Source organism: Lissotriton helveticus, chromosome 4_1 (genome assembly GCF_964261635.1).
Source record: "Lissotriton helveticus chromosome 4_1, aLisHel1.1, whole genome shotgun sequence".
Lineage (NCBI taxonomy): Eukaryota > Metazoa > Chordata > Amphibia > Caudata > Salamandridae > Lissotriton > Lissotriton helveticus.
Genome location: NC_136063.1, coordinates 1,334,493,977 through 1,334,566,065, shown reverse-complemented (window position 1 = coordinate 1,334,566,065; position 72,089 = coordinate 1,334,493,977).

Below are 72,089 nucleotides of genomic sequence, written 5' to 3'. Positions count from 1 at the left end.
TCAAAAACACAGCATGGCCAAACAACAAATGAAGAAAAACAAATCTTTGGATACGAAGATAGCCATAAATCTTTTAAGGGACATAAAGGAAGCGCACTACTGCATGCATGAAGTTGTTTGCTAAATGGATGGTTAGGTTACTGAAACGTAGTACTTACTACCACAACTTACTAACTATGAAGAAACAATTTGACAGGACAGGGCTGCAGTAATTACGCAATTTCACTTGCCTATCTGCCCTCAGAGAGAATAAACACGGTGCACAGACATAATATCGACTCCACAATATCGAATGGACAAAATATCGAGTAAAAAATATCGAACATAATCAAATATCGAGAACAAAAATATCGTTGTTAAAAATATCGATTACAATAATGATAATAAAATATCGAGTCCAAAAATATCGACTCAAAAATATCGACATGACAAAATATCGATTAATAGTCAAAGTAAAAAATATCGATAATATGTTGAAAAAAGGTAAAAAATATAAATAAATTGTAATACTAATATAAATTGTAGTTAATGTTTAAGAGCGGGATGTTGGGTTAATAGGGGATAAGGGTGGGGAGTAATTTAAAATAATTAATTAATTTATACATGTTTGTAAATATTTTTATATTTTAATTATTTGGGAAATAATTAATATTAATTAGTTAATTAATTTATATAAATTTCTATAAAAATTTTACTAGTAATTAATTGGTAATTAAATAATATTATTTAGTTAATTGGAAAATAAATCATATTAATTAGTTAATTAATGAATATAATTGGTAATAAAATTTTATGTAGTCATTAATTGGTAATTAATTATTATTAATTAGTTAATTGGAAAATAAATAATATAAATTAGTTAATTAATTAATATAATTGGTAATAAAATTTTATGTAGTAATTAATTGGTAATTAAATATTATTAATTAGTTAATTGGAAATAAAATATTAATATTTATTTAATTAATTAATATAATTGGTAATAAATGTTATGTAGTGATTAATTGGTAATTAATTAAAATTAATTAGTTAATTGGAAAATAAATAATATAAATTAGTTAATTTATTATTATAAATTGGTATAAATTTTGTATTAGTAATTAATTGGTAAATAATTAATATTAATTAGTTAATTACATTATTTAGAGTAATTGTTATATATATAATATTTTGTTATAGTTCATTAAATAATTGGGGAAAAATGTATTAATAATTACATGAAAATAATTAAAGCTAATGTGCTAAAATATTTTCATCTTTGTTATTGGTATAAATTGTAGTTAATGTTTAGGAGCGGGATGTTGGGTTAATAGGGGATAAGGGTGGGGAGTAAATAAAAAGAAATAATTAATTATGATATGTTCGTGATTAATGTAAATTATGAATTAATTGGTAAAGAATAAATATTAATTTGTTAATTAATTCATATAATTTGGTACATATTTATCATTAGTAAATAAATAGTAATTAATTAATATTAATTAGTTGATTTAATTATAAATACATATTTTTTCTCCATATTTTGTTATTATTAAATATTTGTTTGGGAATAAATATTATAAATACTTATATTTAATTAATTACAGCTATTTTGCTAATATATTAACTTATTAATTATAGTTAATTAATCATTAATAGTTAATTAAATAATATTAATTAAATTTGGGTACAGGAGGAATTTTAGTGTTCAGGGTCAGTTTTCTCTCTTTAGGTAAAGGGGTATTTTAATGTTTCAAGGTCAGTTTTCAGTTTTAGGGTAAAGGGGTATTTTTAGAATTCAGGGTCAGTTTTCAGTTTGTGGGTAAAGGGGTATATTTAAGGTTCAGGGTCAGTTTTCAGTTTTTGGGTAAAGGGGTATATTTAGGGTTCAGGGTCAGTTTTTAGTTTGTGGGTAAAGGGGTATATTTAATGTTCAGGGTCACTTTTCAGTTTTTGGGGAAAGGGGTATATTTAATGTTCAGGGTCACTTCTCAGTTTTTGGGTAAAGGGGTATTTTTAGGGTTCAGGGTCAGTTTTCAGTTTTTGGGTAAAGGGGTATTTTTAGGGTTAAGGGTCAGTTTTCAGTTTGTGGGTAAAGGGGTATATTTAAGGTTCAGGGTCAGTTTTCAGTTTTTGGGTAAAGGGGTTTATTTAAGCTTTAGGGTCAGTTTTAAGTTTGTGGGTAAAGGGGTATATTTTTAGGTTCAGGGTCAGTTTTAAGTTTTTGGGTAAAGGGGTATATTTAATGGGTCAGGGTCAGTTTTCAGTTTTTGGGTAAAGGGGTATATTTTTGGGTTCAGGGTCAGTTTTCAGTTCTTGGGTAAAGGGGTATTTTTTGGGTTCAGGGTCAGTTTTTAGTTTTTGGGTAAAGGGGAATTTTTAGGGTTCAGGGTCAGTTTTGGGTTTTTGGATAAAGGGGTATTTTTTAGGGTTCAGGGTCAGTTTTCAATTTTTGGGTAAAGGAGAATTTTTTGGGTTCAGGGTCAGTTTTCAGTTTTTGGGTAAAGGGGTATTTTTTAGGGTGCAGGGTCAGTTTTCAGTTTTTGGGTAAAGGAGAATTTTTTGGGTTCAGGGTCAGTTTTCAGTTTTTGGGTAAAGGGGTATTTTTAGGGCTCAGGGTCATTTTTCAGTTTTTGGGCAAAGGAGAATTTTTTGGGTTCAGGGTCATTTTTCAGTTTTTGGCTAAAGGGGTATTTTTAGGGTTCAGGGTCAGTTTCCAGTTCTTGGGTAAAGGAGTATATTTTTGAGTTCATGGACACTTTTCAGTTTTAGGGTAAAGGGGTATTTTTAGGGTTCAGGGTCTGTTTTGTGTATATAAAGTGTGAGAATTTTTTTTATAAATATTAGAAATAATTGAAAAATTTTTGTGAAAAATAGTTGCTCATTTTTATGCTAATAATAATTTTTTGAACTACTCAGCAAAAAATATACTACTAATATATGTTAATAATATTTATAAAATATATATAAATATTTGACAAATTTTACACTATAACATTATACTAAAGTAGCTATTCTAATTTATACATGGTCAGTCTTCACCACCTTTCCAGATATTACTTTCACTTGAGTAGGAATAGTAAATAATAATTGGTAAGTGTCCAGCAACTTCTCTGATAATACTTTGACTGGAGTAGGAATAGCAATTATTAATTGGTCAGTGTCCAGCACATTTGCATATAATTTTACATTAGTGTGTTATTATATTACAAGACAATGCAAAATGGATGTTTTCACAAAACTTTATTCAATTTTCCAATTTTTTCATGTGTAATACAATACAATCACTATCAAATATAACATAAACATTTTTGGAAATGTTGTATTTGCAGAATAACACATTATCATTTATGTACATGTTTTAATTTGTCACACAAAATTTTTTCACAACATTTTTTATATCAAAACAAAATATTATTATCAATCATTTCTGTAACAAGTATTTATATAGAAAAAAATAAAAATCGAGTTATTTTTCTGTTTCTTCCATTTATATTTAATAATGTTAATATTATATATTAATATTATAAAATATTTAATTTTAATATATACATTTTTATAAAGTAACATGACAATTATTATATTTGCTCAAGATATGGAAATAGTAATTAAGACATTTTTTTTCACATATTTCTGACAATGTTGTTTTTAAATTATACATATAAATATATTATGTTGTTAACTTTATAACTGTAAAGGGGAATAATATGTTTAATAATAATATCTGGTATTGGTAAAAGATTATTTATGCAATTATATACTTTTATAATACTTAGACATTATTATAAAAACATTTAATTAATAAAAATAATAACAAATATATTTATTATTATTATTATTAATTAATAAACTTAAACATTTATTTTTTCTTTTCAGAAATATATACATTCAGAGAAATAAAAATACATTATTTAAGGGCATTATTTATATAGTAAATGGTTATAATTTTTATATTAATAATAATAAATAAGTTATATTATTTATTATTATTAATTATTTACAAAACAATTAATAATTTTTTGTTATAAACAAACACAAACTTATTCCTATAAATGTACACAAAAATAAATTTTTTACATATATTATTTCAAGTGTTACATACTTATTTAATATTAATAATATATATTAATTACTATATATTAATTAATATTAAAGAAATTTAAATTTTTGTAACACTTTAAATTATAATGAGTCTACTGTATTAATTTGTTACAATAACAATGTGTATGTATTATATTTTTATACTATAACATTGTATTTTCTATGATACCTTTTCAAAATTGGTTTAAGGGGACTACTTTTTTACCGCGTAAGGTTATTGCGCTTCATTCAAGACTGGAGAAGCTCGCGGTTGGGAGTTGCTTCGTGTGGAGAGAGGTAAGGCAAATTTTATATACCATTTATGACTGAGTGGTAATGTTTGAGGGTATATTCGAACTGTGTAGTGTTTTTGTGTGTATGTATGATTTGTTAATGTAGCGTTTAGGTGTAATGTCGTCGTTATAGATGTGTCGTGTATGTTTTAGTTCTAGTGTTATTTGAATTGTTAGGAAATGTCTTCTTACATGGTTAATGTTAATTGTGAGTGTATTTACAAATTTTATGGGCTATTTGTGGGTGGGTTTCGTTATGTATGTTTTTTAACAGGTTCCGGTTCCTCGCATGAAAACTACATGGAAGGAAGCGTGTTTTTTTTCGGAGATACTAATGTATGACTTATTATGGTTATATTTTTACGTGTATCTCCTATTTTTCGTGTTTGCCAGGAGCGGATTTTAATAATTTTAACCTTTTTTCGGGATTGTGGAAAAGTAAATTTTGCCATGTTCTGTGTCCCTACGCCTCATCCATCATATGTTATGTGTGCATGACCAATATGCATATGTTATTCCCCATGTCTGATTAATGACGCAATTACAGTTGTGTCCACCTCTAGCATGTCATTTTCCAGTTCTCGTGAATACTACGAATATCAGGCCTATGTAAAGTTATGTTGCCACGTTTCCCAGTGTGCACGTTATTCCATTATAAAGTCCCCGTTTCCAGGCCTCAAAAGGGCCCGGACATCAGACTCAGCTCCTGTCTCCTGAAAGCCACGCTGAGGAGCGATACAGCCCCCACCTGTATCCTCGACCCTTCACTTACTTCCTGCCTCGCAGTGCCCGGTGTAGCTTGGCTCTGCCTCTGAGTCTGCCAAAAGTATGTTATAGTTCCAGTTATCAGTTCAGTCCTCCTTCTGCATTCCTGAGCTACTGAACTGCATCAATAGTTTCCGTCATTGTCTAGCCTACTCGGCTCCACGTTAGAGAAATACTGTATTTAATGGTCATTTAGTATTCTTCATCACGCACTACATGTAGAATAATGCATGGTCCAGTCTTAGAATCAAGTTAGCTTTTCCCCTCATGACTTCTAGTTTATATCAACATGTTCCCTAAACATCAGATACCAGATAGGGTTTAGGTACATGTCGCTCCGACCCTCCAGACTTTAGTCTCTGCTCCTAGCACAGAGTTCGTAGCCCCCAGCTTCTCCTAGTAACACGTCATTGCCAGTTTTCGCGCACCATTAGGTTAGAGGTCCCGGCTCCTTAGGTAGCCCCCTCCAATGTTTCCGCCCATTTATGACATATTCTGTTACGTTTGCATCACATGTCTAAGTATACTCCCAGTTACACCTCTTTTTTACTGTTATCTTTCGCGACTGCTACGCGTCACGCCTTCTGCTCCACCCACTGCTACGCCTACTGCAATGTAATGCTATGTGTTTGCGCTATGTATATAAGTCAATGTATTATTATTAAAAGTTAGCGCGCTCATCCCAGACCTAGCCCCAGCAGCTGCTGGGCCTCTTTTCCCCTGCTGGGCCCCAGTTGTCCTGCTGGGCCCTGTCATTCTGTTCCTATGCAGGTTGTCCTGATCCTGTCCTTATGCTGTAATAAACCTGCAGAAACTCCTACTACCTCGAATCTTGACTCTTATTTATTGAGCTATCTGTTATGCTATAAGTCTAGTCAAAAATAGGGTATTATTTATTTATTTACCACATAATGGCGCCCGAATAGGGACTTGCCCTTTCCCCACGCGTCGGTGAAGCCACGCCGACCCCCTGACCCTCTGCAGTCGTGACGGAACTCTTCTGCGCAGCGGCAGATATTTCTGCTCAAGTATCCCTCAGGCCCACGGAGGAGACGGAGGAGGCGGTCCAGCATCCGAGCGAGACGGTGGAGGAACGCGGCGAGTCCCGACCAGAGCCCAAGCTGAGAGTCCAAGGTCCGAGGTATCCGGAGGCCCACCCGTAACTGAAGTCCGAAGTTCGTCGTCCGTCGTCCAGTCCAGTCCGAGGCCTTCCGTTCCGTGCTGCCCGGTGAGTACCATTGCTGGGGTAGTATCTAGACAGGACCAATCTAAATTGACTCCTGGTCCGTGGGTTGGTGGTGCCCAGACTCACAAACGAAGTGTTCACCTAGGTGGATACGGGTCTTGATGCGTTCCTTTATGGGACCGGTATGTTCCGTACTGTTACAGCAGTGCATCCAGTAACTCTAGTCTGTTCCGTTCTCGAGAAAATTCTTGTATTTCTGCTCTCAGTATTCCAGGTAATATTCTGTTCGAACTGTTATTTATAAATGTTCTTCATGTATCTTACTGTTGTGGTATGAGTGCGATGTGATTTCGTGTTTTTATTGTGTATTGTATTGTGTCCAGATTACAGTTCAGTCATGCCTATATTTTCCAAATTACGTCAGTTAAAAACTAGAAAAGGTCTATTAGAGGAAGCGGTTCCTGTCCCGCCTAGGGACAGTCCAGGTCATTTTATGTATCAGAAACATGGCATAAGCGCCATAATGTATCTAGATTTATGGGTAGAGTATACCAAACAGTTAGAAGAAAAGTATAGATGGCCCGTATCGGGTACATGGGATGCCGAATGTATCATGCGAGTAGAAGAAGCATTATGGAAAAAGAAAGCCAGACAGTCACAGAAAGATGCCATCGAGTTATGGCGTAAGGAAGCGCATAGAAGAACGGAAAAGGAAGTCAGAAAGCTAGAGTTAAGTAGAGAATCCCAAGAACGAGCCCAAGAAAGAGAATTAATCGAGATAGGTGAACAAGTCAAAGTCGAACAGTCAGACAGACAGAGGCATGCCCTCATTAGGGGTATGTATCCTCTCCTTGCCGAAGGTTTGCCAAAAGCGACCCCAGAGGCATCCAGTAATTTCCCGCCACCATTAGTTCCGACCAAGCTACGTCATAAACAGACCGCAGCTGATATTTTTATTTCGTCCTATTTGGACGACACAGTCCCCGAATATGCAAATCCTGTCCGCGCTCCGCCAGTCCCTGTAAACCAGGTAATTCATGCTCTTCCAGACACCGGGTTGTCCTTAACAGCTCCCCCGGCCCAGTCCGCCATACAAGTACAATTACCGACCCTGCCAGGACGAAGAATGTCAGTCGACGATTCTAGTATAGGGGCCGCGGGAGGAGGTCTCCCTCAAACCCCGCCGCCACACAAGCGTTTATCAGCACTCGAATTACATGCTCAAGCATCACAGCGTACTCCTAAAAGTAATAAGTCTGTCACAGAAATCAGACAAGCCCTTAACGAATGTGTCTATGACGCATGTTAAAGGTCCTGTTACCCGCAGGGGTATATGAAAAGTTAAAAGAAAAAGAATGGGAGGTGGGAGAGAAAAAGATCGATTGGGCAGCTCTAGAAGCTGAAGACAAGGCACGAGTACCAGGTACCGGTCTTGGAGATAAATGTAAAGAATTACCAGAATTATTGATTCAAGTTTTACCCAGATTATTGACAACGAGAAAAGAAGACTGGGATGCAATCTCAGCCTGTAAACAGAAACAAGATGAAGACATTAGTGATTTTTATTCTAGATTTGAGAAATGTTTCAGTATTAATAGTGGTCTCAAGACAAGTAGTGAGTCATACCCTCATCTTTTCGTTACCAAATTAGTCGAGAATTCAAGTCCACAAATTAAAAATCGAGTTTTGAAAGTCGAAAGCACCTGGCAAGCAAATACTCCGTCCCAGATGCTCCAGATGCTCCAGTACCACCAGAATAGAATCAGAGAAGAGCAAGAACACGAAAGAAAACGTATGAAAGACACGAAAATGAAGGTGCTAGTTGCACAATCTGTTCCTCAAGACAGTCAGAAGAGGGGTCCGAATCAAGCCAGTCATTCTGCAGCTCCCGTTAAAGGGAACTGCAATTATTGTAAACAGCCAGGTCATTTTATAAACGAGTGTGCAGTTCTGAAACATAACATAGCTACTGGTAAGACTAAAGAAAGACCACGTCCGCCTAGACAAGAACAAGTTTCACAGATTCCTCAGTCACCGAATGCACAACAGACAGTTACAGCACCGCAGCCTATTGCTGCAACACGGCACGTTACATCGCAGATGTATCAGTATGCGCAGTCTGAGTATCCAGAGTACCAGCCATATTCATGAAACAGCCTAGAGAGGGAGGTAGGCTTGCCTCTCATCGAGATACCTGTAGATCAAGAAGGTCCCTATGTTCACAGTCAAGTATTAGGGAAAGACAGAAAGTTTTTGATCGATACAGGGGCAAGTAGGACCACAATTAATCATGCCGAAGTTCCAGGGGCTCCGCTCTCAGGCTCAAGAAATGTTTCCCTTGGATTTTCAGGAAAACCAATAGTTAATGAGATATCTAAGCCAGTCACTCTAGAAGTAGGTCCATTGTCCCGCACTACTGATCTGTTACTTACTAAGTCATGTCCAGAAAATCTATTAGGTATTAAGACACTGAAAGAATTAGGTGCAGTTATTTGCTGTTCCCCAGAGGGAATACGTCTGTTCCTACGTGACTTTAAGGGTCACTATGTATTACGAGATTTTGATTCAAGATTGTCTAATGTTCCACAGCATTTATGGGCGCAAGGTCCAACTGATGTAGGTTACATGCAAATCACACCCCATCGTGTGACTCTCAAGCCAGGTGTAGTGTTACCCCGAATCAGACAGTACAGATTGCCACCTGAGGCTGTAGCAGCCTTATCCAAAATTATTGACGAGCTCATGGCTCAAGGAGTAGTTGTAGAAACTGACTCCAATATATGTAATTCTCCGATCATTCCAGTCATGAAACGTACTGATCCGAATGCACCCCCAGTATATCGATTAGTGATTGATTTACGAGAGCTTAATAAATGTATTATTCCTCAGTACCCAGTTGTCCCAGACATCTCATCCCTGTTAACTGCTATTGATTCCGAAGCCATGTTTTTCACTGTCATTGACCTCAAGAATGCATTTTTTAGTGTTCCAATTCATCCAGACAGCCAGTTTCTTTTCGGATTTTGTTTAAATGGAAGGAGCTATATGTTTACACGCGCTCCTCAAGGTTTCACAGAAAGTCCTAGTATTTATAGTCAAGCACTTAAGAGACAACTAGACAACATTCACATGCCAACTGACACTGCCCTGCTCCAGTATGTCGATGATCTACTGATCACAGCCCGTTCTGAACGTGACTGCGAGCGAGCATCCCTTACAGTTCTGTATTTCCTTGCCGAGATGGGGCACAAAGTGTCACCTTCGAAGCTTCAATTCTGTGTCCAGCAAGTGGTATACTTAGGACACTTGCTGTCCAAGAGGGGTAGGCAGTTGACACCAGACCGTATCCAGTTAATAGCGAGTCTTCCCCAGCCCAGAACCCAGAAGGAGGTACGTGCCTTTATCGGCCTTACTTCTTATTGTAGACAATGGATTCCCCAGTATGCATTTCTAGCCAAGCCACTGATACAGTTAACGACACAGGAGGCAGCCGTATCGACTGTCCTCCCTTGGACATCTGACCATACACTTAGTTTCAACGAGTTAAAGAAAGCCCTATGTCAAGCTCCAGTTCTAGCTACACCGAACTACAGTAAGCCTTTTACACTTTTCGTTACTGAACGCGAAGGTACAGCATTATCTGTTCTCACACAAGATCAAGCAGGACAATACAAGCCCTGTGCTTATTTTTCGAGCACATTAGATCCAGTCGCCCAGGCGTTGCCTGCGTGCCTCAAGTCAGTTGCAGCCACAGCACTAGCTATCAGACAAAGTGATTCCATAGTTTTAGGACATTCCCTGACAGTACAAGTCCCACATTCAGTAGAAGTTCTTTTAAACCGAACACAAACTCAGCACTTGACAATTGCACGTTTGACAGGTTATGAATTAACACTGTTCCAGCCACACATAGATATTAGACGCTGCAACGTTCTGAATCCTGCTACACTGTTACCATCAGTTAATTCAAATCTAGACCCACATGACTGTGTGGAAGTAATTAACATTACGACAAAACCAAGACAAGACCTGACAGACATTCCGTTATCAGATCCCGACCTGACACTTTATGTAGATGGTTCATGTATGAGAACTAGCACAGGAGAACTAGTCGCCGCGTATGCAGTGACTACTGACACTGAAGTTATCAAGACACACCGTATTGACACCCTGTCCGCTCAAGCAGCAGAGCTAGTCGCTCTGACACAAGCCTGTATACATGCCAAGAACCTGAAAGTTAATGTTTACACAGATTCACGTTACGCATTCGGAGTTGTACACGACTTCGGAGTGCTCTGGCAGGAGAGAGGTTTCATGACTTCTCATGGAACCAAGATTCAGCATGGTCTCCTTATTCAAGCCCTGTTAGATGCCATACATTTACCGACATCTATTGCTATCATGAAATGCAAAGCACATACGAAAGTTACTGACATTATTTCCCAAGGTAATGATCTAGCAGACCGCACAGCCAAGCTTACAGCACAGACTCCAGACATTCCAGTTAATCAGACACATACTCCAGATCTGACTACCTGCATGACGGTTAAGGACCCTACACAAGATGTCATAGATATCCAGTTACATGCTACTCCCTCTGAAATCAAGAAATGGTCTGAACAAGGAGGGGTTCAGACAGATCAAGGATGGTTAACGAAGGGTAGAGCCACATGGTTTCTCCCCGACTCTATGGTTCAAGTCATTATCAATACCGCACATAGTCCAGCACATTTAGGAGAAAAAGCTATGTTAGACAGTATCCAGAATATTTGGTTCAACAAGCATTTACGAGCTGCAGCCAAGCAGAAAGTCCGTACCTGTATGATATGTTGTCAGTTTAATCCAGGTAAAAGTGTCCCGGTGGAACAAGGTGGTTTCCAGCCCCCTGACCACCCTTTTGAGGTCCTCCAGATGGATTATATTCAAATGGAGCGATGTCGAGGTTTCAAGTATGTCCTTGTAGTTGTATGCGCTTTGTCCAGGTGGACAGAAGCATATCCAGTCCCAGATTACACAGCCGCGACCACTGCTAAGCAGTTGGTTCGTGAATTCTTCCCTAGATATGGACTCCCTAGAGTCGTATATTCCGATAACGGTCAGCCATTCTCATCCGAACTCATGAAACACGTTTCCCTTCTGTTAGGGTACCAGTGGAAGTTCCATTGTGTACGCCATCCTGAAGCAGCCGGTCTGGTCGAGAGACATAATCAGACCCTGAAAATCCGCATTGCAAAAGTCTGTAAAGACAAAGGTGTGGACTGGTTAATAGCTCTGCCAGTCGCTTTATTTTATATGCGCATGGTCGCACATTCCAGATCAGGTCTGTCCCCGTATGAGGTCGTATTCGGCCGCCCCCCTAACATGTGGGGTACTCCTAGACCCCGAAGTATTACTGATGTTTCATGTAATATGCTGACAGATTACCTAGCTTCCTTGATGTCTGCCCTCAACTCATGTCGTTCACAGGTTGCTGCCGCATTTCCAGACAATACCGAGGTGGCACCGCACGAGATCGTTCCAGGCTCCTTAGTGATGATCAGAAATTTCGACAGATCAAGTCCGCTGGAACCACGTTGGAAGGAGCCACGTCAGGTCCTCTTGACCACCCGTACTGCCGTCAAGTTGGAAGGCAGGAAGGGGTGGGTCCACCTTTCTCATGTAAAACTTTTCAAAGGATTGAAATCAGCCTCCAAAAACATATCTAAAAACATTTCCCAGGATTCGAAGGATTGCCAGAACATTGTTTTAAAGGACTGTCCCGCACAAGACATTATTACAACCCCTCCCTTGTTAGAGAAAACTCCGCAACAGGAGTATAAGCTCAAATTAAGGTCTAGTAAAATAAGTCAGTCAGTTTGATTGTATAAGTCCTCCCCTAGGTGAAACGGTTAGACTGTTTCTGACATGTATAAAATAGACCCCCATAGTGAGAGAGTCAGTCGAAGTTCACTTCAATGTATCGTTTTTCTGAGTTTCATATTATTCATCAGCATTATGATTTCCTGCACCAGCTATGCGTTCTATCTGTATTGTCCAGTTCCTCATGTAAATATGTCTGCTAATGCTACAGTAGAGCACACGTTTAGTGATCTGCCTCCTCACGAATATTCATACCGCCTCGCTATGCGCAACAACACATTTATCCGTATGTTACATTATTCACACCAGACCAGCAATGCCACTAATTGTTGGGTGTGTGGTCGACTCCCCCCTTTCCAGACACCGAAGGGAGTTCTGCCACTCTTTCCTTATCCATTCTCACATAATGGTTCGTGTGGAGCATGGTCCACGTTAACGTCATCCTCAACAGATATGTTTTTTCTTAACAGTACATGTTTTCCAGACAAGCAAGGTCTCCCCCACAGAACAGGTTTAGATCTAGAAAATGAAGTATATAATTTAGGTAATTATTCGTCGAATTTCATGGTCCTGAATGTTCAGTCTGATACTACTCCAGACTTACCTGCTATTTCAGTACTACCAGTCAAAGGCGAATTATGTGTCCGTAGTTATGGTTCTGTACATGTAGGTCATAGTGAATGTACTACTGTTATCAAGTATAGTGACAGTGGGAAATCTGTTTTCAAAGCTTCACGTCATTCTTATTTTATTTGTGGTCAAACTGCATATGTCCGTCTGCCCCTCGATTGGGAGGGAACCTGTTACATTGCCTTCCTACTGCCACCTGTTTTCCTAGCCCCATCTGATTACCATAGAAACACACATCTAGTACACATTAGACATAGAAGGGAGTCCCCAATTGTCGATTATACTGAAACTACTCTAGAACAGTATACAGATTTCAATAAAGGTTTCTTCTTCTTTATAGGACCTGTCCAGAATAGTAAACTGATCCGTAGGTTAACAAGGACCCTTGAAGCTGTAGTAAATGAGACTGCCTCTGCTCTAGGTAATCTAACCGAAGAACAATCTGCTATGAGATTTGTCGTTTTGCAAAATCGTCTCGTCCTTGACGTCATACTGGCCGATAGGGGCGGGGCCTGTAGAGTCATCGGATCTAGTTGCTGCATTTTCATTCCAAATAACGCGCCGTCTGTTTATTCAGCTATAACCAGACTCCATAAAATTGCCCATCTGTTACATCAAGATCCAGGCACCTGGACATGGTCCGGTTGGTTCTGGAATATAATTTCCGCATGGGGATGGAAAGTCCTGTCTTTTCTAGGTATTGCAGTAGCGATCATATTTAGCTGCTGCCTCTGTATACAATGTGGCCCTGCGATTTGCAGTATGTGTGCTACCTCTTGTACTCCTAGTCCCAAGCCCCGTTCTAAATCCCGTTCCAAGACAATTCGAGACGAGCAAATGATACTGTATGAAATGATAGATGGTATCATGACAATTGATGTTTCCTGATGGAAACGTAGTGACAAGGAGGGAATGTGGAAAAGTAAATTTTGCCATGTTCTGTGTCCCTACGCCTCATCCATCATATGTTATGTGTGCATGACCAATATGCATATGTTATTCCCCATGTCTGATTAATGACGCAATTACAGTTGTGTCCACCTCTAGCATGTCATTTTCCAGTTCTCGTGAATACTACGAATATCAGGCCTATGTAAAGTTATGTTGCCACGTTTCCCAGTGTGCACGTTATTCCATTATAAAGTCCCCGTTTCCAGGCCTCAAAAGGGCCCGGACATCAGACTCAGCTCCTGTCTCCTGAAAGCCACGCTGAGGAGCGATACAGCCCCCACCTGTATCCTCGACCCTTCACTTACTTCCTGCCTCGCAGTGCCCGGTGTAGCTTGGCTCTGCCTCTGAGTCTGCCAAAAGTATGTTATAGTTCCAGTTATCAGTTCAGTCCTCCTTCTGCATTCCTGAGCTACTGAACTGCATCAATAGTTTCCGTCATTGTCTAGCCTACTCGGCTCCACGTTAGAGAAATACTGTATTTAATGGTCATTTAGTATTCTTCATCACGCACTACATGTAGAATAATGCATGGTCCAGTCTTAGAATCAAGTTAGCTTTTCCCCTCATGACTTCTAGTTTATATCAACATGTTCCCTAAACATCAGATACCAGATAGGGTTTAGGTACATGTCGCTCCGACCCTCCAGACTTTAGTCTCTGCTCCTAGCACAGAGTTCGTAGCCCCCAGCTTCTCCTAGTAACACGTCATTGCCAGTTTTCGCGCACCATTAGGTTAGAGGTCCCGGCTCCTTAGGTAGCCCCCTCCAATGTTTCCGCCCATTTATGACATATTCTGTTACGTTTGCATCACATGTCTAAGTATACTCCCAGTTACACCTCTTTTTTACTGTTATCTTTCGCGACTGCTACGCGTCACGCCTTCTGCTCCACCCACTGCTACGCCTACTGCAATGTAATGCTATGTGTTTGCGCTATGTATATAAGTCAATGTATTATTATTAAAAGTTAGCGCGCTCATCCCAGACCTAGCCCCAGCAGCTGCTGGGCCTCTTTTCCCCTGCTGGGCCCCAGTTGTCCTGCTGGGCCCTGTCATTCTGTTCCTATGCAGGTTGTCCTGATCCTGTCCTTATGCTGTAATAAACCTGCAGAAACTCCTACTACCTCGAATCTTGACTCTTATTTATTGAGCTATCTGTTATGCTATAAGTCTAGTCAAAAATAGGGTATTATTTATTTATTTACCACAGGATTTTTGAGGGTTTCGTATTGGATTGATACATTTGTATGCGTCACCGTTTTTTTTAAAGTTGTGTGTATATCACTTTAAATACTAAAGTGTCCACACTACTGTTTTCGGGATTTCCAGGAGCGTTTATTTTATTTTTACATAATTTTCGGGTTTTTGATGGTTTCCCATATTGGATTTTTCTTACTTTGTAATGGATTGTATGGATTGTATTTTGCTTCATTACGTCTCTTTCTTCTACAGAAATTGTAAGTATTTTTATATTTCTATTTATTGGGAGGGAAATGTCGATCTTTATGTAATGTGTATGTGTGATGTAATTATAAATATTGCATATTTGTTCAGAAATAATGTGCAAAATTTTGATAAGTTTGTAAAACAAATATGTCTTATTTATAATTGTTTAGAAATGTTTATGATTGTTATATGTATCATTATTGTAAGAAGATATTAGTATATTTTGTCGACATTTTTATAGTAGGGTTTTAGCTATTATTGACAGATATTCTAATCCTCTAGTTGTAGGGTATAGTGTGACTTGACTTTGCAGTAGTCGGAACATTTGTTTAGTTTGTTTACTTAGTTTTGGACCAATTTGGGTCACAGATTGTTCCATTCTTAGTTCTTTTTAGCTTTGTTCTTTTATCAAAGCTTCTAGTAGGTTATGGAATGTGGGTCTTGTTCTGCTTGTGGTAGCTTGGAAAGCATTATGCCACCCTTCTACACTGTTGTTGGTTTTAGACTCTTGGTTTAAAGTACTAAGATAGACATTCCACCAAGGGATTTGGAATTTGGGTTGGCGTTGATGTCCAGACCTGTGCAACCTTCCCACCCTAGTATCTTCGAAATAATCCAGTAATGGGGTTAGTTTATCTTCATTCCTCTTGTAATATGTGCTGTCAATTAATAAATTATAGTGTTCCGCTACATCGGTAACAGGAACGTAGGCCAGTGCTATCAATTTTTTAATTTGATAGGCAAAGGTGCTATCTGTTGAGTACAAAATACTTAAAGTTGATTTTTGGAGATGTCTCCATATGCTCTGATTGAAATGATAGTAGCAACCCTGGAGTGCTGTGTGGGGAAATATTTTCAAAATGCTATTAATCATAGCTAATTCGAAATCAATAATTATTTTTTCTGGAAAATAATTATTGATTTCATTTTTGAGAACATTTAATATTTCTGTGTAAGTGTTTTGCTGTTTGTTTGGTAGCAAACAGTAAATGAAAGGGATGTTATAGTTATGGTATAACCCGTGGATGGAATATAGTTGATAAAAAGGTTTTGGGCATGGTTTAAATGTTCCATCCATCATCCATTGGGGACACTGTTGGATTTTTCTTAAATTACTTGCAGTTGCAAACATTATGATTCTGTTTGTACTGCTTTCATTGTCAAAAAGGATAAATGTGTCTTTATTGTGTGTGATGGACATTTCTGGTGAAATAATAATTTCCTCAAAAGTAGTAGGGTTGGGTGGGGTAGTGGAAGTGTGTCTTTTAGTGTATGCAATTGTGCGATTTAGGGAGTCAATAGAGGGTAGTTGACCTGAAGCATGGGCTGGGACTTTTAACAGTTCCTCTTTAAGGATTTGTGTTGTTGGTCTATCACTTTGTGTGCTAGCAGTCTTTATACTTTCTAAAGCATCTCTTATTTCAATTTCTGTGACATTGGGGGGATGATTGTGTTCCCTGGTAAATAGCACATTAGTTTCCTCTGTAGTAGCCCTTCCATAACATTTGTTTGAGTAATATTTTGTACATTTCCAAAAAACTTTTCTACCACTTTGTCTTTCCTGGCTATAAACATAACCCATATAACATAACAGTAATTTATTTTTCTGTGACATAACAAATTCTGCACCTTCTGTCATTTTGTTTTACTTGTTCTAGGAAAGAGTAGAAAGAAACAAAATCAAATAACATATATTTCACTTAGTGGTGCTAACATAATTAATGTTGTATTTATACTTACGTTTACTAAAAGTAGTAATCACAAATGCAGAACTGTATTTTGAAGGACTTTCTTGTATGTATTTCTTTATTTACTGTTGGTATGAAAATATAGAAATGCTAAATTAATGTTTATACATAACAAACGTTTTTCCTTGGAAAAAGCAGTTTTTTAATTTGCTTAGTACTACATTTGATGTGAACATTACATATACTTACTTGTTTAAATAGTTGAGTTGTAGTATTTGGTGGAGTACATCAAGGTAGTAAAGTTTAGATCTGTAGAGAAGATAGAGTAAATACATGTCACATATGATAAAAATTATTTTGAAGCGTTGGGAAATTGGAAATATTTAAAACTATACTAACTTCTAAATATGTACTTTTCTTTGCTGTAGGTAGAATAGATGTATGATGTATTCACAATATCTGTAGAGGAAATATAAAATACATAATATGGTGTTAAGAACATAGTTCTTGTTTTTATATGAAGTTTTAGACAAATTGAAGTATACTTACATTTTTTACAAGGGTAGTCTTGTCTTTTGGTATAGTTGATGTAGGATGTTTTTATTGGATCTGTAGGGAAGATGTAATATGCAAGATATGTTGTTTAGAAAATAGCATTTTGAATATTGGTTGTTTACTAACAAAAACATATATACTTACATGTTTAATTAGTGTAGTTCTATACATTTGTAGTGTTGAAATCGGAAAATCGCTGAATATCTGTGAATACAATGTTTTAAATTAAGTATGAATCTTGTGAAATAATGTTTAAAAACAGCTGTTGTTGTATAACAGACCATTAATATATACTTACTATCTTATTTTGCAGGGGAAGAAATAGGAGCATGTATTAGGAATTTTTTTGTAGTAGTTTCTATCAGAAAAGTAGGAGGAGATAAAAATTAAATAAGTGGAAGAGTTAGGAGATATAAGTAAAATAATAGACTACTATTTTAGATTTTTAAATAATGGAATGTAACTTACTTGAATGATTAGCTAGTGAGCTGGATCTTTAAAGATGTTTGTTCAGGAACAAAATCTTCAGAGTGTTGGCATCTTCTTTCTATGGAGTTAGCAGCAGCAAATGGTAGAATGCATTTATCCCTTTTATAGTATGTGTATTTTGTGTGCTTGGATTTGATTGGTTGTAGGATGAAAGGAAGGATTGTATAGGCTAGTTTGATTTTTTTTAATGTTAATTGGTGTGTTTGTTGATGTGAGAATGGTGGTATGTGGTGCTTTCCGCATTAAAGCAGGTTAGTTGTTAAATAAAATACATGTGAAAGTGTAAAAATATTATGACAATTTTAGTTACATGTAAAGATTCTTTTTAAAATGATAGAACGCATTTAATATAATGTATAGCAAATGATGATAAATAGTAATGTTATAAAAGTCACAGGTATTATATGTAAAATGTTTTTTGTATAGAGCAATGACTTTTATAGACCATTAATATGGTATTTTAGACATGAAAGGGTACAAAAAATAACTCGATATTTGTTTAGAAACGATATTTTTGTACTCTATATTTTAGTAGTCGATATTTTTGTAGTGTTAGGTGTAATTTCATGAACAACGATATATTAGTAGTCGATATTTAATAAGACGATATTTATGTACTCGATATTCTAAATATTCGATATTTTTTAGTCGATATTTTTGTATTTTGTGTAATAAGTATACAAAGTCGATATTTTTGTAGTCGATAATTATTCAACGATATTATTGCTAGTCGATAATGTGACCGTCGATAATATTTCAGTGATCCAATAAACACTTATTAGTACATTAAATTAGTTTTAAAAATAGCAAAGACACTTATCAAATAGCTCGAGGGATGAATTTGAAGCAGCGAGCAAACAAACACACAGAGTCACACTCTTAGAAGTTCACAACAGTAACATTATTTAAAAGATAAAGAGAAGTGAAGAGGATACTGTAACTGTATGTTGTAGTTGTCCTGTTCAATTTGGGAAGTTGCATGTATCCAGCCATTCCTCTTATTCGCGGTACTCCTCCATTCCATCTGACGCTCTGTCGATCAATCTTGGTGACCAGACACACTGTCCACTGCCTCCCTGGCGGATGCGGAATTGCATTTTGCAAATGGTAAGCCTGAGTTAATGTTTGTCCCATTGCACAGGGTAAAAGCCGGCCTTTAATTGTTAATGGAAAAACAGGAACTGATATTACACCACGGAGAAAAAATATAAGGTACGGTGTGTAGTGCAAAAAAAATACTTTCAGTTTCAGAGGAGACAGTATTACATACAAGCATCATTTCTAAAGTGCGTACTCTGAGTCTCCTTTTCAAGGATAGTAATTAGCACACAGCAGGCTAGGGTCATGCAGACGGTCAAGGCAGGCACCACTGAGTGAACCAACCTGATGTAGCATACCTCTTTGACACAGACAGACAAAGCATATCTAATTTTTTGCAGCAAGCCACATAGCCGCAATTTTACATGAACTGCTGTCTGCATTCTGGCATAACAACACTACACTGTCTCGACCACTCCATACCACGACTAGACAGACATGTAGATCTGCTGTGGTTGTTGTTGACTTGTTTACCTGTTTGCCACTCACGAAATGGCCATAGTTCTTCCGTAAACCGACGATGATGATCCATCCATCCCAGTGAGTGACTGTAAAGAAAAAAGATATTATGTAACTTTGATCATCAAGACTCATCCTCATCATGGTATATTGGCAAACTCAATGTTGCTCATGCAGTCACAGTCTACACGCAGTGAGTCCGAGGACATTTTCCATATTAGAAAATGCAACATAGTGGCCCCTGCAGTAGAAGTACAATTTGAATTAAACAAGGTAAAAACAGAGTAGACTTGAGTTACATTTAGTGTGTAAAAGATTAACTAATAACAGAACACATATGATTCATTTCATGCACAACAGACACACAGCAATTGCTTTCTTTAGAGCCAGACAGCCAGTGTTGTCCACTGCAGGCCATCTCATTATTCATTACCTGTTCCTCCTTTATCCGCATCTTCTTGTTCTTAAGGTGAAGGCCCACAGGGCAGCCTCTCATTTCAATTTCAGAAGTAACAGTCAGCAATCCGCATATAGTCAGTAATTCCAGTCCCACTTCTTTTGAGGGGACTCGTCTACGAACCGACAGTTTCTTGATTCTGCGTACTCCAGCCATCTGCCTGGAGGAAAATGGATAGGGGAGTCTGGAGGAGGAGGATAGAAGAGCATGACTGAGTTGTGAACTTGTGAACTTCAGGAATGCAGACAGCGGCACCTTCAATAAGGAAATAAGACAAAGACAGTGCTGCTGATGGATTTGTTGTGATTAGAATTTTGTTGTGGTAAAAGTTGCAAAACAAAGAAAGACACACAGGAATAAAAGTGAATAAGGACGAAAAAAAGGAAGTCAGTATTTCAGGCCTAGGTGTCAGGGAAGTAGAGCTCGTCCTCAAACTCTGTGAATTGAAACGGGAGTAGGTCAGCTAACGGAGAAGAACTTCTGTCACCTAAGTCGGTGTCATCTTCTTTCTGCTTGGATTTACGTATTTTGTAATCTGGTGGTATGAAGTGCTGATTAATCTTGATCATTGTTAACCTCTTCACATTTTTGGGTGAGAGGCGGGTCCTTTTTAAAGTTACAATGGCACCAGAGGCACTGAAAACATGTTCAGAAAACACGCTTGGGAGTGGGCAAGACAAATAATTTAGAGCCAGCTTGGTGATCAGTGGCCATTGACCCCTTTTCCCATATCAATACAGCAATGGGTTGTGATCAATGAAAACCTCTGTTGGGTCATCCAGATAGGCGTGCACCATCCACTCAAGGTCATCCAGGAGTGCTCCTTTTTGCGTACCATCTGTGGCCTTTGCATCAAACACTGGAACGAGCAAACCCTTGATGAGTTATCTAATCCGCTTCGACAATATTATGGCTGGGCTTGGTGCAGGTGAGGATGATGATGATACGGTTGCTGGTGTCGGTAATGGCTCTGAGGGAAAGTGACTGCCTTCGGCCACAAAACTTGACTTTGACGCCGGATGGCCTGCTGATTCACTAGTACGTCTGCCGGTTCCTTCAATTTCCTGCCGCTCTTTTTCTAACCAAGTGGCTGACAGAGCTAGCCAATGTTTGTACTTTGAAACATCTGCTTCATTAAAAGGAATTAATGTATTGATGGCCAGTGCCTTTTTGTACCGTGGATCCAGAATAGTGGCACAAATGTAATGTTGTTCACAATGTATTCCTTTAAGCCTTGCATTGTCAAATAAGCTCTCTGCCAACTGATATGCGTCTTTCTTGTCAGTATCATCTTTGAACGTTGAAGACACCGCCTGCAGTTGGTGCTCTAGCATGCGCAACAATGGGATAGCTTTGCCCAAAGTACAGTCCTCCCTGCTGACTTCACGCATGAAGACCTCAAAAGGACGAAGCATGTCTGTCAGGCTTTTAACTAGGTCCCATTCCTCCACCTCTAGCCTCATGTCTTTCATAGAAGCAGCCCATGCGTGAAAGACATACTCATTGATTACCAAGTACTGCTCAAACAGATGCTCAAGCATGTAGAAGGTTGAGTTCCAACGTGTTGCCACCTCCTGGATGAGTCCTCTGTCCGGCACTCTACGATCACGTTGAATGATCCACAGCTGCTTCCGGGCCTTAAAGGAATGGCTGAAATGTGTGCAGATTCTACCGCAGGTGGTCAGTAACTTGCTGACTGTGTTTTCTTTTTTCAAGAAATCTTGAACAATAATGTTAATGCTGTGTGCCAAACACGGCACTCTGAAATAGCAACCATCAGCCATGGCCTTAACTATATTACTGCCATTATCCGTGGAAACACAATCATGCGCTTTCTTGGATGCAGCCATTCAAAGACCATACTGTCAAACTCCTCCAAAATGTTTTTGCAGTATGAAATTTCTCCATGGCAAACATGGCTACTGTTGCATGTTTCCGACTAGCTTGAAAAATTGTGGCACTGTCAACACCTGCAGATATCTTATCTCTAACCCGCGCAAAAGCGAACCAGTGTGCAGTGATGCACATGTAATCAATGGCTTGGCAACTGGTCCACATGTCTGTTGTCAGGTGGATAGTGTGAACAGCACTCTTCTGCAAAGCTACTCCAATCACCTCCAGCACATCTTGATGTAGTGCTGGAACCGCAACTCCGGCAAAATAGGACCGGCTAGGAACCTTCCATTTAGGGCAGACTGTAGCCACAAATTCTAGAAAACTCACCCCTTCCACGAAAGAAAAAGGGAGAAGGTCCAGCGCTAAAATTTTAACCAGCATTGCATTATAAAGACGTGCCGTTGGGTGGTTGCGCTCAAATGGCGCCTCTGACCAAGACATGCTTTTAATGGTGGTCTGGACCGTTTTCATATGTGATGAGGAGGATCCAGACCTCTTCAACCCAGTTAGGCTAATTGATGTACTTTTTCTCATGGGTGTCTCTACCAGACTAATGTGCCTCCTTGATGTTGTTGGGGTAGAAGAGGGTGTAGGCGCTACCACTGCAGTGCTGCTGCCAGGGGTACTGTGTGTACCAGAAAAAATGTCTCTCGGTTGTTCACCTCCCCCTGCACGATCAGCTCCTCCTCGTCATCAGATGCAATATCAACGTCTACATTTGGATTTGTACTTTTGACTCTCCGGATGTTACTTAGCTGCGCCTCCCACTGGATAATGTGGTGTTTTTTTAGATGACCTCTCTGGCCTTCGGTACCATAGTTGGTACCAAGCTTACCCCAACTAACTACTTGTTTACAAATCGAACAAATGACTAGGATTTCCACCTTTTGCTAATACTAAAGAAGTCCCAAACTGGGGACTGGAGATTTCTGGTGGTGGTGGAGGTGCTACTTTCAATGCCAGATGAAGTGGAGGATGGGCGTGGCTGAATTTGACTCTGTTGTGCACTTACAGCACCACTACTTGAGGTAATGGAGGTCGAGCTGGATGGAGGTCCCTGCCGGCCCTTCTGACGAGAAAATATGGGTCATGTTGGTGTAGTAGTTACCTGAGTTGGTGGTGGTACCAGTGCCATGCCGCCCACATCCTGCAGAGCAGCATTTCGGGATAGGGTAAAAATGTCTGTCTGCTGCATCCATGCTGGGGCTGGAGTGACGACTGTGAAGACTGGGTCGTCATCGTCAGACTGTCCATCAGCAGCAGAATACACCACTTCTACTTCTTGTTCGTCATCATCACCCATAAGTGAAAGCCTTGCAGGAACCTTCCTTTTAGCTACCTTTGTCGGCTCATGGCGTGCCTCCCTCTCAGACTGCATTGGTGGATTCCAATCAAGATCTAGAGCATCAGAAGGAATGGGGCTTGAAAAAGAACTTGTACTAGCCCTCCTTGACCTTTTTCTTGCTGGGCATCTTGAAGACAATGGATCATCAGGAGGAGTGGCTTGCTCGGATGATACCTCCGCTTGAATCTCGATTTCCTGATGTGCCCCTACTTCTGGAGGAACAAGCATTGTGGGCAGTTGCGCCTCTCCATGCGCCTCTACTTGAGCCTCCCCTTGCGCCTCTCCTTGCGCCTCTACTTGCGCCTCTCCTTGCGCCTCTACTTGCGCCTCTCCTTGCGCCTCTCCTTGTTGCACCTGTGGTTGTTGTTGCGGCTGTGGTTGAACACTCGTCAGATGAGTTACATCCTGCGTTGATTGGATGCTACTTTGCGATGAGTCAACGCCAACATCACTGGTCGATGGTGAAAGAGCAATTAAAGAGGCTACCTCGGCGGCACTCATGGACTTGGGCCGAACTTGGTGTGGTGGCACTGAGACCAATGAAGCGGAGGTGCTGCTCCCCGCTTGGTCCCCGGCAGACACCGCTGCTGCAGGCGTAGGTTTTTTTTTCCCCAAAAAAGTGTCTGTCCGCACACCAGTCTCCTTGGTAAGTGACACCACTTGCTTCTTCTGCTCCTTCTTACTGGCAGTGGCACTGGCAACTTTCTTGGTAGAGGAGCAACGGCCACCTTTCTTTGGGCCCATCTTCTTCAGATGTCAGAACAGCAGGACGCAGTTGCACGAGTTGCAGTGTTGTCTGTGGCCACCACACGTGACGTCACGTGACGTTGTGCACACACCGCAGCAGGACTTCTTCCTGGCACTACAACAAGTGATGATGATGAGGATGATTCCTGGTTGTCAGTCTTTGTGCACCTAAAGCAAAGGAAGCCAGAGGAACATCAGTTAAATAAATGTTGCATATGTTGTGCTTCGATTAATATTTGCAACTAGGCATTTATTATTATTAACACAACACACCTAAAAACGGAAAGACCCAAAATAAAAATTGCAATTCTATCCCAAATTGATGTTTAAATTAATAGAAGAGAGAGAGACCACACAGAGAGAGTTGTTTCATGCACCACTGAGTACCCCTGGACATAATGGATGAAAGCAAGGCAGACTGGTTGCAGGCCTATGGCACAAAGCACACTGCCTGGCTTCAAAATGGCCCCTAGACCCCACCCACATGGCCAGGCCCTGGACCAGGCCTCAAAAATGGCCCCCACCCACATGGCCAGGCCCTGGACTAGGCCCCAACAACACCCAAAAAATCGAAATACGCACAAAAAATCACCCCAATCAAATGGCATCCATGCCCTAAATTATGTTTAATATCAAGAGAACACACAGAAAAACTTGGCCCAAGCACCACTGACTACCCCTGGGCATAATGGATGAAAGCAAGGCAGACTGGTTGCAGGCCTATGGCACATAGCACACTGCCTGGCTTCAAAATGGCCCCTAGACCCCCACCCACATGGCCAGGTCCTGGACCAGGCCTCAAAATGGCCCCACCCACATGGCCAGGCCCTGGACCAGGCCCCAATAACACCCAAAAAATCGAAATACACACAAAAATCACCCCAATCCAATGTATTCCGTGCCCTAAATGATGTTTAAAATCAAGAGACCACACAGAGAGAGTGGTTTCATGTACCACTAACTACCCCTGGGCATAATGGATGAAAGCAAGGCAGACTGGTTGCAAGCCTATGGCACAAAGCACACTACCTAGCTTCAAAATGGTCCCTAGACCCCCCACATGGCCAAGCCCTGGACCAGGCCTCAAAATGGCCCCCACCCACATGGCCAGGCCATGGACTAGGTCCCATTAACACCCAAAACATTGAAATACACACAAAAAATCACCCCAATCCAATGGCATCCATGCCCTAAATGATGTTTAAATTCAAGAGACCACACAGAAAGACTTGGCCCATGCACCACTGACTACCCCTGGGCCTACTGGCTAGTGTGGCTTTAACACGCACCCCACAATTACAAAAAACATCTACATAGATATAATAACAGTGAGCTATTCAATTCCATGCCATCCATGCCGTAAATTATATTTAAGTTCAACAAAACTCACAGAAACAGTTGTATCATGCACCCATGACTAACCCTGGGCCTACTACATACTGTGGCTACCCACAATACATTTTAATTATTTTTAAAAAAGTTGTGAAAAAGTTTATAAATTGTAGTTTAGCAACTGTAATGCCCCAAACAAACAACACCAACTTACTTGTAAAATCCCAACTCCATATGTGATCCAAACAAAAAGTCCTCAAATACAAATATCGAGCAGCAGCCACAAAGAGTAATCCTTCCAGCTCCGGATCGAAATGAAAAGTAACCAGGACATGTACAAAGCACTGGGAGGAGCCTGCTGGACAGGAATAGGAAGTTGGAGACTCTGTGGCACTTCTTTCCTCCCAAACCCCCAAAAATGCACTCCTTGCACAAAAAAGTTATTCTGATCCAAATCGTCCATTTCAGAAGGTTTATGCTGCCAGCGATAGATTTGTTGTGCAGAATTGCAATTTTTGCTATTTCGGGAAGGCGAGAAGTTAAAATCTCCCGCCGGAAGTCAGCTGCGTGGTGCATCTACGTGTTCGCAATTGTTTACTCTCGCGATGCTTGTTCTGAGTGTCTCGCAGTGCAAGATGGTGGGACGCTATGACGTACTCGCGGTCAAAAAGTCTCGCACAATCACGCAATGACGTACTCGTGGTCGGAAAGTCTTGCGCGATCACACAGCAAGAAATCTCGGCAAACTCAGAATCACGGTAAGTCAATGCCGCGCACGTGAAGAGTGAAGAGAAGAGTTACGGTGCGCTAAAACCATCTGTAAATGGTTGGAGAGGCGTTGGAGGAAGGCTTTCTCTGTTCACCTGAAAGCAGACTATAAACTCAGTCTCAAGCATTATCATTCCCTCATTAGAAAGGCAAAGGCAGGCTATTTCAATGAGAGAATACAAACAGCAGAAAACTCCTCTAAGGAGAGGTTTAAGATCTTTACTGAAATTTCCTCCTTGGCGTCTGCTGCTGCACCCTACATTGGCTCTGAGGAGTCATGCAATCGTGTAGCGGAATATTTTGCAGATAAGGTGGAGAGGATCTACTTGTCCTTTATCACTTCAGCTCGTGATGGGAAAAGAGTGGTAATGAAGGGAATGGATGTGGCTGAAACCCAGGGTCTGTCGGAATTTTTTGTACCACCTCGGGACATCCTTAAGAGTATTGCTATGGGTATTAAATCAGGTTCTCCTGGTGACCCGGCTACCCCTAGGGTGTTGAGGAGCAGCATGGATGTACTCGAACCTTTTTTGAGACACCTATTAGAACACTCTTTTATCTCAGGAGTGGTCCCATGAACGTGGAAGGAGGCTGTGGTTCTTCCCCTACAGAAAAAGCCTCACATCAGTGCCGATCAGCTGGACAATTTGCGTCCAATCTCTCTGCTCCCGTACTTTGCTAAGGTGGCGGAAAAAATTGTGAATGCTCAGTTGACTGCCCACATCTGTACTAATAATCTTCTCCATCATTCCCAGTCCGGCTTTCGGGCTTTGCATTCCATGGAATCGGCCCTGCTGTACTCCACCGAGACCATTCGAGAGGGTGAAGTTCAAGGCCTTGTGCGTAAGTCATAGGATTTTGCAAAGAAAGGGCCCTTCATATCTTCACAGTCTTCTCACGCCCTATGTACCGACCAGACTTTTAAGGTCCGGCGGAAAGGGCACTGTACAGGTTCCCAAAGTTAAGAGAGCCAGAATGGGTGGGCGTTCCTTTCATTACCTGGCAGCCCAATTGCGGAGTTCAGTCCCTCAGACACTCCGTTTGGAGCTTTCTGAAATGACCTTTTGGAAAGGTTTGAAGACCTACCTCTTCCCTGCAGCCAGGTCTGAATGATTGGCGCTCCTGTTTCCTTTTTGCCACGGTAGCGCGGGGACACACTGGTTCAGTGTAACCATGTGCTTTACAAATGCAACTATTATTATTATTATTATTATTTTTGAAGCGCGACCAAGCAAAAAAAATCCGCCAACTCGCAAATTGCGAATTCTTTGACAATTTCACGCGATTCGCGGACCGCGAAATTGCCAAAAATGTGCAAATTCCGCGAGCGGAACGGGTTTTCAGCCCATACTTACATTTTTTTATGTGTGCTGCACTGTGCGACACACACACCCAGTAAAGTATTGAAAGTTGTCTAGCCATAGTGTTTTGTACTGGAGGCAAAACCATTCTAGTGCAACACCTATGAAAGACTCACACACACACTTGCCCTAGGGTACATAGGTTAGTTTGTGGTCCTCAGCAGCAAAACTCAGCACGAACGCTTGGGAAAGCGAAAGAGAAAGACATATCTCTGTAGATATGGTGCTCTCCTGCTCTCTCCTCACGCAATGAAGTGCAGCATTTTTGCCTGCTAAGCTGTGTTGCATGATAATTTAGCAAATTTGCCCATGGTGTGCTGCATTGTGCAATAGGAAAAACACAGCACGAAGTCATGTCTAATAACAGTTGTATGCTTCTGCTGTCATCGCATACACTTCCGCTCCGAAAGGCAAGCTAGTGTGATGCATAGCTTGGCAGAGGTCAGTGGGTGCTGTCTAGATCAAGGATATGTACTGCACGCATACACTTCCAGTTCTAATTCTTATATTATATGTAATCAAACAGACAAGGATCTTGCACACTGGATGTGAGTTGTGCACTCCAGCACAAATCCAATGAGTATTTTTTGTGAGAAATTAAACATTTCTATTTGTTACCACTTGCTTCAAGGAAGTATTAGTCTTTGAAACATAGCCTGTGGCTATCTTAACCTATGGCTGTTTATGGTGACCTATAGGAATAGCACTATCCTCTGCGATAGAGGGGCAAATTGAGGCAGAATTCCCTGATAGTACACCTCATGGGAAACACAGAATTCTGACAATCTGCTTACCAATGGGGATAGCACCACATGTGGAGGACTGTGACACTTGGGGTACAGTCTTTACTTCAATCTACACAAAAACACATGGTCTCCCGTTATGGAAGTAATACCAGACGTTCTGAGACAGATTCAAAATAAATACGGTCCAGTACCGGCCTTGAATCCAGGTATGAAATTACTGAAAGATTTCAAATAGGTCTCGGCTATACTATTAGCCAATATCAAAGGTGAAGCAGCATCCATGGCAATCCGTCAGAAGTTAAAAGAAATAGATATAACAGACCGACCATATGTGCTTGCAAGAATTATTGAAAAATCATATGAAGAACTAGGTAGAGATGGTTTGGGTGGGAAACCATTAAAACCACAGCTATCTGAAAATCCTGAAAAAGCTTTTATTAAAAATAACCTCACTACTCCTAAGAAGAAGTGGGAAAACACTAAGCAAACACTTCCTAAATAGAGGCATTCGCAGTCCAGAGGAAGATCTCCCCAATGGGGAGGTAGGTCTCCCCAACGGGAGCCCTCTGAAAAAAAAATATAACCTTAGAAATAGGGATAACTTAAGAAAACCTGATAGATACAAAGATACTGATACATGTTCCTCTCGTACCTTTCAGACTTCTTCGCAGAAATCTGAGAGGAGAGGACGATCAGAACAAAAAGAGGAACGCGTAAAGTCCAAAGAAGAACAGCACGTTCCAAAAAATAAGAAAACTCAATTCACCAAGAAGAAGGTAGCAAGCATAAAGATCAGACATGCCGAGGATCTTGAGGACACAACTCAAGAACGGGGAGTGGGCCCAAACAATGCTAGACAGCGCAGCAGAAGTGACCATAGCTCGCAAGATCCTGATGGATCATCTGGAGACAGTGGACTTGAATTAATGCATTCAAGTTGAAACTGCCGACACCAGGGTTAGTATACCCCACAAGTTATATGAAATAACACTCCGGATGGAGGGGGACATACCTAGAAAAATAAAAGCTCTCTTTTGTGATAAGCTTTCCAAGGGTTATTACATTCTTCTAGCTGAACGAGACTGGCCACCTGAATTTGTCAGAGAGTGCTCGCATGGCGAAGAGATAATTATGCCAGCCTTCTCAAATCAAATTCCTATTCATAAAAAAATATTCATATGCCAGAAAATGGGCAGTAGCTCAGGCTCCAGCATTATATAAATATCATGTGGGATGGGATGAGGATTCTCCTCACCATAAAATCCAGTTAAAAAATCAACCTACTGTACAAAGGCAGTATCCAGTTAAGCAAATAACTAAAAAACAGGTCAGGGAGATTTTTAATCAACTTGAATTCCAAGGGGTGATTGAAATATGCACCTCGTCAATGAACAACCCTTTGTTTCCTGTCTCCCAGCCAGACAATTCATATCGTCTAGTTTTGGATTATAGACACCTAAACTCCTGTTGCAAAACATTTGCAGTACAAATTGCACACAGTGCATAACTGATGAATAACATCGTGCACAAAAAATATAAAACCACATTAGATATTTCGAATGGGTTTTTTTATGTCAAAATATTGCACCTGAAAGCAGGCATTTGACTGCTTTCTCAATAACGGGGACACAGCGACAATCATTGACTGGTAGTTTGAACTACAAAATTTCCAAAAGAACAAAATAAATGTCCGAGAGACTATAGCCACAAATTCAACAGTTTTCAGTGATAGTGGCTGCAGACTACCTAGACAATGTTGCACACATACTCCATTTCAAAAAAAAACTGAATTTCGCATTTTTCAAAACATTTTTCCAGATTCCCAAAAAAGTCGGGTTTCATATCTTCAGTTGTCTTCCTTCTTTGACTCTTGTTCTTTTATAAAATTCCAAAGTTCAGCAAGAGTCTACAGCTCACCAAATATCCAAAGTTTCAAATCCATTATCCACTATCAAATCCAAAGCCAGTGCAAAACTATCAAAAGAGACACAGGTTGGCATAGCCATATTTTACAGCAAACACACTGCTGCAAAATATAAAAAAAAATGCATATAAAAAAACAGAATCCCAAAAAGTGAAATAAATTTGGCAAAAAAACGCAACAAGAAATCCACTCACCATCCATTTTTTTGTCAAAATTCCGACAAAAATAAAAAAACAATACTTTAACATCCAGAAAAGTTACATTCCAAATTGTCCAAAACATCCATTGGTCCATCCATGCCATCTGTGTTCTCCAGGTGCTCGAACATCCATGAATAAGCTATTTTTTTTTTTTTAAACGTGACTCACCAAAAAGTTGTAAAACAATATTGCTTCCTTTACACATAGGTTTAAAAGAAATAATAATAATTATTTCCAAATACTTTCTTTTTTTAAACCAAAAATGTAAAATAAGCAATCAACCCGACATGGGCTTACAACAGCTACTTGTATAGGAATTAAAATGCTGTTAACACAAAATATACTTCAAAATACTAATATCTAACAACCTGCTTCCTCTCTTCTTATAAAAAAAAAATGTTGCCACCCACAATATTTTTTTATTAAAAAAAATGTGTCTTACCTGATCTCAGCTCTTCCTTGCTTCAGATGTTGACCGCAACGCTTCATTGCCCGTGGAGCAAATGCACAACCGCGTACATCATCTGTAAATGTAAAAAGGAAAAAGGACAATTTCACCCATGCACTTCAATAAAAAAAGTGGGGAAAATAAAAACAATGTATACAATAATGTTAATGTACTCCTTTGAAAAAGTTAGTATTTTTTAGAAATAATAAATAATTTAACATGTTTAGATTAATTTAACAAAAAAATTGAATTTAATGTTAGATATTTTTTGTGCCCTATTTATTTCTTTCATCCACAAATTTATGAATAATTGTCTTTTTATTATTATCTAATTTACGGTTTTCTATAAAATTATAAGAGAGTACTTATAACCATTTTTAGCTTTGTTTACATGTTTTATTAATTTATTATATATCAACTATTATCACGCACGCACGGCCGGGCTCAGGGCCAGAACCCATGCCGGACCTAGCTTCCCCTAGGGTAAGCTACTCGCGTCGGGACCTCCTCAGTCTCAGACCCACGAATGATAGCTCATGTAACTATGTCCATGATCTTGACGGACCATTTACCAGCTGCACACTCTGCTGCCCAGTTCAGCTACAACTCCACAGTCGACCCGCCATTCCTTCGGCTCTTAAACTGGCCACTCTGAACTGTCGCTCACTCCCTATGCACGCGCTGTTCATTAATCACCTAATAGAAGACCACGAGATCGACATTTTGTTCCTCTCTGAAACATGGCTTACCGACCACTCGGACTCAGACGTTGTTCGAGCCCTCCCTCCGGGCTTCCTTATCCAATCCCAACCTCGTCCTTCAGGCAGAGGAGGAGGACTGGCCATCATCTACCGGGACTACCTCTCCTGCAGAGCCAACGACGCTCATATCCTGGACTCCGAAAGCCTCTATTTTACCATCCAGTTAGCGCCGACTACCTCACTGTCAGGCCTCCTAGTTTATCGTCCCCCTGGCCACTCTGGCCCTTTTGCCAGCGCTCTCTTAGAAGCCATAGCGTCTCAGGCCCACTCCACATCTAACTTCGCGATACTAGGAGACCTCAACATCCACTCCGATGACCCCCTAGATACAGGGGCAGTCGACTTGATTGCAGAACTGGCTGCCTACGGTCTCCACCTCATCAACTCTAGAGCCACACACACTAAAGGTCATTTGCTCGATCCAGTGTTTACCAACATCCCCACCCTTCAAGCCAAAGAGTCCCTACCCCTCCCGTGGACGGACCACTTCATGGTCCCTCTCCGCCTACCAGGAGCCTTCAAGAAACTCCACAAACCCACCACCTATACCAGGGACAGGGCATGGGCCAGACTCTCCGCACAGGAATGGGCCAGAACCCTGAACTCTACCACCCCTACCCCTTCGGAAGATCCGGTCACCGCAGATAGCAAATTCAGGGAGTGGATCTCCATGTCACTCGACTCTATCCTCCCCATAAAAACCCGTGAGGATAAAAACGGGAAATTAGGATCTGCCCCATGGTACACCCCGGAACTCCGGACTCTCCGCAAAGACTGCAAAAAAGCAGAGCGACTATGGAGGAAAGACTGGCTGCACGCCAGCAAGGAAGCCTATCAGAGGTCGGTGAGAATCTACAAATCAACCCTGAAGCTCACTAAAGCCTCACACTACGACACTAAAATAAAAAACTCCACCAACTCGGCAAGAGAATCCTTTCTCATCGCCAAAGAGCTATTGAAAATACCAGCTCCCCCCTCATCCATCACTCCCCCGGCGGACAGAAGTGACGAATTGGCTACCTACTTCAACTCCAAAATCGCACGTATTCTAGTCTCCCTCCCCCATCCCTGCCGAACCACATGGACAATGATGCATCTACCAACCTCTCAGGAAACATCATGCATCCTCAGCTGACCGCTTTCAGAGCAGTAACACTGGACGAAGTAGGCACAACCATGGCCAAAATGAAAAGCGGCTCCCCTCTGGATCCTGCCACCATTAGATTCCTGAAAACAGTAGCCCCTGTCATCGTGCCTACGATCACGGAGCTGATAAACATCTTGCTATCTCAAGGCTCTGTCCCCCCAAGCTGGAAGAGTGCAGTAGTCAAGGCACTCCTAAAAAAACCTCATTTGGACCCCGCCGACATGGCGAACTACCGGCCAATCTCACTCCTCCCATGCGTCAGCAAAATGGCCGAGAAACTGGTCAATGGGCAACTGTCACAGTTCCTTGAATCAAACAACCTTCTGCGGCAGTCACAAACTGGGTTCCGCCCGGGCCACGGCACAGATACCGCCCTTCTCGCTGTCATCGAGGAGGCAAGGTGCATCCTGGATTCAGGAGGGTCAGTGGCAGTGATCCTCCTGGACCTCAGCGCAGCCTTCGACACGGTTAACCACCGTGTCCTACTCCATCGGCTGGCCGTGGCAGGGCTCGCAGGTTCGGCGCTCACATGGATAGAATCCTTCCTTTCAGGGCGCTCGTTCCAGGTATGGGATGGCAACTCCCACTCTGCCTCCCTCCCCCTTGCGAGCGGAGTCCCCCAGGGGTCATCACTAAGCCCCACTTTATTTAACGCTTACATGGCCCCCCTCGAGGATGTCGTCGCCCCCTTCGGGATTAAGATAGTGAGCTATGCGGACGACACGCAATTGGTCGTCTCACTCTCACATCTGGACAATCACCCAGACAATCTGCCGAACTGCCTCCAGCAAATTCACCACTGGATGTGCGAGTCATCGCTCAAGCTAAACGGATCAAAGACAGAAGTCATGCTTTTGGGCAAGCAATGGACCACCATCCCCTCATCGGTCTGGCCAGACGTCTTCGGTGAAGTACCCCCCCCCGAAACAAGTAATTAAGACCTTAGGAGTCTGGCTGGAACCCGAGCTGTCTCTGAAAACCCAAGCAGCCAAAACAGCAGGCACCTGTTTTGGTCTCATGCGCTCCATCCGCAGGATCCTCCCACTACTTCCGCCCCTATCTAGGAAACTCTTGGTCCAAGGCCTGATCCTTGCGCGGCTAGACTACAGTAACACGGTCTATCCAGGAGCTCCTGAAGCCACTATGGCTAAACTTCAGCGTACGCAAAATGCAGCTGCCCGGCTCCTTATGAATCTCCCTTCCAGAGTCTCAGCCAGACCAGCGATCAAGGCCCTCCACTGGCTTCCAATACGACAAAGGGTAGAATTCAAGGCCCTGTGCACCGCACACAAACTTCTCAACGGTCTCGGCCCTGCTATCCTGAGAGACCTGGTTACCCCCTACAAGGCCCCCAGGTCCCTACGCTCGGACAATGAGCGTCTGGCCAACGTCCCCAGATACAGGAAGGCACGCACCGGCGGTCGACGCTTTTCTGTAAAAGCATCCTCAGGATGGAACTCACTTCCTCGCCCCCTGAGGCTGGAACCCAGCCATCTCCTTTTCCGGAAAAAATTGAAAACGCTGCTGTTCCCAAAATAAAGTCCCCTCCCCCCTCTGGTCTCCACAAATGCTACAGCGCGGGGATGCCTCCGGGTCACCAGGCGCTCTATAAATCTCTAAATAAATAAATAAATAAATTAACAATGTTTTAAAAAAACTACACATCACTGCATGACAAATCTATTTCTGCATCATCCCATACCAGATTGTAAATGTGAAACACTCATATTTTTTAGTTTAAATAATAAAAATATTTTTAAATAAATAATATTATAACATTGAAATACTAAACAAGTGTTATACTTTATACTAAGATATTAATACGCTCTCCCAACCAAAATCCCTATTTCCCTTGCTGCTTGTGCCAGCGAAAGGGTGTCACACCCTCATAATAAGTATTATTTTCAATTAATATTAAATTATGTACAATTATTATTAAATGTAATGTCCATCAAAACCCAGTTATTAAAATGTATATCTGAGTATTCATACACTCCCCCACCCAAAATTCCTAATTCCCTTACATCCCATCCCAGCGAAAGGGTGTCCCACCCTCATAAGTATTAAGTTTAATTAATATTAAAATACTTAAAATTAATGTTAGCTTTATCATTCATTAATAATCAGGTATTAAAATGTGTACCTGAGTATTGATACATTCCCCCACCCAATTCTCGAATTCCCTTACACCCCGAGCCAGAGAAAGTGTGTCATACATTCAGAAGTATAATGCTTAATTATTATTAAATTACTGAAAATTAACAATTAATTGAATATGCATTAATATCAAGGTATTAAAATTAGTATCTACTTATTAATGCACTCCATCACTAAAAACAACTATTTACCTTGCATTTAATTCCAGAAAAAAAGTGTCACAACCTCATAAGTATCATTTTTAATAATTATCAAATTACAAAAAAATAATATTAAATGTAATACAGATGAATGCCCAGGTATTATAATTAATAGCTATGTATTAATACACTCGCCCACCCAAAATCCGTAATTCCCCTGCATCCCCTGTCAGGGAAAAGAATTACAGCCACTAAAGCTATTACATTATTTGTTGCGGAAAACAATAACAATATTAACCCATTTCAAATGATTTTATTAATTATTTACCATAGAGAAACACACAAGAATGTGTACAGAGGTATAAAATTAACTTGAAACGTCAGTTGGAGAGAAAAATTACAGCTTTATTTGTACGATGAATAAGGAATATTGTCCCCCATAATATACAGGAAACGTGAAATATAAAATATTAGCTGATACAACAAACTGTAGATTAATAAATAATCTTCATATAATCTATGAAATAAGGAGTAAAAAGAAATAGGAGATGAATAGTAAAAAGAAACTGATAAGAACTAAATAAAATAGAAGAAGAAGAAATAGAACGAATCAGAGCAATAAAGAGGCCTTCCCACGCACCTATTAGGGACTATGCCAAAGTACGTGTGGCAATACCAATATTACTATTACATACAAAACTACAATAAATTACTTCATAGTACTTACCTAAACACTTACATTAATTCTCAATGCAATAGTATGCATTGCAATGGCATATATGCTTTAATAGCATGCATTGTAATGGCACATTTGTTTTATTGGCTGCGTTGTAAAGGCCTTACAATGTGATGCCTGCCTTGTAATGGATGTTTCCCCAGGAAAATAAATGAGAAAAACGAGACGGGCAGAGTAGAAAGCAAAAATGTGGAGAGATTCTTTGTTCTCTGTACATGACAGAAAAATGCAAATAGATGTCACAGTTGATAAGGAAGATTGCTCAGGCAGTACCCCAGAGACTACTATTAGAGCTTTTAAAGAGTTTTATGATGATATCAAGAAGATATATTCCCCTGTTGATTAAGCTTAAAGAATTTTTAGATGTTATGGGCGGAAGGGATTCACAAGGAAGACGTCGAGATGGTATTGGATTTATCAATCACCCCTGAAGAAGTTGTGGAAAAGTAAATTTTGTCATGTTCTGTGTCCCTACGTGTCATCCATCATATGTTATGTGTGCATGACCAATATGCATATGTTATTCCCCATGTCTGATTAATGACGCAATTATAGTTGTGTCCACCTCTAGTATGCCAGTTTCCAGTCCTCGTGAATAATACGAATATCAGGCCTATGTAAAGTAATGTTGCCACGTTTCTCAGTGTGCACGTTATTCCATTATAAAGTCCCCGTTTCCAGGCCTCAAAAGGGCCTGGACATCAGATTCAGCTCCTGTCTCCTGAAGCCTCGCTGAGGAGCGGTACAGCCCCCACCTGTATCCTCGACCTTTCACTTACTTCCTGCCTCGCAGTGCCCGGTGCAGCTTGGCTCTGCCTCTGAGTCTGCCAAAAGTATGTTATAGTTCCAGTTATCAGTTCAGTCCTCCTTCTCTGCATTCCTAAGCTACTGAACTGCATCAATAGTTTCCGTCATTGTCTAGTCTATTCGGCTCCGCGTTAGAGAAATACTGCATTTAATGGTCATTTAATATTCTTCATCACGCACTACATGTAGAATAATGCATGGTCCAGTCTTAGAGTCGGTTAGCCTTTCCCCTCCTGACTTCTAGTTTATATCAACATGTTCCCTAAACATCAGATACTAGATAGGGTTTAGGTACATGTCGCTCCGACTCTCCAGACTTTAGTCTCTGCTCCTAGCACAGAGTTCATAGCCCCCAGCTTCTCCTAGTAACACGTCATTGCCAGTTTGCGCGCACCACCAGGTTAGAGGTCCCGGCTCCTTAGGTAGCCCCCCCAATGTTTCCGCCCCATTCATGACATATTCTGTTACGTTTGCACCACATGTCTATGTATACGCCCAGTTACACCTACTTTTACTCTTATCTTTCGCGACTGCTACGCGTCACGCCTTCTGCTCCACCCACTGCTACGCCTACTGCAATGTAATGCTATGTGTTTGCGTTATGTATATAAGCTCATGTATTGTTATTAAACGTTGGCGCGCTCATCCCAGATCCTGGCCCCTGGCAGCTGCCATCCTATTCCCGTGCAGGTTATCCTGTTCCTGTCCTTATGCTGTATTAAACCTGCAAAACTCCTACTACCTCGAATCTTGACTCTTATTTATTGAGCTATCTGTTATGATATATGTCTAGTCAAAAATAGGGTATTATTTATTTATTTACCACATAATGGCGCCCGAATAGGGACTTGCCCTTTCCCCACGCGTCGGTGAAGCCACGCCGACCCCCTGACCCTCTGCAGTCGTGACGGAACTCTTCCGTGCACCGGCAGATATTTCTGCTTCAAGTATCCCTCAGGCCCACGGAGGAGACGGAGGAGGCGGTCCAGCATCCAAACGAGACGGTGGAGGAACGCGGCGAGTCCCGACCAGAGCCCAAGCCAAGAGTCCAAGGTCCGAGGTATCCGGAGGCCCACCCGTAACTGAAGTCCGAAGTTCGTCGTCCGTCGTCGTAGCAGTCCAGTCCAGTCCAAGGCCTTCCGTTCTTGCTGCCCGGTGAGTACCATTACTGGGGTAGTATCTAGACAGGGTCAATCTAAATTGACTCTGGTCCGTGGGTAGGTGGTACCCAGGCCCACAAACGAAGTGTTCACCTAGGTGGATACGGGTCTTGATGCGTCCCTTTATGGGACCGGTATGTTCCGTACTGTTTCAGCAGTGCATCCAGTAACTCTAGTCTGTTCCGTTCTCGAGAAATTCTTATGTTTTCTGTTTTCAGTATTCCAGGTAATATTCTGTCCGAACTGTAATGTTATGATGTTGTTCAATGTATTTCCAATGTCGTGGTATGCCTGAATTGTTTTCCCAATTGTTATTGTTCCTCGTCTATTGTATTGTGTTCCGATTCAAGTTTACAATGTCTCTCTTTTCGAGACTACGTCAGTTAAAAACTAGAAAGGGTTTGTTAGAAGAAGCAGTTCCTGTCCCGCCCAGGGACAGTCCAGGTCATTTTATGTATCAGAAACATGGCATAAGCGCCATATTGTATCTAGATTTATGGGTAGATTATACCAAACAGTTAGAAGAAAAGTATAGATGGCCCGTATCGGGTACATGGGATGCTGAATGCATCATGCGAGTAGAAGAAGCATTATGGAAAAAGAAAGCCAGACAGTCACAGAAAGACGCCATCGAGTTATGGCGCAAAGAAGCTCATAAAAGAACCGAAAAAGAAATCAGAAAGACAGAACTAAGTAGAGAATCCCAAGAACGAGCCCAAGAAAGAGAATTAATCGAGATAGGTGAACGAGTTAGAATTGAGCAATCAGACAGACAGAGGCATGCCCTCATTAAGGGTATGTATCCTCTTCTTGCTGAGGGCTTGCCAAAAGCGACCCCAGAGGCATCCAGTAATTTCCCGCCACCATTAGTTCCGACCAAGCTACGTCACAAACCGACCGCAGCTGATATTTTTATTTCGTCCTATTTGGACGACACAGTCCCCGAATATGCCAATCCTGTTCGCACTCTGCCAGTCCCTGTAAATCAGGCACTTCCTGCTCCTCCCGGCACCGGGGTGCCCTTAACAGCCCCCCCGGGTCAGCCCGTAATACAAGTCCAGCCCACGTTACAATTACCGACCCTGCCAGGAAAAGCATCAGTTGATGATTCTAGTTTAGGGGCCGCAGGGGGAGGTCTTCCTCAAACCCCGCCGCCACACAAGCGTCTATCAGCACTCGAATTACATGCTCAAGCATCACAGCGTACTCCTAAAAGTAATAAGTCTGTTGCAGAAATCAGGCAAACCCTTGGCGAATGTGTCTATGACCCAGTTCCAGGCGAGTTTAATATGGTTTTATATTCCGTACGCATAAGGAGAGTGACCGAGTATCTAGTCACCCTGCCGAATATGAAAGAAGATCTAGACAGAATATATCGTTTCATCCGTACAGGGGATGATCCAGAAAGCATTAGTGATGCCATGTCTCAAAGGAAAGCCGAGATTCAGCGTATGATATTAAAGTTCTTAATTAATTGTCTAATAAGAGAACAAGATTACCCGTCTAAAGATCCAGCCGAAATGAAAACTCTGACCAAGTGGAGTGATAATATAGCCGAAGGAAAGCACAATACCATTAGTGCCATGGAAAGTATGTACAAGAAAATCCGTAGAGAAATAATAAAGATACACGAACAGCGTAAAGCAGCACAAGTAAGCAAGAAAGAAAGTACCTCTGATCCTGAAGAGGAAGACGACGAGAATACTGCCAGAATAGCGTATGTAGGAAAATCTAGATTTCCAGATCGCCATTTACGTCTAGAACACAAGTCTATTTTCCATCATCCAGCACCAGAACAAGGTTCCCTAGAACAAGTATTTCAAGCTACCGATCACATTCTGAAATCACGAATCGGTTATAGTGAGTTAAGTACTATGCATGAACAAGAACTAGTCCGATCAGCAGTCCGATGGATTACTGATTCTACCACTTTTCCAGACGAAATAGTGGCACAAATGTTTCTGAAATTGCCCCCAGCCGAGCAGCGACTGGTGGGTATGTATATGATTCAGCACCTCATTACTCTGTATGAGGGTCAGCACTCTGATCCAGGTCCGTTACATGATATCCTGAACGAGTTACTCCAGTACAAATGGAGAGGTCTAGGTACCGATTTAATTAGTGTCATTCTAGAACAGCGTCACAAATATAGAACGTTCTTGAACCCGCATTTTGTTCATGTCTCACCCCCAGAAAGTAAACCATTCTACATAGACAGACAGAATCCGTTACGAGAAGTCCACCCAGTTAAAGGAACGGGTGGCGAAATGCAACGAGTGTTTGTATACACTCCAATCACAAAGATGGAACTCCTTGAAATGAAGAAATTAATTCCCTGTCATGACAAAGATCCAGCAGGGTTCCATAGAGAATTAAAAGACATGCTCCGTATGGGAGAATACACTTACCCAGATATCATTAAAATGTTAAAGGTCCTGTTGCCCGCAGGGGTGTATGAAAAGCTAAAGGAAAAAGAATGGGAGGTGGGAGAGAAAAAGATCGATTGGACAGTTCTAGAAGCTGAAGACAAGGCACGAGTACCAGGTACCGGTCTTGGAGATAAATGTAAAGAATTACCAGAATTACTGATACAAGTTTTACCCAGATTATTGACAACTAGAAAAGAAGACTGGGATGCAATCTCAGCCTGTAAACAGAAACAAGATGAAGATATTAGTGATTTTTATTCTAGATTTGAAAAATGTTTCAGTATCAACAGTGGTCTCAAGACAAGTAGTGAGTCATACCCTCACCTTTTTGTTACTAAATTAGTCGAGAATTCAAGTCCACCAATTAAAAACCGAGTTTTGAAAGTCGAAAGCACCTGGCAAGCTAATACTCCGTCCCAGATGCTCCAGATGCTCCAGTATCACCAGAATAGAATCAGGGAAGAGCAAGAACACGAAAGAAAACGTATGAAAGACACGAAAATGAAAGTGCTAGTTGCACAATCTGTTCCTCAAGACAGTCAGAAGAGGGGTCCGAATCAAGCCAGTCATCCTGCAGCTCCCGTTAAAGGGAACTGCAATTATTGTAAACAGCCAGGTCATTTTATAAATGAGTGTGCAGTTCTGAAACATAACATAGCTACTGGTAAGACTAAAGAAAGACCACGTCCGCCTAGACAGGAACAAGTTTCACAGACTCCTCAGTCACAGAATGCACCACAGACAGTTACAGCACCGCAGCCTATCGCTGCAACACAGCATGTCACATCGCAGATGTACCAGTATGCACAGTCTGAGTATCCAGAGTACCAGCCATATTCATGAAACAGCCTAGAGAGGGAGGTAGGCTTGCCTCTCATCGAGATACCTGTAGATCAAGAAGGTCCCTATGTTCACAGTCAAGTATTAGGGAAAGACAGAAAGTTTTTGATTGATACAGGGGCAAGTAGGACCACAATTAGTCATGCCGAAGTTCCAGGGGCTCCGCTCTCAGGCTCAAGAAATGTTTCCCTTGGATTTTCAGGAAAGCCTATCGTTAATGAGATTTCACAGCCAGTTACTCTAGAAGTAGGTCCATTGTCCCGTACTACTGATCTGTTACTTACTAAGTCATGTCCAGAAAACCTATTAGGCATTAAGACACTGAAAGAATTAGGTGCAGTTATATGCTGTTCCCCAGAGGGAATACGATTGTTCCTATGTGACTTTAAGGGTCACTATGTATTACGAGATTTTGATTCAAGACTGTCTAATGTTCCGCAGCACTTATGGGCGCAAGGTCCAACTGATGTAGGTTACATGCAGATCACACCCTATCGTGTGACTCTCAAGCCAGGTGTAGTGTTACCCCGAATCAGACAGTATAGATTGCCACCCGAGGCTGTAGCAGCCTTATCCAAAATTATTGACGAGCTCATCGCTCAAGGAGTAGTTGTAGAAACTGACTCCAACGTATGCAATTCTCCGATCATTCCAGTCATGAAACGTACTGATCCTAATGCACCCCCAGTATATCGATTAGTGATTGACTTACGAGAGCTTAATAAATGTATTATTCCGCAGTACCCAGTTGTCCCAGACATCTCTTCCCTGTTAACAGCCATTGATTCCGAAGCCACGTTCTTTACAGTAATCGACCTCAAGAATGCATTTTTTAGTGTTCCAATTCATCCAGACAGCCAGTTTCTTTTCGGATTTTGTTTAAATGGAAGGAGCTATATGTTCACACGCGCTCCTCAAGGTTTCACAGAAAGTCCTAGTATTTACAGTCAAGCACTCAAGAGACAACTAGATAATATTTACATGCCAACTGACACTGCCCTGCTCCAGTATGTCGATGATCTACTGATCACAGCCCGTTCTGAACGTGATTGCGAGCGAGCGTCACTGACGGTTCTGTATTTCCTAGCCGAGATGGGGCACAAGGTGTCACCTTCGAAGCTTCAATTCTGTGTCCAGCAAGTGGTATACTTAGGACACTTGCTGTCCAAGAGGGTTAGGCAGTTGACACCAGACCGTATCCAGTTGATAGCGAGTCTTTCCCAGCCCAGAACCCAGAAGGAGGTACGTGCCTTTATCGGCCTTACTTCTTATTGTAGACAATGGATTCCCCAGTATGCATTTCTAGCCAAGCCACTGATACAGTTAACGACACAGGAGGCAGCCGTATCGACTGTCCTCCCTTGGACATCTGAACATACACTTAGTTTCAACGAGTTAAAGAAAACCCTATGCCAAGCTCCAGTTCTAGCAACACCGAACTACAGTAAGCCTTTTACACTTTTCGTTACTGAACGTGAAGGTACAGCATTATCTGTTCTCACACAAGATCAAGCAGGACAATACAAGCCCTGTGCTTATTTTTCGAGCACATTAGATCCAGTCGCCCAGGCGTTGCCTGCGTGCCTCAAGTCAGTTGCAGCCACAGCACTAGCTATCAGACAAAGTGATTCCATAGTTTTAGGACACTCCTTGACAGTACAAGTTCCACACTCCGTGGAAGTTCTTTTAAACCGAACACAAACTCAGCACTTGACAATTGCACGTTTAACAGGTTATGAATTGACACTGTTTCAGCCACACATAGAAATCAGACGCTGCAACGTCCTGAATCCTGCTACACTGATACCATCAGTTAGTTCAAATCCTGACCCACATGACTGTGTGGAAGTAGTCAACATTACGACAAAGCCAAGACAAGACCTGACAGACATTCCGTTACCAGATCCTGACCTGACACTTTATGTGGATGGTTCATGTATGAGAACTAGTACAGGAGAACTAGTCGCCGCGTATGCAGTGACTACTGACACCGAAGTTATTGAAACACACCGTATTGACACCCTGTCCGCTCAAGCAGCAGAGCTAGTTGCTCTGACACAAGCCTGTATACACGCCAAGAACCTGAAAGTTAATGTTTACACAGATTCACGTTACGCATTTGGAGTTGTACACGACTTCGGAGTGCTCTGGCAGGAGAGAGGTTTCATGACTTCTCATGGAACCAAGATTCAGCATGGTCTCCTTATTCAAGCTCTGTTAGATGCCATACATTTACCGACATCCATTGCTATCATGAAATGCAAAGCACATACGAAAGTTACTGACATTATTTCTCAAGGTAACGATCTAGCAGATCGCACAGCCAAGCTTACAGCACAGACTCCAGACATTCCAGTTAACATGACACATACTCCAGATCCGACTACATGTATGACAGTTAAGGACCCTACACAAGATGTCATAGATATCCAGTTACATGCTACTCCCGAGGAAATCAAGAAATGGTCCGAACAAGGAGGGGTCCAGACAGATCAAGGATGGTTAACGAAGGGTAGAGCCACATGGTTTCTCCCCGACTCTATGGTTCAAGTCATCATTAATACCGCACATAGTCCAGCACATTTAGGAGAAAAAGCAATGTTAGACAGTATCCAGAACATTTGGTTCAACAAGCATTTACGAGCTGCAGCTAAGCAGAAAGTCCGTACCTGTATGATATGTTGTCAGTTTAATCCAGGTAAAAGTGTCCCGGTGGAACAAGGTGGTTTCCAGCCTCCTGACCACCCTTTTGAGGTCCTCCAGATGGATTATATTCAGATGGAGCGATGTCGAGGTTTCAAGTATGTCCTTGTAGTTGTATGCGCTTTGTCCAGATGGACAGAAGCATATCCAGTCCCAGATTATACAGCCGCGACCACTGCCAAGCAGTTGGTTCGTGAGTTTTTCCCTCGATATGGACTCCCTAGAGTCGTATATTCTGATAACGGTCAGCCATTCTCCTCAGAACTAATGAAGCACGTTTCCCTGTTGTTAGGGTACCAGTGGAAGTTCCATTGTGTACGCCATCCTGAAGCAGCCGGTCTAGTCGAGAGACATAATCAGACTCTGAAAATCCGTATTGCAAAAGTGTGTAAAGATAAGGGTGTGGACTGGCTAGTAGCTCTGCCAGTCGCTTTGTTTTATATGCGCATGGTCGCACATTCCAGATCAGGTCTGTCCCCGTATGAGGTCGTATTCGGCCGCCCCCCTAACATGTGGGGTACTCCTAGACCCCGAAGTATTACTGATGTTTCATGTAATATGCTGACAGATTACCTAGCTTCCTTGATGTCTGCCCTCAACTCATGTCGTTCACAGGTTGCTGCCGCATTTCCAGACAATACCGAGGTGGCACCGCATGAAATCGTTCCAGGTTCCATGGTAATGGTCCGGAACTTTGACAGATCAAGTCCGCTGGAGCCTCGATGGAAGGAGCCCCGTCAGGTCCTCCTCACCACCCGTACAGCCGTGAAGTTGGAAGGCCGAAAAGGATGGATACACCTTTCTCACGTTAAACTTTTTAAAGGACTGAAACCCGTCTTTAAGAACATTTCCCAGGATTTTAAGGACTGCCAGAATATTGCTCTCAAGGACTGTCCCGCAAATGACATTGATACAACCCCTCCCTTGGTAGAGAAAACTCCGCAGCAGGAGTATAAGCAAAAACTACGGTCTAGTAAAATAAGTCAGTCAGTTTGATTGTCTAAGTCCTCCCCTAGGTGAAACGGTTAGACTGTTTCTGACATGTATAAAATAGACCCCCATAGTGAGAGAGTTAGCAAAAACTCAATTCAATGTATCGTTTTTCTAAGTTTCATATTATTCATCAGCATTTTGATTTCCTGCACTAGTTACGCATTTTTCCTGTATTTTCCAGTTCCTCATGTAAATAAGTCTGCTAATGTTACAGTAGAGCACACGTTTAGTGATCTGCCTCCTCACGAATATTCATACCGCCTCGCTATGCGTAATAATTCATTTATCCGTATGTTACATTACTCACACCAGACCAGCAATGCCACTAATTGTTGGGTGTGTGGTCGACTCCCCCCTTTCCAGACGTCAAAGGGAGTTCTGCCACTTTTTCCTTATCCGTTCTCACATAAGGGTTCATGTGGAGCATGGTCCACGTTAACGTCATCCTCAACAGATATGTCTTTTCTTAACAGCACATGTTTCCCAGACAAGCAAGGTCTCCCCCACCGAACAGGTTTAGATCTAGAAAATGAAGTATATAATTTAGGTAATTATTCGTCGAATTTTATGGTCCTGAATGTTCAGTCTGATACTACTCCAGACTTACCTGCTATTTCAGTACTACCAGTCAAAGGCGAATTATGTGTCCGAAATAAGGGTTCCGTACACGTAGGACATAGTGAATGTACTACTATTGTCAAGTATAGTGACAGTGGGAAATCTGTTTTCAAAGCTTCACGTCATTCTTATTTTGTTTGTGGTCAAACTGCATATGTTCGTCTGCCCCTCGATTGGGAGGGAACCTGTTACATTGCCTTCCTACTGCCACCAGTTTTTCTAGCCCCACCTGACTACCATAGGAATTCCTTCCTAGTACATACTAGACACAAGAGAAATCTCCCGATTGTCGATTATACTGAAACTGCTGCAGAACAATTTATTGATATAGATAAAGGTGTGTTCCCTTATTTAGGTACAATTGTAAATAGTAAGCTAATCCGTAGATTAACAAGAACCCTTGAAGCAGTAGTAGATGAGACTGCCTCTGCTCTAGGTAACTTAACCGAAGAGCAATCCTTTATGAGAATTGTCGTTTTACAGAATCGTCTCGTCCTTGACGTCATACTGGCCGATAGGGGCGGGGCCTGTAGAGCCATCGGATCTAGTTGCTGCATTTTCATTCCAAATAACGCGCCGTCTGTTTATTCAGCTATAACCAGACTCCATAAAATTGCCCATCTGTTACACCAAGATCCAGGCACCTGGACATGGTCCGGTTGGTTCTGGAATATAATTTCCGCATGGGGATGGAGAATATTGTCCTTTCTAGGTATTGCAGTAGCGATCATATTCAGCTGCTGCCTCTGTATACAATGTGGCCCTGCGATTTGCGGCATTTGTGCTACCTCTTGTATTCCTAGTCCCAAGCCCCGTTCTAAATCCCGTTCCAAGACAATTCGAGACGAGCAAATGATACTGTGTGAAATGATAGATGGTATCATGAATATAGATGTTTCCTGATGGAAACGTAGTGACAAGGAGGGAATGTGGAAAAGTAAATTTTGTCATGTTCTGTGTCCCTACGTGTCATCCATCATATGTTATGTGTGCATGACCAATATGCATATGTTATTCCCCATGTCTGATTAATGACGCAATTATAGTTGTGTCCACCTCTAGTATGCCAGTTTCCAGTCCTCGTGAATAATACGAATATCAGGCCTATGTAAAGTAATGTTGCCACGTTTCTCAGTGTGCACGTTATTCCATTATAAAGTCCCCGTTTCCAGGCCTCAAAAGGGCCTGGACATCAGATTCAGCTCCTGTCTCCTGAAGCCTCGCTGAGGAGCGGTACAGCCCCCACCTGTATCCTCGACCTTTCACTTACTTCCTGCCTCGCAGTGCCCGGTGCAGCTTGGCTCTGCCTCTGAGTCTGCCAAAAGTATGTTATAGTTCCAGTTATCAGTTCAGTCCTCCTTCTCTGCATTCCTAAGCTACTGAACTGCATCAATAGTTTCCGTCATTGTCTAGTCTATTCGGCTCCACGTTAGAGAAATACTGCATTTAATGGTCATTTAATATTCTTCATCACGCACTACATGTAGAATAATGCATGGTCCAGTCTTAGAGTCGGTTAGCCTTTCCCCTCCTGACTTCTAGTTTATATCAACATGTTCCCTAAACATCAGATACTAGATAGGGTTTAGGTACATGTCGCTCCGACTCTCCAGACTTTAGTCTCTGCTCCTAGCACAGAGTTCATAGCCCCCAGCTTCTCCTAGTAACACGTCATTGCCAGTTTGCGCGCACCACCAGGTTAGAGGTCCCGGCTCCTTAGGTAGCCCCCCCAATGTTTCCGCCCCATTCATGACATATTCTGTTACGTTTGCACCACATGTCTATGTATACGCCCAGTTACACCTACTTTTACTCTTATCTTTCGCGACTGCTACGCGTCACGCCTTCTGCTCCACCCACTGCTACGCCTACTGCAATGTAATGCTATGTGTTTGCGTTATGTATATAAGCTCATGTATTGTTATTAAACGTTGGCGCGCTCATCCCAGATCCTGGCCCCTGGCAGCTGCCATCCTATTCCTGTGCAGGTTATCCTGTTCCTGTCCTTATGCTGTATTAAACCTGCAAAACTCCTACTACCTCGAATCTTGACTCTTATTTATTGAGCTATCTGTTATGATATATGTCTAGTCAAAAATAGGGTATTATTTATTTATTTACCACAAAGTAAAGGAGGCCCAAACCTATCTAGCCTCTGGTAAAGCGACATGGCCAGATAAAATACCACTATACTTTTACTTGGTATTTTATCCTGAACTAGACAATGATATATTCAACACATTTCTTGATGTACAGCGGGGGTAAGCTTAGCCTACATCAGGCTCCATTGCATGTCCAGCTGAAGTATTGACAAATCAGAGACCTCTGAGGAAGTGACTACTGAAGTCATCTCTACATCTGCACACATGGCATGAGAATCCTGTTGTTGGCCAGGCTTTCTTGGCTCAAACAACAGTGTGCCTTGCTTATTATTGGACTTGCTAATCATGCTATAAGGTTACTAGGTGCTAAGCACTCTCGGTCACTCACAGGCTCAAATTTGCATTGGCCCAGACACCAAGTGTATGTGAGGGAGACATTTACCTAGGAGCATCTGAGGATTGAGGAAGGGATCCACCAATCACCCACGTCAGTGGGGGCATCAGCATTTGTTCAGCAATGACACAGCAGCATCCTAGAATGTCAGTGTTAGGAGCAGGCTACTTTAAGTAGCTGTGTATTGGTGAAATATGTAGGAACTACTGGTGAGGCTGAAAATCTCCACAACAGCACTGCAGTAGTTATCCCAGCAGGCGTATTTCCAGCCTTTCAGTGAATGCTGCAGTTGTTTAGTCTGGTCTGCACAAGGCTAACTGCAGGCCTCAATTTTCTACTCATGGAGCTCTTCCAATTGCAGACACAGCCGCCAAACGTCCACATGCTGGTCCACTCAGGAGACAGGGGACAAGCACATCAATAGGCAAGTCTATCCACTGTGGGCCCCCGGTTTCGTGCTTCTCCCTTGAGCACAGGGGATTGGGAACAGTCACGTGGGGAAGACACACTGTTGGGCAGCAGTCTGACTAGGCTGCGCCTCAGTACCGGAGACCTAGTACCGCGTGGGGGCATGTCGCACAGTCAGGCTCGGCGATGCAGGGGCATGGAATTTTCAAAACTCATTGGATAGCTCACCTCTGTGGGGGCCATATGCCATGCCTCCACTGGGCCCGACGAGTGCAGAAAAGCAAGTGTATCATAACTGACATGATCCAACACCTCAATATACGATGTTGCTGATATTGTAGCTGTTCTCCATGCCGGCAAGCCACCGCATCCTGCCCATGTCTTTCCTGCATACTCCTAATTCCAGGGGTCCAAATTTGGGATGCAGGTCAGGCCAGTATGGTAGGATGAAGAAGAATATTTGTGGTTCTGGCTCGCAGAGTTGCACTAGGGTGCGGCCATCTTGCAGCCGATGCTCTAGCGCCGCTTGCCAAAAATGAATTTAATGTTAAAAATTGTGAATATTCATTTTATACCATCCCGCTTCCAATTATACTTTCTTCAATCTTTGTTGTAGTGGAGTTAGAATAATAATCCTGATCAGGAGTTAGTATAATAATCCTGATCCCTCAAAAACATATATACTTTACTCACTATTGGTAGTAATGGAGTTATGATAGTACATTTAACCCTATGTCCAGATTCTGTGTGTTTCCCCCAGTGTTCATAGGGTTGGTGTTTGAATAGTAAAATCTAATCACTACTCCCTAATTAAATTAACTTTCCCCTATATTTGTGTGGCTGGAGTTAAATCTAACCTCCTCCAATTATATGCACCCTTCCCCAGCCTTAGTTGCACTGGAGGTAGAATAGTAATTCTCACTCCACCATAATCAATGTACATTTCTGAATATTAAAGACTGTAGCTAGAATAGTATATCTGCCCCAAGAATATGCACGTTTGTCAAAGTTCATGGGACTCGAGTTAGAACAGTAAATCTACCCCCAGTATTAGTACATTTGCACTTTCTCAGAGGAAGTACTGGAGTTAGACACATAAAATTGCCCCCCGCTTCTCATGCTAACTATATGCACTTTCACTATTGATAGTTGTGTTGGACTTAATTCTGTCCCATCTACCAAATGTATGTACTTTCCGAAATGCCAATAATGCTGGATTTGGAATAGTAAATCTGGCACCCCATCCCCACCCAATTATGTGCACTATTCCCAAAGTTAGTTTGACTTAAGGTTGAATACCAAATCTGCCCCCCTCCTTTTCTATGATATGCCCTTTTGCCAATGTTTGTGGAACTGGAAATAGAATAGTGAAGCTGAACCCAACAACATATACTTTTTCCAGTGTTTGTAGGACTGTAGTAGCCACTCTGCTCTTACACAATTTTATGTACTTTTTCCATTGCTAAAATACATGCTGTCAGATCAGTAAATCGTCCCTCACCTTAGAAATGCACTTTCCCGAATGTTTGAAGGACTAAAATGATGTGTATATATTATATATATTTTTGAAACATTTAAAATTAATCATGAAAATAATTACAAATAATTAAATGATGTATTTATTAAATTAATTTAAAAAGAATTGAAACACTATATTTTTGTAATGGTATTATTTAAAAAATACTGTTTTGTTGAAGTAGATACATTTGTGGCAGCTTTTCTCATACTTTTGATTTCTTTAAAGTCAATCTTTTGGTAGTAGTTATGTTGTTCATTTTAACTGTAAGTAAAGAAAGGCAATATTTTGGTAGGAAATTATTTGACATCTGCAGTAGATATTTATGACTAAACTGGGGCCCACAACTCTGGTTAATGGTAGTATGGCCCCACAACTTCGACAGCATGTTTAATATTTAAAAGGTGTGGTACTGAAATTCTGGACCCATGTCATAAACATCGCCGTATCATGACGATTTTGGTATCAGCAGACCGAGAATGACGAGTATACTATATACAAGCATTTTCGTCGTATTCGAGTGGCGAGACCACCCTGAAATCAGGGATTCCGTCCTGAACCCTCGGGTTCCATTTTGTGCTTGGCAGCCATCTTGTGGTTGCCCTCACATAGGCCGATGATTAAGGCCGAATGAATCTTTTGGGACACGTACACCTTTTTTCTGACTTCTGTGTGACCTGGGCAAGCTGACTCCACTGCCCGAAGCCAAACCTGTTCGGCCAGTTCCTTTGCTAGTGGCCGGTCGAGATTAGGATCAAGGCACAGCATACCATAAACCCTTCATTGCCTACAACTATGTCTAATCTTACTCACACCTGTCTCTGTCCCTTTCTTTATGGCCTGCTTTACGATGAGGAGGTGCCCAATTTTATTAGGGGTCCGTCCGATATCTGATGGAAAGTGTTGGGTCTTGCCGGGTAATTGATTATGGGCTGGACAAACTGAAAATGGGCTTGTCATCATGAATCTGCTTTTCTTTGTTGTAGAAATATGTGAATGGTTAACTGTAAAATAAGGAATGTTTGCCTAAAGCATAATATTTTGTATAAAAAGGGATGGCTGGCTTTGTAAGTTGAGCAGTCTCCTGAGAATATACACCGTGTTGTACTTCTAGGACACCTGTTACTGGCTGCAGCCAATAAATTTGATCTTTGAAGTCACCAAGAAGTCTCTGCGTTTCTGTAGTCTGAGACAGGAGAACTCGAAGTCTTTGGGTGTGTTCCCTGGCACCGCTGGGTTCTTAAAAACCCAGTACTTCAGTTGGCGCCCAACGTCGGGCGATTTCAGCGGTACCGGTCCAAGCCAGAGGTTCGTGAGGAGCTTCGTGTGAAATTCTGGAGGAAGGCCAGCCACTTCATCGACCCCTGTATGTCGTCGTGGTCCGAAAGTCTTTGCTGCGAGGTTCCCCACTTCCCAACGGCTACGAAGGACTGCTGCCCTGACTATCGCCCTGTCTTGGACCCTTTGACGATTTGTAGAGCGAGACGATAGACGAGTCTTCTGGTGACGTCATCGATACCTCAGTTAAGTATGAGTGGAGCGTCTCCCAGTCCTTAGTTTTGGTTCTTAGTTTTTGGGTATCCCCTTGGGATCTTTGATTTGGAACTTGCAAGTACCAAAACCGAAGGACTCATGTATTCACGAGACTATCGTATTCGATAATCCTTTGAAGTTTGAAGCTAGACTAGAGGGCGAAGATGCCTGGTCTTAGCAGACTTGGACATTTGTTTTGTCTTGGTTGTAATAGGGATTCCCGATTGGAGGACTCGTGTCCGGTTCCTCCGATTGGAACTCCAACCTATGAGCTTTATGTGAAGCATGGCGTAGGCCCCATCACATATAATGAAGTATGGATCCGATACACCAGGAAGGATGGTGTTCTAAAGTGGCCCCAATATGGTAGTTTTGACACAGAGATTTTAGATAATCTAGAGGTTAGACTTTTTAGGAAGAAAGCCCGGCCGGCAATGTTTGACTCTTCCCGCCTATGGCGAAAGGAAGCCAAACAGAAAGAAATTAAATTAGCAAAAAGGAATAAAAGAGAAAAGGGTATCTCGATAATGCAAGCTGCTATGCAGTACAAAGGTGTTGAAGAAGAACAAGCAAGTGAGCAGTTGCACAGGCAACGTAAAATGGCGATTGATAAATGCTATCCAGTTTTGCCGCCTCTTCAGCAGGATGCAGCAAAGGAACTTGAGAAAGATCCTTTAATGTCACATATGCTGAGCTCGCCACCCCCCTATGCACAGAGTGCTACTGCACCTCCGCAACCTTTAGTTGTGCAATCCCCGGTTGTTGTGCCGCAGGTTCTTCCACAACCGCCACCTCTTCTTCAGTTGGCTCCTACTGCTACGGCGCAGCCTCATCAAGGGCCGCTGACTTTGATACCTGCTCTGCCTTTACTTCCTACGACTTTACCTCTTCTGATATTCCTTCTGATACTGCCTCTGCGTCTGCCTCTGCATCTGCCTTGCCTCACTCTGTTTTTCCTCCTGTTCTTTCATCGACTTCTCCTTCTGTTCGTCAGAGAATGACTGATACTGTTGCTAGTCTCCTATCTCCTCACTTTGGGGCAGCAAGTATGACTCCTGTTTCAACGCGCAAACAGTTGCGTAGTCAACTACCCGATTCTAGAGAGCGGGAAACATTGGATTATTTGGCACATAAATGGGTTACTGACCCCACAAGATATGAGCTAGAGTCTGTTATGGATGTCTTCCATCAGTGGGAAGCACCAAAGCAGAGATATGTTTTCGAGAAAATGTGTGCTTTTCTTTGTGAGGATTTGGAGGATAATGGTTTGGAGCCCAATCCACCTGAGCTGTGCCGTGTACGGTTCGAGTTCGCGAAAGCCAGGATTGTGGGTTCCGATGTTGAGAGAGCAGGTGCGACATTGTTGTCATTTAGGAGTGAGGCTATCTCTCGGTCGTTGTTTGAACCTGATCCCTCTGCTAGGAGAAAAGCACGACAATATCCGGTGAGAGAAGTTCCTCCAGTTTGGAAAGAAGGGGATGTAGCCGCTAATCCACCTGTTCAGCCTCATTTTCAGGGTGTTTGGGTACATGTTCCTTGAAAGCGAGCTGAAGTTTTGTCCCTTAAGCAGACTTTGCCTGACCCCCGTAAAAATCCTGCAGGGTACTATAAGGAGTTATCACAGACTGCAGACTCATGTGTTATGAATCTAGCTGATATAGACATGTTGTTTGGAAATGTTGTTCCACAGCCTTTATGGGGTTTAATTCGTCATACAGATCATGCGCAAGAGTTAGGTGATACCTGGGTTAATATTGCTGCTGCAGATGGCCGACAAGTTGGTGGTGCTAAACCTGAGCCTTTAGTAGCAGAACTCCGTGGTAAGATCGTTACTTACATGAAGACTTTAATGCCTGCGATGCGTGTAAATTGGGATACATTGTCTGCATGTAAGCAGAAGAAAGAGGAAACCGTGTCTGATTTCTTCACTAGGTTTGAAGAAACATTTATCGACCACAGTGGTCAAGACATGAGTACAGAAGGTGGTCAACGGTTGTTCGTTGACAAGTTTGTGCACAATTTGCTCCCCGAATTGTGTAAGAAATTGAAAGATTCAGAGAGTTCTTGGGCCGTTTCCTCTTCAGCACAGATATTGGCTACTGCGCAGTATTATTAAAATAGGGATACGGATGAGAAGGATAAAGCAGACAAGAAAACTAAAGAGTTAAAAACGAAGGTTCTTTTACAGCAAGCGTATCCGCCTCGTAATGGTCAGCGTGATTATCAGCAACCTCAGCAGTTTCAGAGAAACTCGCAAAGGTTCGAGTTTTCTCAACCACGTTTTCCTGTAGGCCCTAATCAGTGTGCATATTGTAAAGAAGAGGGTCATTTTTGAAAAGTGCAGCTCTCTCACCTGAGAAACTTTTTTATTTTTGTTTTTCGAACTACCATCCGGGTTCAGCTGTAGGGTCGCGGGCGACAAGTCTTTGGAGTGCAAGCCGAAGACACAAGGTCGACGGTTCTGGTTGGTTCTTGGGCGTTTCCCTTGGACTGACAGGCGCATTCCTTAGCACGGAACACCCTACCTCCGCGAGCAGCAAGGTTAGAGGATGGAGTTTTTCAAGATGGAGAGACCTGCCAAAGAAATGAACTTTAAAACCAAAATATGTATAATGATGACCAGAAAACGCTTTTTGATATTATGCATTTTCATGTTGTTTAGTGTAATGATGATTTTAGTATGATATGTTTTATTCTCTTTTCAAATGACATTTGCACCCACTGCACAGCCCATGCCTCCTTCTACTGTTTCCTCACATTCTTTTCACCCTTTTCCTGAACATGAATCCGTTAGGAGATTAGAGTTTATCAATAACTCCTTCGTTCAGCTTTTGCACCAACACCAATTAGTAATGAACACGACTAACTGTTGGGTGTGTGGTCTTATGCCTCATACTACTGATAAAGGTATCCCTTATCTGGTCCTGCCATTTAGCTACAATGGTTCTGTGTGGGCATACAGAACGATGTTCATCTATGCTCGTGAAGTCCACCCCCTACGTTCTGTAAAAGATAATCCAAAGAATAGTGCTCTAGTTAAGGGTATAGTAGATATGATTAGAGAAGCTACTTCCTATGAGACTATCCCGAGAGATGAGACACTAGCGTATATTGGATGGAACGTGACCGGATATGGAGTTACTCTGAGTGAAAACCAGCGAGCAACGAGATCCTCCCCGATTTGGATTGTACCCCATCAGGGTCACCTATGTCTGCAAGGTAATGGCAAGAATCCCAGAGCTCAGTTAGGGAAGAGTATCTGTACTGAGACGTATGTTTTTGCATCTCAGACTTCCCCTCCGTTCCTAGCAGCTAAGGGTACCTATTTCATTTGCCATGATAGAGCCTATACATGGTTGCCCCCTGACTTCTCGGGCACATGTTTTGTTTTGTTCCTGTTGCCTCCCACCTACACAGCTGCGGCAGATTACCACAAGACAAGGGTAGTTAGAGGTGTTTTCAGTAAGGAAGATACTGCAGGACAAGAATTAGGAGATTTCTTGAAGGGTTTTCTGCCATTTTGGGGACCTATGGTTAACAGCAGGAACATACGACAATTGACAAGGGTGGTCGAATCCACCGTAATTGAAACTGCTGGTGCCCTTAGTAACTTGACTGCTGAGCTCCAGTCGGATCGTCTTATGACTCTTCAGATCAGAGTTGCGTTAGATGTCATACTTGCAGATCGAGGTGGGGTATGTGATTCAATCAAGTTGCTGCGTTTTCATTCCAGATAATGCAGACAGTATACCAGGCCATTTCCAAACTACATAAGATCTCTGAATCTATTCATGTGGATAACGGAGATTGGTCGTTGATGGGGTGGTTCTGGGAACTGTTATCCGCCTGGGGATGGAAGATTTTGATGGTCATTGGGATGATCTTAGCCATTCTTTTCCTGTTCTGTCTATGCATACAGTGTGCCCCTGCTACATGTGGCCTCTGTGCCGCATTATGTGTAGGGAAACCTGTATCGAGAGATGAGCTAAGTAATAGGATGATGCTACAGCAACATCTCAATGATTTTATGAATATAGACCTGGACTCAGATTAGCGTGAGTGTAGGTTAATTGCCTATGTAAGGGCAAAAGGAGGGTCTGTGGTACTGAAATTCTGGACCCCTGTCATAAACATCGCCGTATCATGACGATTTTGGTATCAGCAGACCAAGAATGACGAGTATACTATAAACAAGCATTTTCGTCGTATTCGAGTGGCGAGACCACCCTGAAATCAGGGATTCCGTCCTGAACCCTCGGGTTCCATTTTGTGCTTGGCAGCAATCTTGTGGTTGCCCTCACATAGGCGGATGATTAAGGCCGAATGAACCTTTTGGGACACGTACACCTTTTTGCTGACTTCTGTGTGACCTGGGCAAGCTGACTCCACTGCCCGAAGCCAAACCTGTTCGGCCAGTTCCTTTGCTAGTGGCCGGTCGAGATTAGGATCAAGGCACAGAATACCATAAACCCTTCATTGCCTACAACTATGTCTAATTTTACTCACACCTGTCTCTTTCCCTTTCTTTATGGCCTGCTTTACGATGAGGAGTTAACCGATTTTATTAGGGGTCCGTCCGATATCTGATGGAACGTGTTGGGTCTTGCCGGGTAATTGATTATGGGCTGGACAAACTGAAAATGGGCTTGTCATCATGAATCTGCTTTTCTTTGCCGTAGAAATATGTGAATGGTCAACTGTAAAATAAGGAATGTTTGCCTAAAGCATAATATTTTGTATAAAAAGGGATGGCTGGCTTTGTAAGTTGAGCATTCTCCTGAGAATATACACAGTGTTGTACTTCTAGGACACCTGTTACTGGCTGCAGCCAATAAAGTTGATCTTTGAAGTCACCAAGAAGTCTCTGCGTTTCTGTAGTCTGAGACAGGAGAACTCGAAGTCTTTGGGTGTGTTCCCTGGCACCGCTGGGTTCTTAAAAACCCAGTACTTCAAAGGGAGGACAGTGAATATCTTTCTAAAGGGTGCTTACTGTCCTTGCTGACAGCATACTTTGGCAGAAAACACTTCCTACAACAATTTTCAATCAATTATATTGTTAGGGTTATCACAGACAAGAGAAGAATGCATGCAGTTGCCTTATTACCGCATCATCATGTTAGAGTTATGCAAATTATTTTTAAAATGTATTGCCTACAAATCTTCATCCGTTTCTAGCATTGTGCATTAAAATGTATCTAATTTTTACAGGCGACAGCTGTGATGCAATAAAGTCCCACAAATAATAATTTTCCATATTCAGATCACATTTTATCTTCTCCATTTTCACTTTTTACAAATGAATGCATTATAATTGCTGTTTGCAGAGACCTTGTCATGTTATCATAATGAGCTGCTTTTTACCTGATTATGCTTTCTCTGAATAAGGATGCAAACAACAAAAGAAGCAATAATTATTTGGAAAAGGCAGAAGTTAACTCATATTATATCACATCACAGCAGCAGATGACAGCATTTCCTAAGCCAAACTGCAAAATACATCATGACCGAAATTTAAGGACCTATTTTTGAGCCTGTTTGCATCGCTCTTCCAGCACACAATGTGGTGCAAGAGCAATGAACACCTAACATGTGATATATGAAGTCATGCACTGCACTTTGCATGGCCCTGAGTGCTCCATAAATCTAGAGGAAGGCAACACAGCGTAAATCACTGTGCTGCCTTACTCTGACCTGGGATGGTATTCCCTGGGCATAATGAGTTTTCCTACACAACTCCAATGGTTTTTTACACATTCCCAGATTTACCAGAAATGTTAGACCTGTTAATGTGCCGAAAAGACACGCCTTCTCAGGTGAGGTGTAACAAGGAGAAATATCTTTGATTCTCCCTGTTACTTATTCTTTTTATCTGTGCTGCATCCAGCAGCCCACTTAGAAAGAGGAATATCAAGAACACGCCTTCCTGCACAAATACAATCTTGCATGCAGTGCAGGCACTAGACACCAATGGATCATTGAGCAAGTGTGTCTGCATTAGCTCTAGGCTGTCAAAAGGTCGCCAGTGCAGAGGAAAAGGTAGAAATGTGGTGTATTGCTTTAAATACAGTGCATTCCTGCCCTTTTCCTGTATAGCAGTAACTTGCAGTGGCTTGCTGCGCTGCACTGTGTGACATACTCCTAAATATGCCCCTCAGTTGAAACCAAGCTGCAAGCTCAGGTATGTGGTGTGGACAATGTTAGTCAATTTGCGTAATTTCCTGATGAAGTTCGCAAAACGTACTGCCCAACTAAAAGGAAATTATGCAAAAATGAAAGTGTTAAGTGTATATACTTCTTCAAACGACTATTGAGGTTGATGCATAAGTTAGGTTATTGCAAAACTGTAGAAAGCAGTCATTCCAAATTACTATAGTCCCTGTATGTTGATTGTAATTTCTCCCTTAAGTAATTATTTAATGTATAAAGTGCACTCAACTGATCAAACCACACCTAGGCCATTATGTCGTGTATTCCTATAGGTTCTGAATCGATCCCCCTATTCCTGACCCTATTCTGGTTAAACTAACTATCAAGTTAACTAACAGTCAGCCCATGAGGCAAGACAAGCCCCCATGATGCAGATACCGTTATCTGACGCAGTCACACCACGGCACAGGAACGTGTTATCTGATTAGGTCATAACGCTTGAGATCTAATTAGACAAGCGACATTCCTCCAGCCCCTGATAAGGCATACGACGTTCTCATAACAAATCAAACCTATGACAACCTGGAAAATCCGTGCGGCCATTGTTTTGATTTCACAGAGAACTTTAGTAAAGAATGTGCTAACGAGCAAGTCGTATGACATCTTTATTGACGTATCTATGTCCATCCTTACGTCAATCTCGGCACCTTTAAGGTATAAATATTGCCGATCTTGCCCTATGCAAACACACGCGTGGTGACAAGACGGAGCAGCCACACTTGCCGAAGCCGAGAGCAGAAGCAGACCCCGCTGGCAGCAGCCCCGCCTTCCTGACGCGCTGAGAGACGCGCTGCTATCTCAAGCCGAGAGACCCAGCACCGGCGCTTCCGGGTAGCCCTCGCAGGCAGCCTGGAATATCGAGACCAGAGAAAGAGATACCATTCCTCATTCATCCTAAATTCCAGGTACAGAACTGAATAACCCCTCACAGAGAATTCTTTAGTTATTCACTTGGCAAAAACAAACTTAACTTAAAACTGTAACTTTCTATTCCCGCCCACGCATTAGACTTAGGTCAGGTACACGGGGTAGGCGTATTTAGAAACACCAGTTGAGTACGTTTAGTCAAATGTATATGTGTATGTAAATATATTTTAATCATTTCAAACATCATATGGCTCAGAAACCATATCAATGTTTTTACAGTATTATTTTATACTATTGCTTTTAATGTATGCACTTTACTTAACTATAAGTATTGCAATAATATCGATCCATTTCTCATGTATGAGAAAAGAGACTGATCAATAAATAACACCTTTTTATTGAACACGCCCGTCTCTTCCTTTTCTCTACATTCTGATGAGACTAAGAATGCACGTACTGACTGAGTAAAATAATTGCCTTGTGCTCACACGACTCTCGAGATTGACTCTTGATTAGGGGAGAGCAAAGTTGTCATGTTCTATGGTTGTCAGAAACTAAATCCCTTCTTGTCTAATCAGGGAAGTTAATTCCTCCTTGAACATTCGAGAAAGTTTCTAGCGAACTCTGAGCTACGCTGGCAAACCCAAAAATTAAGTCTAGTATCGACAGTAGTAGACCTAGTTAACGTCTGGTCTAGGCCTTTACTGCTGTAGGTATTATTCCAATGCGCAGAGCCTATTGGGAAAATAGGAGCTACACTACATGGCGCCCAACGCGTTTGGAAAGGGCGATAAAACTAACGTAAGACATTTAGAGTAACTCAGTCGTGCTTTCTCACTCAGACCCCTTTTCCCATTGTACTCCAAAGACGTCTGGAGTGGGTGAAAGGTTATATCCTCCAAAACCTCGCAGGAGGGAACTCCTATGTATGGTTCTTGGTATAGTCAACGTTGAAGGATACACTGTTCCAAAATATTGTGCATCTAATCTCTGTTTCCATAAAGAAACCTGATCTGCAAACAGCTATAATACCATCCGGTCAGTAAAATGACTGAAAGTGATGATGAAAGAGAAACAGTTAGATTAGCAACTGAACTCGCAGATGCTGATGCTACCATGCAAGCAGCAGACCCGAATATAACACTCATTCCGGTCATTAAAAGGAGATCTATAACCCTAAAACTTATAGAAAATGGACTGACACCTAGAGGTGGCACAGTCATATTCGTAATCGAGGCACACGAATATCGGCAGACAGAGGTATATTATTCATGGATACATTTTCCAGCAGCTAATGCTGTAACAAAGTACTTCCACTATTACAAAGTAGAGGAACCTCCTAATGAGTACACTCCTTTCGAGGAGGTGGAAGTACCACTCAAATTCCAAGAGCATTTGCTCTTATTTGATGGCGCCCTAATACATAACAATCACATTACAAGGCTCGGTCCTTTAGGAAGACCAGGAGCAACGTGGCCGGTCTTAGCCGGATACACACCACATCCAGACATCGAAAGAATGCCTGCAGCAGAGCTGTTAATACAGCTAAAACAACTACTAAAAATTCATAGACAATTAGTTCAGTATGTAATGCGGACTTCAACAATTCAGCCAGCGATTAAACTTCCACAGCTGACCCCTCACCAGGGGAACACAAATAAAATTACACCACAGAACATCCAATCCTGCCTAGGTAAAGTTCCAGCTAAACGGGAACAAATACCATTCTGGTTGGCACAGAAAATTACCCAAATAGAGGCGGTGTTTCCTGACACCACCCCATTAGAAAAACACAGGATTCTGACTATATGTCTCCCAATGGGAATCGCACCACACATTGAGGACTGTGACACTTGGGGTACAGTCTTTGCTTCCATCTACACAAAAACGCACGGTGTTCCATCCATTTCGGTAATACCAGATGTGCTAAAACAAATTCAAGATGAATACGGTCCAGAACCTGCTTTAACTCTTGGTATGAAATTACTAAAAGACTTCAAGCAGGTCTCGGCTATATTATTAGCCAACATAAAAGGTGAAGCAGCAAACGTGGCGATCCGCCAGAGGTTAAAAGAGACAGATATAGCAGACCAACCAGCTGAAATTGCCAGAATCATAGAAAAATCCTATGAAGAACTAGGCAGAGATAGTCTAGGTGGAATACCAGTAAAACCGCAACTGACTACAAGTCCAGAAAAAAATATTTTTTAATAATAATTCACCAAAAAAGAACTGGGATGGAAACAAACAATCCAATCCTAAAGAAAAGAAATTCCAGTCCCGAGGGAGGTCTCCCAGGCGAAGAGAGAAATCTCCAAACCAAAGACAGAGGTCACCGCAGAGTGACCCCTCTGGGAATAGATATAACCCTAGAAATAGGGATAATATTAAAAAACCTGATAGATATCAAGACATTGATACACGTCCCTCTCAATCTTTTCAGACTTCCTCGCAGAAATCGGAAAGAAGAGGACGATCAGAAGAGCACGCCAAGTCCAAAGACAAGGAACCTGCTCAGCTAAAAAAGAAATTACAATTTCCAAAAAAGAAGGTAGCCAGTATCAAGGTAGTTAACAATGCCGAGAATACTGAGGACACAACTGAAAAACGGAGAGTGGGCTCAGACAATGCTAGACAGCGCAGCAGAGGTGAGCATAGCTCGCAAAGTCCTTATGAATCATCTGGAGACAGTGGACACGAATGAATATCTTCAAGTGGAAACTGCAGACACCAGAGTTAGCAAACCCCACAAGATATACGAGATAACATTACGTATAGAGGGAGATAAGACTAGGAAAATAAGGGGACTATTTTGGGATAATCTCTCCAAGGGCTATGATATCCTTCTAGCTGAAAAAGACTGGCCACCAGAATTTGTCAGGGAGTGCCCTCATGGCGAAGAAGTAATTATGCCTGCCTTCTCGAATCAAATCCCGATTCATAAAAAATACACACTTGCTAGAAAGTGGGCAGTGGCCTTAGCACCTGCTTTATATAAAAATCATGTAGGATGGGATGAGGATTCTCCTCCTCACAAAATCCAGTTAAAATCACAACCTACTGCACAAAGGCAGTACCCAATTAAGCAAGAAGCTAAAAAACAGGTAAATGAAATACTAGATCAGCTAGAATACCAGGGGGTGATTGAAACTTGCACCTCACAAATGAACAATCCTTTGTTTCCGGTCTCCAAACCAGACAATTCATATCGTCTAGTCTTGGATTACCGACACCTTAACACATGTTGCAAAACCTTTGCAGTGCAAAACTCACACAGTGCTGCACTAATGAATAACATAGTGCGCAAAAAATACAAAACAACCTTGGACATCTCCAATGGATTCTTTTGTCAAAACATAGCACCAGAGAGCAGATATTTAACTGCATTCTCAGTAAATGGCACTCAAAAACAATTCTGTCGGTTAGCCCAGGGGTACAAGAACAGCCCGGGGGTATTCTCAGCGAGAGTAACAGAATTACTACAACTATATGATGATGAAGCATTATCCTATGTCGATGACATTTACTTAACAGATGATGACTTGGAGACTCACTTAAAAAGGGTGAACACCATAATACTTGGGTTCGCTGCAGAGGGTTACAAATTCAACTTCAAAAAATCCAGAATTGCCCATCTGACGGTCCTATTCTTAGGATATGAGTTATCAAGTGAAGGCAAAAGCCTGGCAGACAATTTCCTAGAGAAATGTGCCGTAATCCAAGCGCCTAGAACACTAAAAAACTTACAGTCGATTCTAGGTTTCCTAAATTTCGGAAGAACATACATTGCAAATTACGCAGAAAGGGTCAAACCCCTTTATGATCTAATTAAACCAGACTTTAAAAGATCCAGTTGGACTCAAACACACACAGAAATTTTGAGATCCTTACAAACAGACATGCTAATTAAAACAAAATTAGAAACACGTGATAACACACGCAATCTTGTGATTCGAGTCATCCCAGGGAGATGCGGATTCACATACCTGACCTCTAATGAGGGAGAAAAGGTACCAATTGCATTCAAATCACACTTGTACACAGAAGCTGAACAGAAATTCAGTAATACAGAAAAAATCATTCGTGCAGTTCAAACCGCAATAGCTAGAGAAAAAGAGATAGCTGACGGCAGACATATCACAGTCAGAACAGCAGAATCAGCCTTTGAGGCACTAACAACACCGTGTAATTTACCAACAACAACATTGAATCCGGAATGGATACAATGGGTGAATTCAATCACAATGGACAAAGTATACTACTTCTTTGATCCAGAACTAGAAGAATTAAAAAATCTAAAATATGAAAAGACGTATCCTCTGCCAATCGACATTCTGCCTCTACGACATTACGCCTGTGTAATCTATACAGACGGACATGCTCAACCCTCCGTTTGGGGAGAACAAGCATACAACCCCACATGTGAGATTACAAAAGAAGTGTGGCGCGGAGGTAAACTAAGACCTCTATTAACAAAATCACACTCAGTAGAAACTAATTCAGAACAACAAACTGAAATAATAGCTTTGAAAATGGCGCTAGATAATGCGGATCGCGAATTCCGGACACTTATAGTGTCAGATTCATATTACTGCGTCAAATCATACAACAAGGATTTGCAGACATGGATTCAAAACGGTTACAAAGATGACACAGATGCACCGATAAAGCAGAAACTGCTCTGGGAACAAATAGCTCTTTTACAAAAAGAACTACCAAAGACTCACGTGACACACTCACTGAGTCACCAGCGTGATGGCGTTCACGTTGTAGGGAATTCATTGGCTGAAACAGCCGCAGCGGCAGCCACTAAATCGGCTCCCGTAGTTCGGAAAAAGCGTACATTAAAATACATTGACGGTGAAACATTGCTGGCGGTGAAAACGTCATCAAACGGCGACTGCTCAGCACTACCGATCAACTATCCACTCAATTATACATACATAATCGATGCAAACTCCGTCCCTTTTGCTCGAATCCCTGGAGTGGGGGATAGAGTGATTCCAAACATGGACAGGAGAAACTTGTTAATCGCAGACGCACACATGGGCGAGGGTCTCAGACACCTTAAATTAAAAGATTCTCTGGAAGAATTACAATCACGGTACTGGTGGCCAGGCATGAGCCTGCACTACACCATGTTTGTAAAAAACTGCCCAAACTGCAACAGAGATCGCAGTGGGGAGAGAAGCAGTTTAATACCTCGTCGTATCAAGGCAGATAATATTACCAGCAAAAAGAATGGCTTGCGATTAACATATACAGGCTAGTTTCCACTTATAATGTAGATCACCAGCACTCGGCTGACGTCCGGACTATTATACAAGATTTGCGAGTCTAAATGGCATATACGCTAAGAGCATGTTACGTTTGACCATTGTTTTCACTCAGGCATACCAGCCTGGGGGGAAACATGGCCAAATGAGCAAAGTCCAGCGGGAATCTTCTCACTTCCTTCCTGAGGGTACGGGATGGTGTAAAGAAAAAACCAAGGCAGAAAGCAATCTATAATGGAAAGGATATTAGGTTCGGGAGCTGGGTGGGTCAAACATCTAATAAGTGTCCAACGTAGTCTAAATAACTTGCCAAGAAATTCTCTGAAGGGATTCAGTCCGTACGAATTATTATTTGGAACTAGGATGATGATCTCTGACCTTGATAGTCAGACTTCAGTGGTGAAAGAAAAAACCTTTGATGTCAAAGACCGTTTGGCTATTTTGCAGGACTTAAACAAAACAAGAAAAGACCTGAGCAACATACAGTTGAAACAACAGCCAACAACCACTGAAGAATCACCACCTGTCCCAGCAAGACCTGTCTGGATTCCAAAAGTCGGGGATCTAGTCAGGGAGAAGATCGCGGTAAAGAAGGAATTTGGGCCTTCCTACAGAAAAGCAGTTCCTGTCTTGTCTGTCAACGGGACAAGATCAGTTGTACTACCGCCACTTGCTGGAAAAAAGGAGAACCGAGTTGTATCCATCGACCTGGTAAAACCACAACATGTGGCCGATAACAAACGGTAGGCCAAGTGGACTCCCAATAAGTAGCAGAACACCAAGGTTTGCTACCAGCACAGAGGGCCTATCAAAAAGGCTCATCACATTCGAAACGCCTGCAGAAGAACAAGAAGGACTATGCAACAATGCAATAGAACTCAGACCTCTGAAAACCCAAATAAAGACATTTAGCAGAGACACACCAATCTATACTGAAGTACCAAGTGAAAATGCAAAAAACAAAAATCCTGAACCAATTGGAACAATTGACAGAACTGCATCCGGTTACTTCATCAACTTCGATGATTCCTCTGACGGCTTCAGTGAATCAAAGACACAGCCATCATCAAAATCCTTTAAAGACAAAGCGAAGGAACTTTTGAAACAACTGAAAGAAACATATCTGATTTCTCCATGGATTGAATTTTGGGTGGGGTTTGGTGCATTTATCCTCATACTTTGGCTCATCATGGTATTTACTTTGGGACGCTTCATTGAGGGAAAATATGCTAAAATGGACACAGCAAGTCAGAACATCAACTTGATCCTCAAACCACACACATCTTCACACGTCGAGAAAAGAGAACTTTCTTCAGAACTTTCTTCAGCCAACTTCACAGCCAATCCGATACCTGGTGGGGTAGCCTGGGACAACACTGACTATGAAATTTATGGTCCGGTCGAGATCCTGAAATATCCACACCAAATCAAGATCTCCTTGAGTGATTTTGCAAAACCAAACTCATTTGCTGATGATTGGGACTTCGAAAGCATTAACAACATGATGTCTGACTTAGTAATGTCTGCTAAATTTACAAAACATGATTATTTGCAAGGTTCTACAAATTATGATAGTATGTATTGCTATAACCATTATGGTAACCATTTTTTACATAAATCTGCACAACCTAGAAATGTTTTAAATTATAATCAATGGGAACATTGTGCTACACCTCCAAAAGGGAGCTCTAGAACCGTGTATGACAAATATTCATATTTTTCAGGTTTTAACACAAGTAATGATGAAACATTTTATTTTAAATTGTCAAACAAGACAGGGATGAAAACCATGATAACCAACACAAAATTGATTTATTCAGACTCATTCTTTGAACAAATGAATACTTTTGGATTTGATTATTGGGACAAAAATGTTGATTTGAAAAGTGTTTGGGGTACAAAAGAATGGCAAGTACAGGGTATAGAAGCTTTGTTTAGAGCCTGCATGATCCCAGAACAAATGATATTTTTAAATGACACTGTTCAACAAACCACCTGTCTTGGCTTAGCCAAAATCAAAGATTTAAATAAACCGTCTATTCCAAAGCCAACAATGTTTAGCAATAGCTCTGATACAGATGAAGAGATAGACGTAAACCAGATATTAAACCAAAACAGAACACATCCTGATTGGAAACAATGGTTGATCTGGCCCACAGATACAAATAACTGTCAAGACAGATTCCTGAATAAAACACAAGGTTTCAAAATGACCAGGCCAGACCCTAGATATCCTCAAAGACATCACCCAGGGATAATAACAACCTACAGTGTGGGCAAATTATGCCTTCAGTGGCTACAAACTTCCACACTGCCTGAAATTAAGCAACACCTAACTTTACTTACTGATGGTGCTGACTTGCGTGATTTCATTCTGGGACCACGCAAACAGCGTCAAAAGCGTTTCATAGCAGCCTCTGTATATGCAGCATACAATGAGGCCTGGAAGGTTACTCAAATTGAAACAGCAGAAAGAATACGGGAAATTGACCGTATTAATTTGGAAAAATCACTTTCTGTAGTGGACAATGGGTTAATGACTCTGTCCTCCAGAATTTTTTCATTGGACAGCATTGTGTCTTCAGCAATCGATATATTATCGCAAGACTTACTGTTATTACAACATGGTCAGTCACAATTGCGTTCTATTGTACAGCTTGGCTGGACTTTACAAAATCTGCGTTCAGGCTATGTGCCTTGGCGTTTAATCAACACAACGTCACTATTCCAAATCTTTAACCTTACTGATAGACAAATCGGTATGGCGCAAAAGGGTGCTGATTATACAATCTTGAGCATTGAAAAACTAGAAAGATTACCAATGACAATGTCAGAACGACCTGTCAGTGAATGGATAATACACGGAATCATAAATATTCCAATCTCAACCTTCAGGTTTCAATACTGCCAAAAATATATACAGGCTGGCATGTACGAGAAATTGGGAAAGGGGTACCTTAAAACAACTTGGAACCTGCCCTATTCACATGCATGTGTCAGTAATAAAGGACAGAAAGTGTTTCTTAGTGGCAACAATTGTGCTATGTCACTAAGCGGCACGCTTCTGTGTAACGGTATTAGTTTGCACGGAGCCTGTGAAGGGAATTCATACAACCTTTCATGTCACCAGCAAGGCGCACCTGCAACTGAAATAGAACCATTCTTTCAAAGACTCTATAATGGGAGTTACATTCTTATTGTAGACCGCAGATGTTGTAGTCTTAGGCCCGGGACTCCTTATCTAGTCACTACGACGGCGAAGGTCAAGTGCTGTGGACGTTCTTTGTTCCCCAGCTCCTTTCCAGACAGGGAGGCAAGGGCATGGCCCAATTTGAAAATTACTTCTATTCGAATAGATACTTTAAGCAGAATGAAAACAGTGCTTCTACAGACGCCTACAAGGCTCACGTCATCAAAAGAAACGTATGATCTACAAGTCGCAAGGACGACTGCAGAGATACATACATTATTATCAACTAATTCCCCCGTACATTTCGCGGAAATCCTGAGCGAAATCTTAAATATTTCTGATACCGATGGGATCTCAGGGGTATTTAAGACAGTATTTTCGATGGCATTAACACCATTCAAAGCCATACTGGGTATTTTTCCAGATTTCGTCCATTCGATTTTTGGCGGACTTCCCCTGATCCTGGGACTAATTGCAGGAATCCTATTCTTAGTCCTTATTTTTCGTTATGGCAACCCATGTCACAGATCAAACTCTCGCGACAATGGAAGAGACGATCCTAGCCATTGGATACCGGGACCGGATATCAAACATCCTGGGACTCTCCCGGCTTAGAGACCTGAACATGACTTGGTTTCTATCATTTCGACCAATGTGGCAAAGGTGTGTTTTACCTGTATTAAGGTGTCTGCTATGCGGAGAAGAATGCGCGTTAGACACCTGTCTGACGCTACAATCGGATGCGCCAGTGGATGCAGATACACTGTTGGTTCCTACCAAGGTTCACGCTTTGTGCTGCCCTCAAAGGCTGCCAATCCTGATGACGGCATTCCTGGAATCTTCACCACTACGATTGAAGAGTAGTGAAGTTCAAGATGAAAGCAGCATCGAACAGGTACGACCTTCTGTCAGCAATGCGAATCAGAATGCCAATGGAGGCAATCATGCGCATGAATGCATGGTTACACCTATTTCCGACTTAGTGGAACTTTCCCATGAAGCTGTTGACAGTTTTTTCGAAAGCCTGAATGATATGATGTTCTCTCCAGAACAGAAATAGAGACTTTTGAGTAAACTCGCACACGGCGTTCCCTGAATTCGGCCTTCAACTTTAAAAATAAAGTCACATGAACAATTTTTCCCACCGGTTCACGGACAGCAATTTTTTAGAAGCCCCAAATTAATTTTTTTTTTACAAAATTTTCGGGACACTGATCTTCTGCTTAAAGTAAGAAACTATTCCTAGAGAACTAAGATTTCTATTTTTAGATACTTTATAGACTTTAGTTGCCCGCTGGGATGTTCACAAATATTTTATCATGTGATGAAATGGTCTCGAACTTTCTTTCTGTATAGCTATATTAAGAGCCATTTCATGTGTATTTCTCAAATACCAAATTAAGCAATAATGCATACAAATGCGTGTTTACTTTTGCATTTAATTCATAGCTTAAGTGCATACAAAATATATGACTGCAATTTTTCAGTATATTTGAAAATTTCAAAATGCATTTATGTATTTAGGGGTGGTAAGGTATACACTATTCTCTATAGTATGTTGTACTATGTTATACTATGCATAGATTAGTAAATATGACCATAGTTAGCGTGGAGTGGGTGTCGTGTATTCCTATAGGTTCTGAATCGATCCCCCTATTCCTGACCCTATTCTGGTTAAACTAACTATCAAGTTAACTAACAGTCAGCCCATGAGGCAAGACAAGCCCCCATGATGCAGATACCGTTATCTGACGCAGTCACACTACGGCACAGGAACGTGTTATCTGATTAGGTCATAACGCTTGAGATCTAATTAGACAAGCGACATTCCTCCAGCCCCTGATAAGGCATACGACGTTCTCATAACAAATCAAACCTATGAAAACCTGGAAAATCCGTGCGGCCATTGTTTTGATTTCACAGAGAACTTTAGTAAAGAATGTGCTAACGAGCAAGTCGTATGACATCTTTATTGACGTATCTATGTCCATCCTTACGTCAATCTCGGCACCTTTAAGGTATAAATATTGCCGATCTTGCCCTATGCAAACACACGCGTGGTGACAAGACGGAGCAGCCACACTTGCCGAAGCCGAGAGCAGAAGCAGACCCCGCTGGCAGCAGCCCCGCCTTCCTGACGCGCTGAGAGACGCGCTGCTATCTCAAGCCGAGAGACCCAGCACCGGCGCTTCCGGGTAGCCCTCGCAGGCAGCCTGGAATATCGAGACCAGAGAAAGAGATACCATTCCTCATTCATCCTAAATTCCAGGTACAGAACTGAATAACCCCTCACAGAGAATTCTTTAGTTATTCACTTGGCAAAAACAAACTTAACTTAAAACTGTAACTTTCTATTCCCGCCCACGCATTAGACTTAGGTCAGGTACACGGGGTAGGCGTATTTAGAAACACCAGTTGAGTACGTTTAGTCAAATGTATATGTGTATGTAAATATATTTTAATCATTTCAAACATCATATGGCTCAGAAACCATATCAATGTTTTTACAGTATTATTTTATACTATTGCTTTTAATGTATGCACTTTACTTAACTATAAGTATTGCAATAATATCGATCCATTTCTCATGTATGAGAAAAGAGACTGATCAATAAATAACACCTTTTTATTGAACACGCCCGTCTCTTCCTTTTCTCTACATTCTGATGAGACTAAGAATGCATGTACTGACTGAGTAAAATAATTGCCTTGTGCTCACACGACTCTCGAGATTGACTCTTGATTAGGGGAGAGCAAAGTTGTCATGTTCTATGGTTGTCAGAAACTAAATCCCTTCTTGTCTAATCAGGGAAGTTAATTCCTCCTTGAACATTCGAGAAAGTTTCTAGCGAACTCTGAGCTACGCTGGCAAACCCAAAAATTAAGTCTAGTATCGACAGTAGTAGACCTAGTTAACGTCTGGTCTAGGCCTTTACTGCTGTAGGTATTATTCCAATGCGCAGAGCCTATTGGGAAAATAGGAGCTACACTACAATTATTATTGTAAATATGTTATTTGTAGTACATGAGAACCCAACAAAAAGCAGAGAACAACATTACAATTCCAACATCGGAATCTGTTGAGTCTAGTTCGGGGTTGGAATACAGACTCATTATTAGCAGTATGGAAACCATAATATGGGGCAATACGACCTCAATTTCAGTGGGATATACGTTTTCACACTTATTCGGACAGCCATGTGCTTGATACACTGTCCATTCATCCGTCAATCACCAGTCCATATTCCTTGCCCATAGATACGTCTGAAGAGGCTCCCACTGCACCAGACCTGTATAATATCTCTCCTAGCCACAATTAGTGCTATATTACAAAACACGAGGAAAACATAATTCGGCAAAGTCTGCTCCAACCATGTGCCCACTCCAACTGTCTGCAATATTTAGAGTACAGCACATGCCTGTGATATCTCTCAGGTGAAAAAGGTAAACCATTTACCTGAGACGTACATCACAGAAACCTCCTAAAAATGCAGGAGAGTTCAGTCTGTGTTCTACACACTGTATATATGTATGCATAATATTTTCACTTTGCCTTACTTGCACTGCTCTGTCACATGTAGCACCTTGTCACCTGCTGGAATTGTCATAAGAATATTATGAATAGGATGTATCCAATCATTAAAATTGAATACTTTTTCAGATGGGATGCCTATTTGTTACCTATTTGTGAATATTTGCCCTTAGAACAATTGTCACAATAACCGTCTGCATACCCTCATTGCATTGGAGTACAGAGTTGATTTCCCCCTCTTGTTACTGACCCCCCAGATGCCCGGGCACACCGTCCTTACATTAGGTTGACAGGATATCCCACTGCCTCCTCAAGGTGCCCCTGCATGGTCTACCATTAGGCCTGTAATCTCAGGCATTCCCACATGATGTGCATCAATGTCCCACACTGGATCCAACCCCTAGAGCACTTATTGGTGGGGAGATTCTAACATGTGAAGTGTGCCCTATGCAGTATCTTGTGTTGAATGAGGTGGAAGTAAGCCCTTAATGCCACCTCCCGTAGATATTTACAAGCCTTCGCCCAATCCGCCTCATCCATTGTGCCCAGATTCAATTCCTGTGTCTCTCTTAGCTTTTTGATGGGCCTCATGCTGATATGGACTAGCGTTGCAAAGATCACTGAAATTGGTGGAGAGGGCAGCCAACAGCCTGTATTCAAGTGGGATCTCCTTTGTTAACTCCCCCAAGTATTAACAAAAAACAGGGTGTGTGGAGGGTCAGAGGGAATATTTAACGACCTGCCTACTCGCTCCCCAATTATACAGACAACACACGAAAGAGTAGAACAGGTCAGGATAGTGGTGTGTGACTATAACAGTAACTGGGGTCCAGTAGGCTACATATGCGAACCAGTGCTTGTTGGGAAACAAAGAGCTAGTACCAATCCCATCAGACCACCCCTTCGGTGGAATATACGTCATGTGGGAATTGCTGATCAATCCATATCTTGGCCGGCCATATAGTGCCAGTTTTTGAACTGGATGTCAGAAGACTAGTCATGATGTTTGCCATACTGTGGACTAGATAGTGTGCAGTGCTGGAGTGATAGTGATAAATAAAATTGACTACACTGGCTCTGAAAGGGCGTGTATACAGAAGTCTGTGTGTCAAGGGATAAAAACTGCGCTAGGTAGTATGACTACCCTCTGGCGCTCGTGCAATACGGTCGACATGTTTCTGCCAAAGGGGAATTTCCCCGGCATTCTTCAGGACCTCGGAAATAAATAGGCTACTGCAGCTGTGACTGCAAATGTCACATTAGATGATAACTAGCGATAAATTTACTAGTAGAAGGATACATGTCTACCAGGAACATTAATGGTTAGACGTCCACTAGAGGGAGAGAAGCATTTCTTCTTCCTATCAATAAAGACAAACAGAACGAAAGAATGTTAGACAACAACACTGAATAACGCATACATAACCCCCTTAATCCAGAAAGCCAGTATAGACAAGACACACCTGCAAAATAATTGACATTCTGCATATGTAAAATAAGCATAATAGCTTCATCACTTAGAGGCATTTCCTCACAGTGATACTCACCCAGCATTATGTGGGTGAAGACCTCACCTCACCCGGCAACCGCTCGGGAGCATGAGGCCCCGCTCTGTGGTGTAGAAAAAAGGAACACAATGAGCTCACAACCCTATAGTGCCCAAGCCAATCGCTCTACACACAAACCCAACGAACGTGTGATAGGTACCCAGCTGCTCTACCAAGGTCCACGTATAGCGACAAATCCCATGTGTTACATAAGGGATAGCACAGTACAGACACTCAGAGGTGCCTCCAAATCATCATACGATGGTGTTTAGACCTATCATTCAGATAAGTACACTTACTACAATCAATCTAGTGGCGCTGGTTAG